This window comes from Homalodisca vitripennis, chromosome 5 (genome assembly GCF_021130785.1).
Source record: "Homalodisca vitripennis isolate AUS2020 chromosome 5, UT_GWSS_2.1, whole genome shotgun sequence".
NCBI classification, from domain to species: Eukaryota; Metazoa; Arthropoda; class Insecta; order Hemiptera; family Cicadellidae; genus Homalodisca; species Homalodisca vitripennis.
Genome location: NC_060211.1, coordinates 91,816,816 through 91,882,861, shown reverse-complemented (window position 1 = coordinate 91,882,861; position 66,046 = coordinate 91,816,816). Strand labels below are relative to the sequence as shown.

Here is a 66,046-nt window from a genome sequence, read left to right as displayed (position 1 = left end):
AACGTCTAGAGTTGTTGATCGGGCTTGTAATACTTTATTTTTGTTGGTCTATTGCAACAAGCACCTTTAGCCATATTGTCGACATCATGATACATTCGAACGATTGTAGATATTTCAATTAGCCCTTTCAGATCTGTCTTGCATTCTGCAGATAGATTCAGTTCTTTACAATCAGTGAGGGCATTGATGATGAGAGGCAAATGCTTTACGAAAGGGCGCACACTATCTACTCGGGCTGACCATCTCGTTTGAGAAATACTGTGCAGAGAAGAGCCTATTCTGTTTTTCTAAGTACTCCCATCTTTGAGGGCTTCTAGAAAAGAAGTTATACGTCTTTTGCAGCATGCCAAAAAATGTTGTAGCTTCCTCGCAGCATTCAGCAGCATTAACCCCACACAGGTTGAGGCTATGTGCGGCACAGTTATTATAAAAAGCCAAATTGTTGGTCTCCATTATGATGGCTTGGGCACCTTTGTATATTCCAGCCATATTGGATCCATTGTCGTACCCCTGGCCTCTGCATTCCTTCAACGGAATTGAGTGTTTGTTGAGCTCGCTAATAATCAACTTAGCCACATCCATTCCAGTTTTTTTGTTACAGTCAACAAAATTTAAAAATCGTTCGCAAATTTTTAAAATTCTGATTCACAATCTAAGAGATATCTCAAGATCAAACGTTGTTTGCTCAGTATGTGAGGCATCGGGGGTAGAGTCAGCAATAATAGCATAATATTTTGATTTCTTCCTTTCTTCCAATACCTTCTGTCGAACTCTTTCCCCACAAACTTGAATGAATTCATTTTGAGAGTCTTTAGACAGATAATGAGCTTGAAACACGTTTTTTCCCTCTTCTTGGGCCTTTTTTACTTTTGCAATATGTTCTCTTTAGTAAAGGGTCATATTCCGCTAACAGCTCTATCAGACCCAGAAAGTTTCCATTGTTGGGATCCCCAATTTTTTCAGAGGTCCCTCTGAGAGCTAATCCTCGCTCTCCAAGGAACATGACCACGGAGAGCAATCTTTGAAATATATCCCTCCAATATTTGGTTCTTGAAGCCAGTTCTGAGTCGAGTTGAGAATGTATGTCTGATCCATCACTTAGCTCCTTTCTAACTCTCTCCATTGGATGTAGCAATTTTTTGTGGGAAGCGCTGGTTTCATGCAAAGGTAGCTTGTTGTAAAGCTTCCGCCATCCATATTCCTTTTTCCATCCATCGTTACTTAACAAAACTGACTTATTTGAATCGTGTTTTTCACCCCCACTATTATTATTGAAAAGTCTACATGGAAAACAAAATAAGGACTCAGCAGTCTCACTCCATACAAGCCAATCTCTTCTGACGCTCTCTCCGTTCGGCCTTTTTTGAAAAAAGAACCGTTTTTGGAAACGCTCTTTTTCCATCACTTGGCAGATCTGACGGCATCAAAGATGGACCCATTTTCACTAAAGTCTCAATCACACTGTCAGTCACCACCTTGTTTTTCAGAAGTCCCAAATCTGAACTGGTAATTATAGTTCCTAACCCCGAATCTTACATTAGCATTTAGAATGTCACGATTGTGATCTTCCAAAACAATATCATCTTTAGGATCAGGTTCTGAGGTAAAGCTATCTACCATTGTTTCTCCTTCATCAGCATTAGGCCTACAGCTTTCAAGATCTTCGCTGTCTTCAGTATTAGGGTGTTCATGAAAACTGTGAGAAAACTTCGCAAAGTTTCTCCCTGGCGGCGCCAGGGTCGTTAGGGCCGCTGTTAGAACTAGTTGTAGCTACGTCTACTTTGATTCCAACGTCAAATAATGTCCTGGATCCTTTATTTGAACTTTCAATTTTCTTTTGCCTTTCTTTACGTTTTTGAGCACCAGATTTATGTTTGTAAGTGTCCATTTTGAGATATAACGGTGTTTTTTATGCGAAATGATGATAAAATATACTGTGAATGGACCTAAAAATAAATATCTTGGATTAGTCAAGAATAATAAATTGATGTGGGCAGATCATAAAATAATATTTGAAATAGAATTTTAGAAACTAAATATCAAAATACAAATTTAAAAAATGTATCAATTGATCATAAACACTATTAGACAATTAAAAATTAGTATTGATTACTAGGCCTAAACCGAGCAGTTGCTAAAATAAATACGGAATGTAAATTATCAAACGCTGCGTTTAAAGTAGTAATGTATCTCAAACTGGGCTAAACTAATCAAAAACCGACAGGTGCAATCACAGGACACGTGAGGGGATGTGATGAGTCATTGAGCTATTTTCGGATACTGTATCGCTTGCTGCGCTCTCACTCAGATTTCCAAGGTCAAGTTTTTTAAGACGTTCACCCAGCGATCTCTATTGTTTACCTGTTCTTGCCAACATATTGGGGGTTTTACTTCCTGTTTCTCTCTCTGTTTATCCTGTCCTCACTCCCCATTCCCTCTCGTAAACTGCGCAACTAGTGATGCGATGCGTCGCCTCAAGTTGGTTGTCATAACAACCAATATATCAGCCAACGAGCCAACCACGAAACAATACCAAACTATGTCGTCATTGAATAATATTTTCTACGTGCTAACGTGCATACTGCATACAAGCATGTGAACAACCACAAAAGAGTGAGCGATGAGCCGTCGTTCTCTCTGATTTAATAGGATAAACTTGATTTAATTTGAAACTTAAAAACGACGTTCAGTAGCAGTAGCAAACCGAATTTATGTGTTGTTTTTTTAATTTTTAACCATCCTACTCCTCATATGTTTTAGTTTAGATTTAGATACACAGTAACGTCAGTAACATTTATAATTTCACGTCTTATTACATAGGTACGTTTATAAGGACGATTACAACGTCTCAAATTATTGCAGCCCAGTAATAATTAAGTTTTATTTGTATTTTTTGCTGTTATGGAACCTTGTTGATCGTCTTAAAAGGTTAACCAGCCCTTGGATAATCGGGAGTTAACTGTAGCCTAATTTATTTTATGAAACTGATTACTGTATAATTCAAATTTATAATGAGGGGTAAAAAAATCATGGCTCCCCCACATGGGTTGGGCTGGTGGACCCTGGTCCCAGGCCTGGGCCCCTGGGGGCCCGGCTCTGTCCCTAATTTTATATATTTTACAATTTTTATTTTATTATGTTTTATATTATAATCATCAGTTAAAATAAAAATCTGCGTTACATTAAAATTAAAAATCTCATGTTTTAATTATGCCCTACAGCATGACAAGTGAACAGAAGGAGCGGGCCCTGAGCCTGATCCTGGTAACAGGGCCCGCAATCAAATGTGGGATCCATGGTAAATTTATTCAGTTTTTTTAATTTTTTCGGAAATTTGGAACTTATTTTCTAAAATTAAATGATAAAAATATTTACTAACTCACCTGTATGTTTCTTTAATTCACGGTTAAATCAATCTCAATCTCCTTACAACAACAACAACAAACAACAAACCTAATTAAGCACGACAACAAACTAAAAACTAGAAGTGTACAAAACAACCAATCACGATAACTTAATAAAACCATTACCACCAGGCACCAGCAACCAGCATAGAAATGCAAGATTGAAAGAAACATTAGTTTATTATCGTGTCGGTATCACTGTCCGTCATCCGACGCTCAGGTTGCAACTTGTAGTGAGCAAGGAGGGGAGGGGCCGGGAGGGGAGGGGGTGGAGAAGAGTCACTGCCTTCGCGTCTGGGCGATGCGGACCCCGGGCCCGACGTCTGACAGCCACAACCACAACGGTTCGCGCCACCTCAGTGTTTACAAATTTTATTGGTTTAAATCGGAGCAAAGAAAGTAGTTTAAATTAACATTGCATGTTATTTCCTGAATATTTTCACCGCACAGGCCCTGGGCCGATGGTAATGGGCAATGATAAAAAAAAATAAAAATACATATTTTAGTCGGCCCGGGCCCCCTGTGGCCCCGGGCCCCTATGCATTTGCCCCCCTTGCCCCCCCCCTGTCGCCGGGCCTGATGTGCGCTAGCTGGGTACTGTACCGAGAAGACCACTAGTCAAGATACTTCAGTTTTTATTGGCTGAAGGAATTTTATACTTAACATCGAAGTATCAACTGAGGAAAACAAAAATTTTAATACAATTAATAATGATTAACATCCATTGTGGTTTTCATTAGATAAGTGTTGTCACGATCTATTTACAATGCTATAATTTATTCTGTCATATTTTTATTTAATGTACTGTAAACACGTGTTGGTATGTCATTATTTGTCGCATGCCTTTAATATTATTCACACTACTGTATTATACTACTGTACGACAATTAATAATAAAAAAAAAACAGTAAACAGACCGGTTTTAGCGAAACGTCTATAGCCTACACGTTTGATAACTGAACAGTATATGAAAAAATATTACATCCAATGAATATCTTGCTAAAACGTTTGGGATACGCACTATTTAATATAACAGAAAATATCAAAGATATTCTAATTAGTAAACTCAGATAATAATAGATAATGTCCAACATTTTAAATTTAATTCATAAACATGCAATTATTACTACTATCGCTATCTACGCGCACCGAGCAGAACTAATTTTAGTGAACAAAATTCGACCACACAACCCTCATATGGATGCAAGATATATTCTTTTTAAAAGCCACAGACCAAAGTATAACAATCAATCTATAACATTTAATGGGAAAAATTTATAAAATATTGATAAATTTGAAATTGACATCATGAGGGACATAACGGGAACTAGTGCTTTACTTCCGGTGAGATACGAAAGGTAACACAATACGACAGCTTGTGATAATCAGATTTTCACACGCTATATTTGTTATTCTTTAACCCTGCAACTGGCTTTAAGCGATTATCGACGCATTAACTACAGATTCAAAAATGGCACTAAGCTATTTTCGACGCATTAACTATGTCGTAATATGATTCTCTCACAGCAAGTCTATTTTTACTTTGTTTGAAGTAAAACATACGTAAATCTAAAGATAAAGATTGAAGGTTTCATATTATATCATAAAACGCTCTATAGTTAAGTTAAAATCTTTCATTATATAAATTCTAAACTTGGATGTTCACATTTCCGATTGCCATTTGTTTGCGTAATTTCCGAACACGCTAAAATTACCGTATGTTTGTAAAAATTTCCTATCGTGAGTTTACGTTCTACACGATCGTAAGTGTCGTCATTGAAAACAGTGTATTCTTGGCTTTCAGAAACATCTTTTCAATAGCCAGTAGAAAAATAAATGTTTATAAAATATAAACGTTTGAAAAGCTCGTGTTTTGTAAAATCCCAAAATGCCTAATGCGTCGAAAATAGTTTCATTAAATTTTGTTATTTTTGTTACTTTATCGTTGTCTGGAAATAGTGAAAATCATATCAAAACAAAGAAGAAGAATTGCTCTAAGCAACAGTATAATAGACAACGAAGACTATGAACTAATATTTTATTTTTGTACTATTGCGCAATCAACCGACTCAGCCAGTAGAGAAGAACAACGCATCGCATGGTTGCGATGTTGATTTCTTTGTTGTTATTACGTCATTGCCGGTATTAGTGTATTGCTTGCTATTTATTTGGATATTTTATACTTTTCGTTATTTAGTGTGTATAAAATAAAAGTTTGTTTGTTGTTCTTTTTTTAATTAGTGAAGTGAAAAATGTAGAGGTTAGGTTAAGTTTTTAGCGAATAGGTTGGATTTTTTGTGAAACTGAAAATAAGCCTATGTTCACATAGGTTCAGTGTTTTATTATTTTGTAGACAATTTAATTTTTAATTAAAATAAAATTTTGATTTTAAGTTTATGCAAAGGTATTTATTATAAAAGTAAAACATTTTTTTTTACTTTTTCTGAAGGAATTAGCGTTTTATTTTCTATGTCCATCACTTGTTTTATTTTTTTAACAAAAAAAATAATAGAGATAAAAAATACATTGTTGTACATTTTTGTAAACTTCAATAAAACGTTCTATCTTTATAATATATATTTGGATGAAAAGAAAATTGTTAGCTAAAAAAGTTAGGCATTTATTTTCACAATTTTGACTTTTGTAAAAATAGAAAAAAAAAGTTTTGTTGCCACATAAAAATATCTTATACAATGTAAAACTTCTAATAAATATCATATTTTTCTCTTCTACTATATTTATCTCTTAGAAAAAAATATTTGTTCATCCAATAGATTCCAAAATGTCACAATGGTATATATAATAGTGCTATACAAACTTTTTTCAGATTTTGTAGTTTTTTTATAGATATATTATCCAAAAGTACCAATAAACTTCTTTTACATAAATATTTTTTTTGTAATTTGTAATTGAGGTATATAAGCAAACTTTTGTATATTTTAGAATTATTCTAAAAACTTTCATATTACCTGAGAGGGTGCCTATACATTTTGAGAAAAATTTTATTCTTTACTAATATTTTTTACGTTAATCTGTAAAAAAATAAAAATATATTAAATGATTTAATCTTTAATATTTTTTGGGAAACTGCATTTATTTCTAAAGACATTGATGTTTTTAAAAGTTTTGTATCTTAAAAAATAGATGAGCAGTGATTGAAATACAAAACCCTTACAAAATCACCAAAAAAGTGCCTGCCATTTTGGGAAAAATGATGGCCAGTTCCAGGGTTAAGAGGAGTATATGTAAAACCATTGTAATATGAGACAAAAACAACAAAGCTGTTATATATATTAAAGTTTCTTCAATGGTTCTTTTTCTCTACCTTTGTTAATAATCTTTTTGCATAAATTAAGACATTTTACCTCACTTTTGTTTTTTTTCGTTAATGCAAAACCAAATAGTACCTTCTTTTGATGAGTATGTAATAAGACAACTTAGAGTCGTAATTAGGACCACGAATATGCATTTTTACACATAACCTGAGTGTAATGTTTTGTTTCTGCGGCATCGATAATAAAGTACTGTTCAATGGAATATAACAATAATATGGACCAGGTGCATGAATGTGAAAGGTTTTTGAACAAATCTTCACTCCCGAGACGAGACAATAGCAATAGCAAGTGCAATCTGAACGTCCACCCACCTGTGTGACCACCGATTGACGAGTAATCAAATTGCTACATGTTTACTGGGGTTAAAGGTCAGCTTACGTGATTTGTATGATAATTTTAATGTCAAAAATGCAGTACTGTAAATTTTAAAACTCAAGAAATTAATGCGTTTTGTTAGGATTTTTTCATTTCTTATAACATAAACCATTAATAAATATATCTTAGGTAAACTTCCAATTACATTAAACTTTGTATTTTTAGGCAAATGGATTCTCCGAATAAGGATAACTAGTATCTTATAAATTCAAACGCTTAAAACTCCATAATGTTTAAATTTCGTAATTAAAATACTTTTTAAAACAATCCAAAGATTTCGTGTAAATTTAAATAATTTTTCTTGAACGAATTATGATGTGTAAACATTTAAAGTTGAACTACGTGAACTTTTGATCATAATTACCCAAATGCATCCTAATTCAGTTTAAACTTTGTAAAAGCTACAATTTTAAAATGGATGAATAAAATACTAAATCATTTCTTAACATTGCTTACATTACCTATGGATATTGAAATCGATTCATTAGTTTAGAAGATTGTACAGTTTTCTGGGTAAAAATTTCAAAATTACTGCTGAGAAGAATTAAATAAAATTTCAGTACATTTTAATGATATTTCGATCAAATCAGTAGTAGAATCAGGAAATGCATAGCCAGATACTCTTTTTATAAATCTCTGTGAACGCACAAATAAATTCTCTGTTTAATTTAAGTATTCCCCTAGAGGTATATTATATATCTTATTTTAAATGATTGTGTCCTCATGAAGAAAAAATAGTTTACAGCATTTTATAAATTCCAGAATAATTAGAATTTGGAATTAGCATGTAGTTAGATCAAATTATATATTTCCAAGCCTACTAATAATCTTATTAAAACTATATTCTTAATGTTGTCAAGAAGAGCTGTTCAACACGCCACTAACCTAGGCTAACGCTGTGTATTTCAAGTGCACTAGTGTATTATATTAGAATCGATATACATTTTCTTTGTCTCAGCAAATAGTAATTCAGCTGGATCTAGTTGTATGTGCTGTGATATATAGTTTACTTCGGCAACATATTATACAATTGACTTAATTAAATTTAGTTTTTGTAGAAAATGTTGAAATCTTCTAATAAATAAAATATTAACTCGTTTGGTTCATCTGTATACGGTCTGTTTCCTCATCTCTTGGCACTCTAGCAGTGTTAATTTAAAGCTGAGTTCCTGTTTGCTGATAAGTAGGGTTTTTATTGATCTCTTCGAAGAAAATTATTAAGCAACTCATATTCACTCTGGGCGAATATTCTGTTATTCTAAAATTAAAATTTAACAATTGTTATTTCTAAATTTAAACAAGAAAACTACAACATCTAAGGTGATAAAGATATAGGAAAACAAAGTTAGGATTATTGACGTAACGACATCAATTAGCTTTAGTTCCAAGTTTGGTTGGCAGAATGCGCGCGCGCGGATCCAGTTGCAAGGACTCGGACTTCTTCAGTCACTTTACAAAAGCACGGCCGCGACTTGTGGGCAAGTGGTGGAAGGGGTTGGACTAGGTTGAGTGAAGTGAGTTGGTCAAAGTGGATTTCTCCTCGTCTGTTGAACAATAAGTGTAGTTTTGATTTAAATTATGGAAATCACGAAATCCCTGCATGATGATATCGTCAAAATTCAACATGAACTTGTAACTGCAATACAGAATCATCAGGTTGGTAGTTAAGTTTTTTTAGAAGTTGGTTAAATACACTTAAAACTAAGAAGTCAATTACAATTTGGAAAAAACTACTATATTCTTTAAAACGTTGTTTAAAATCTGATTAATGGTAGTTTAGTCTAATATGGTTAATTTCTTTTTATAATACTGTTGTATTATTTTACACTTGAACGTATTTGTTGACGAACGAACTTTGCAATGAGACATTGCTTTATGATTACTTGCAAACAAAGTTGGAAAGCTTGAACAGATGCAGAAACTTTTCACAGTTTTGTTTCTTGAAAACAATAATGTAACTGATAAGCAATTTATGTTTGTTTGTAATAATTAATAAACTGTAAAAAGTACATAGTAAAATACAGAGTGTTACAACTTATGTTCATAAACTGTTCCTCCTGTTAAAAATTTAATGATAAAAACTTTCTTTATAATATAACTTTTTCCATTTGACTTAGCACAATAAAATCATAATTGGAGGTTAAATGGCCAATTTATATTCTATTTTCAATGTTTGAATCAAGTTATTTATATATCTCTATGATGTTAGAATCAGTTATGTGCTAATTGGGATGTAAGAGGTACTGTATAATTATCATTAATCTTCATTAAATGACACAAAAGAATTTGTTAATGGTATTTTGTTACAAATCATTCCATCAACAAAATGTTATTCAGATTTCAGATTACTCTCTATCTTTGATTTAATTATTTTAAGAGATTCTTGGTTTTTTTTACTTTAAATGCCTATGATTTTACACATGAGAGTTTGTAATAAATAAATTACTATTGTCGCGAACATACTGTAAAACATTTTTTAAGTGTTCGGAAAATGTGCCCCAGTGAACATTAACCTGCATTGTTTGTAACTTATTCGTTGAGTTAAATACTCTCACTTTACACTTTAAAGGTACACTTTCCTGATAAAGGTCTAATACATTATGGTATCATGTGAGATCCTATTTCAAAACACTGTCAGTTGTTAAAAATAAGAGTCAGTCTGGTTAATTACTAAGAAACAATAATTGATTAATTATTTTAACATAATTAACAAGTATGAAAACTTTTTTAATTTATACACAATAAAATCACTAAAACAAACTTAAAATATTTACATAACAATATAGCCTAAATGATAAAAACAAAACATACCATATGTTTAAAACTTCAGTTTAGTTTTTATAAATGTTATCCTCACCAGTATCCATAGCCTATCAATTTTATGTAGAATAATAAACTTTAAAATAATTTGCCAAAAGTTTTAATATTCTCTCTAATAGTTGGCAGATAGATTTAGAAATTAAGTACTCTCAAATATATTGAAATTTAATTGAATTAACCTGTTACAGGTTCGAAATATGCATTTGAAATTAAAATGTCTTGATAAATTACTTCAGATTAACATACAAGAAATCACATCATTATCAGTTTGCTATAATTTTCGGAATTAAGTATGTACAATAATAGTATTGTGGGATACAATATAATAAGCGGCCACCACAATAATTGACTCATCAATATTTCAGATTATCTAACTTAAACTGCCGGACAAAAAAAGCCAAAATGTACAAGTGAGTTATGTAGTAGGTATTTAAAATTAGTATAGTTCAGTTATGTTTTTATATCTAAAAAAGTAATAATTTACTGATGAATAATAAACTACCTCTATGTGATTTGATTAATTATGTATAAAACAAAGGAGCGTAACTCTTTTTTCTTACTATTTTGAAGGATAAACGTACTCGACAACTTGTGACATATAAATACATGTTCATCAAGATTACTATTCAATATCACATAAATGATTTTACTTTGTTGTAATTACTCTTAAACAGTATTAATTTTTAATATCTTTAAAATCAGCTGGAAATAAGAAATTGTTATTAATAATAAACACAATATTTGTGTTTGTTAGTGATACCACAAAATACACATGGTAACTGATAATTTTATTGCTGGTGGCTGCTTATTATTCTGTAGCTACGCTGTGTCCATTTTGTGATTACAAAAAATAACTGAATCTTTTTGTTTCCTGCACCCAATTTATAAAAATACAAGCAGTTATGCTTGGCTTCATAAGCAATTTTATAGGTTTTGCACCTGTATAAACACTTCTGGTTTTAGTGAATTATATTTCCAATGCCAATGTTGAGTTTTCTTACTTGCCACAATCAAAAAGTATGTTCAAAAGTGTATATTTATGGTAATTGTAATTTACTCTGGTCTTAGTATTTTTTGTTCTATAGTTGATTTTGCCCTTTTCCCGATAAAGAAAATATATATATATATATATACTTACACAGCTCTGAAAAGCCTACTTCCGTCAAAAGACAACTACTTCTGTCAACAGATGGTTTCATAACAGTCTATATGAAACCTATAAAGACTATTTTGTCTTTTATATTTGCACTGCTAGTGGTTAATCATGGCTTTGTACCCAGTTTAGTATACATTACAATGTGTGACCACTTTTGGTTAGAGTGAATTATATTGCGGGCGCCAATTATGAGTTTGCCTACTTGTAACAATCAAGAAAATATGCCAAAAAGTTTATATTTATGGCTATTGTAATTAACTTCGTTCTTAGTACTTTTGTTCCATAGTTTATTTTGCCTTGTTTTTCATCAGAGAAGCCTACTTTTGTCAATGGACAACTAATTTTTGTTTTGTAACAGTCTTTAAATTTGTACTAAAATGCAGATGGTAACTTTGTTTTTTATATCTAAAACTTAATGTATACTAAAAATGTACAGTTAAAAGTACACTAACAGTGACACTACTTACATGTTTGTTTCTTGTAACATTTGTTTCTGAAAAATTTGTTTTTGTAACATTTAGAGTTAGAATTAGTATGTTAGTTTAAACGCATGGTCCAACAAACTATCATTAGATAGTTCTTGCCAACTGATTCAGAGTCAAATTCTGACCATCTTATATTTTAGGACATTTTCTAAGGTAGAGTACTTACCTAATCGCAGAAATCTAAAAACGGTGTGAAGACTAATGGTTACTCCTTATAGAATTTACACTCTATAAATGTAAACAAATTTAAAATAATAATTTAATAATTAATCATATGGTTGTGCAGTCATGAGAATGTTAACATAGAACAGTTAATTAAATTTGACAGGCTCTTTCAAGTAATATTTCACAACTTTAGAGACCTAGATGGGATTTAAAGTAAAGTAAAGATGTCTTATTTTAACAGGTGAAGTTAGGACTAAGAAGCCCTCTCTCACACTTAACCTGGAAACTAACGGCTTAAAGTGACTTCCGAACCATTATCAATGGCTACTAAGTTAAAGAACAGTGGGGTTTAGTCAGGAGGTATTTTTGAAATAAGAACCGGCCTGTATTCATCCCAGAGACCGTAAGAATGTCCATGCAAATTTTCAGTACAATCGGTTGAATAGTTAAAGCATTAAAGCAAAACAAACAAACAAAGGCACTTAAGAATTTGTAATACTATTAGGATAATTAGTATTGCTGATAAAATTTAAAATTATCAGTACAATACTTATAACAACTGAAAGTTCCATTTAGCATAAAACACATTTTCTTTGGAAGGGTAAACAAATTTTTTTATATGTTCAAAAAAGACCATGCAGTATTTGCTAATGTGCGATCTCTCACGTAGTGTACATTTTACGTCAAATTGTACGATTATAGTACTTTAAAAGTTTTTTATAGACATAGTTTTTTATGCTCAACTTAAATTTGTATACTCTGAAATGAAACAGTTATTCTAACTAATCACAGAATTTATTTTGAGAAGATTTACCATTTTCAAAAATCACAAATACCTAATAAAAAAAGTAAGCTTGGGCAAATTGCTTTTGCACCAACTCTCGTACCACTGAAAGTGGGCATGATCTCTCATGTGTAAAATTGTTTACGCCTTTATAAAACCCCATAAAAATTATTTGTATTTCTAATATCAGTTTAGTAAAAGAGTAACAAAAGTATTTGATTTAGTTATTAAAGCTTTTACCAAAATGTATTCATTAATTGTTTGTTATTTACTATACCCATGTTACTAAAACAACTGTTAGGCTAACAATTTCCAGTAACAGTAGTCTATACTTTAATTTCCGCAATGAATTTTACGAGACACTCGAGTCTTTGGATCTTTTACTAGGAAATTAGGCCTATGGTGAATTTATTATTTTTAAGTCTCTCCTGGAGACATTTGTAAATAGACTGTAGAATTTTTATCTGTAAGTACTACTGATAGGTACTATCTCGAGGAATGATTTTCATTTGTCGCTATGGAAAATGCAATTTCCTTACCTAGATTGTGTGGTAAAGGCTATTATGTTGTGATTCAAAAAGTAGTTTATTCCCAGCATATAGGTGACATAGTCAGTTTGATAGCCACTGTTAATGTGACATACAGAATTGAAACTACAGAGTACCACTTCAAACATAACTCTCTGTAGAAGTTGTTAGAGGTCGTAAACAAAAGCTGTTTTCAGTGTTTCAAGATATTTTGTTTTCTATTCAAGATTTAAGAATTTTAGTCAGAGCCATAAAATTTTCAGTGCCTAGGATTCCTTTTTTTGAGATAACTAATTAAAGTTTATTCTTATTTAAAACCCTTTTCTGTAGGAGCTAAAGTATGGCTCATAAGGTGAAGTGAAGTGAATAAATAATTCCACAGCAGCAACTAGAATGAGCCATGTCGGCAAGCGGCAGTTACCTGATCACCAACTCAACAATACTCCTGCTCCTGGAAGATTAAACCTGGGGACAGGAGTAAATTTTAATAATTTATAGTCATTTTAAGAATTTAATAATTCTTTTGCAGGAGGCGTAACAAATCATTTCTTATGTTATCTTAATCTTCACTAGAAAAATTTTGACTGCATATGAAATGTTATTTTATTAGCTTTTGCTATTTCTTGTGTTGGCAAACTGCAATGACGGTTCCACTCAGTTGACATGCTCTTTCTAACTCTTGTTCAAAACCTCCAGACAAGGCTGCAGCTATTTTCCAAACACATTGTTTATACTACTGATCACCAGCAGGAAATCCAAGCTGTCCTTTCCTTGTTCCAACTTCTGCCTAGCTGGCAAGAATCTAAACAGACTAGTTCAGCAAAATAGTCATCAGCTATTTTGCTGAACTAGAGAAACAAAGCTCTTGACTAGCTCTACTTTCTATGTCTTACCCAAGATTGTTTTTATTGATCCAGGGGGTATACTGTGTAATGTCCTATCCTGCACTTGTAGTTTCTGTTAATGTTATATTTATGATTACATCACTGTGCTGACACATCTTCTATCACGATACTGTGTGTTAAAAGTTGAAATGTTCATAGGTTAGTTTTATAAATTTATTACTGACAGGTGCCATTGTTGAAATATTTAAGAACTTATAACACTGTGATAGTTTTTGTTCACTTACATGTGGTTGCAAGTAACGAATGCTGTTCAAACGATTCTTGATAGTCAATGCTATCATGCCAAGTTCCTTGAGGATATAAGAGATAATGTTTGACTCAGCCATCAACTATCTGTTTGTTTAGTATTTAGTTTTCTAAATATCTTAACATAACAATACAGTGAATTGATGAAATAAGGAAAAGATAAGATAAGCCTTTATACAGTGAAGTTGTTTTGGAAATGCCAACACTTAAGCAAACAATAAAGTATTGGTATTGTTAGAGCGAATCATTTCCTGTTTCCTCTTTGCAGACATGAGAAACCTTGAGTGTATTGGAGTTTAGTAATAACCACTAAATAAATTAGATCTCACTTAAACATACATTTTTTATATTAATACATTCAATTTACTGTACTCATTTGAGTTTTAAAAATTAGATAATTTTAAAAAATTTTAAAACGTCCTAATCTAGTACTTTTTTATTGTATTTAGTGATTAGTATCAACAATTACAGATTAATACTTGATAATAATTAAAATGAAAGTAAAGCTATTGAAAATATTTGTGTGATCATTAAGTTTAACTACTCATATATGCTATTGTAGGATTTAAAAAATGCAGTTGTATTAAAAATTTTGAATATTACGACTATACATTGCCAATATTTTTAGGAAAATATAGAAAAGCTAAGATAAATACACACTTTTTCAGTTCTATTTATATATGATGTAATTTTAATGGGAATGCAAGCTATAAACATATATTGGTATTTGATTCTTTTCAAGATAGTTTGAAAGTGAATTCCTTATTTTTAAAATTAAAGTATTGAACAATAATTTTTATCAAGGTTCAAAGATATCAATAATCTCAAACTAGTTAGGCAATGAACAAAATCGACTCAAAGAGGGAGGACTAGGTGATAATTGTAATTTTTAAAGGTCATATCTTAGATTGTATTGGATAATTTTTAAAGGTCATATCTTAGATTGTATTGGATAATGCATAAACTTAACTTGATTAAATTAAAACCTTTTTCAATAATTTATTAATAACTTCCATCATGAGTGGGTTAGCAGGGCTGGAGTCGTGAAATGTAAGCTGTAATAATCATGGCATGTGTGTTGTCATCATAAAGGCACAACATATGTCGAATGCTGAAAAATAAGTATATTAAATCTCATATGACCAAAAAATATTTCATTTCAATGTAGTTTAGCTCGTCTGAAGCTGATATTTGTCGACTCAGGCCAAACTTGCTTGGTATTGTTGCTTAAGCCGACTACAAGTGGCATGAGTGCTCAACGCGTTAATCTTCACTGTTTGTATTTTGTATAGCATTAACTGCTAAATGTGTGTGAGCGGATTAAACCTGTGGGACCAGAAGGATGATTGTGACAAAGAAGATTTAATATTGCCTTGTCAGGACTGTTGATGATGGAGGTCTAAGCGCAGGAAAGAGGGAAATTGAAATTTCCAGAATCATGACATGTGGGATTTGGTTAGAAGATTTAACACACACTTGGCAAAGTTTGCGCTATATTTTTAAAGCTGCAAATTTGTACTATCTTTTTGCCTACTTAACTTTTAGAAACCTCTCTTCTACTAAAATAGTTGAAAATTGTGTTTTCCTGAACCATTAGATCCCCGTAATTTAAATGTTTTTTTTTTGCCTTCTTTATTGTTTTCCTGACGTTTATTGTTTCTATATCTGCAAATAATTTTAACAGGTACTAAAAGAACTAAACAACATTAATTTTAATTATTCGGCCGAAATAGCGTGTTATTTTGCCAATACAAAATTTTGTTTTGAATATATATTAGTACAACTCTAATTAATGACTGATTATGACAGTGTTAATGTTTGAACACTTTCCCACCAACTTGGGTAAATGACAGAAGTTATGCTTAGCCCACAGTTTGTAGACATGTCACAGCATTTTTTGGGACTTTCAAGCATAGTTAAATCTTCCTGTAAAGTCCATGAGATTACAGCCACCATATCATAAGTTTTTAACAGGTCATATATTTTAGTTTGCATACTTAAAACTCATGTCAGACTCATAAATAATAATAGTTATATTAGTGTTAGCCAACATAATCTCTGAGGGTAGCCATTTTTACCCTGGAAGTCGCAGTTGCAAAACCTGTAATGGTAGGCACTTTTTTACCATCATTTAAAAATCTGTAGAATAGAAATTGTGTGTACTATTATATATTTCCTTGGTCAGTACATTATAGCTAACATTTATATGTAGTTGTTAAAAGAAAATTGAATTAGTAATTGTATTGGATGAAATTAAAATGAATTAAAAGTTTTAAAAATTTTCCAAAATTAAGGACCAGAAAAAATGTTAAAATATTTTCTTATTATTTATCAAGATATATATAACATGATGTGAAAAAAGTTTTGTATGCTAAACAATAACAAAATTCTATGTTTATAAAAATTAATTTAATGTTTTTGGAAAATAATAAAATTTTTACAGGAAGGCAGAAGTGGCAAATCAAAGTTTGTATCGCAACTTTATTTTCAACGTTTGTATTATTCGTTATAATTCAATAAAATGTACATCAAATTAGATGGTGAAACATCCCGGATGATCTGATTATAATACGACCTATTTGAATTTAATGTCCAATAAGAAAAGTTTTATTAAGAAGGTGATTGCAAAAGAGGTTAATACTAAACGTTTGCCAAATGGAGAAATGTTATAAACATTGATCATACTTGTCTTTCAGTGTTGTCTCTTTATCGTTTTGCCTAACATTGATATAACTATTATTCAAGTGGATCTAGCTAAAAAAATTTGTCATGCGATAAAATAGTATATTTGTTTAACCTTTTAATGCCCCTCCATTTCAGTCTCCACTGCAATAGAGGGCCTGATGATCGGTTCTTTTCTTAAGAGAAATTCTCTGTTTCAAGAAAAACTAGGTGATATTTTAATCCAAAACAAACTGGCATACGTCTCTTGGGTTAATATTTTTTATTTGCAGTGTTTTTATTTTTTTACATGATGGAAAGCAAACTGAAAGCATCTGGATACATAAAATAAGAAGTTATTTATAAATTTGTGTTATTTTAGATGTGACACTAACGATTCTTTGTGATAAAGTGACCTGTAAACTGATTCTTAACATATTGAACTTGCAGTATTGTTGTTGATTATGTTTTTATAAAGTAGTAAATTCAGAACGGTTTTTGCTCTTTGCATTTGATTCCAAAATAAGACGATGAAGTAACCTTTTAAGTTTATATATAAATGAATTTGAAACATAATTTGCTAGCTTTAAGAGAAACACTCTTCAAAGATTTGTGCTGTTGGCTGTATTGCAGTTGCTTTAAAGTTATTGGAACTTGTGAGACAGTGTGAATATTCAGGTGTTGATGCTAATGTTTGTTGTTGATAATGAGAATCGCTTACAAGTATATGTAAGCATGACCTATTTGAAGTGATAAATATTGCTGTTCACTATGAGGGCAATGAGACAAATACACATTTGTGTAAACATGGGTGTTACAAATGTACTGAACTGTCTGCTTGATATGATAGTTGATGTCCACTCAGGGGTTGAATGGTTGAATGATTTATTGGTACTAAAATATGGGGGACATCCAACTTTGGCGTTCTTTAACTCTTTGTGCACAGTGACAAATCTTTTACCATTATCACTAGAATTGTTTGTTATCAAGTTAAAATTGGTATTTAAGCGATAAAGACTGTGTCCAAATCGAAAAATTTGCAGAGATCCACAAAATAATTTAAACTAGTTACAATAAGGTATATCTTTATAATTCTTTGAGTATAATAGGTGGATTAATATGTTTTTTCTCATTAGGAATTGAATATACAGAAAAAATCTTTTTGTTTAGTTTCCAAGTTTGCTTCTTTATGGCATGAAAGCAAAAAATATTTTTAGTGTGGAAAGATATATTTTTAAACTGAAAAAATACTGTTTTCTTACTACACTTAAAGAACAGTTAAGGTATGCCAACTGAAACATGAATAGACGCTATATCACAGCGGTCTTTTTCAAAAGAACAGGGTTAGGTGATATATCGTCCTTTGATCCAAGAAAATCCTCAAAATACAAAAAATACCTCAGAAAAATATATCATATTTCTTCATGTATGCCAGGGCATACTTGTTAGGTTCAGTCTTTTAAATCTAAAAAATTGCACTAAAGGGAATCGAATCTGAGCTGGTCCACTCCAGTTTGATCAAAATTCCACCAGCTAGGTAGGAAACAAATTTATGCATCTGATGTCATATAAATTTTCATATTTAAACTGTATTAGTTATGTTTTGTTTTATTCATTTAGACTTTTAGATTATGTAATAAATAAATTTTATTTATTTATTACATAATCACCTTTTCTCTTAGAGTAAATATGTATATATTTTAACAGTTTTATCGATAAAAAAAACCCGAGGTTGAGCACATTCAGATTTTTGTTCATTAAATTGGGTTTCATATAAGTTTTTAAATTTATAAGAATTTCAATGCCAAAAATAGTTACAGCTAGTCAGTTAATTAGGGTTTACCAAGCAATACTAATATTAGTGGGTAACACAAAACAGTTGATTTATTGCCTGCATTTGGATTGTTTTTATGAGAGTAGAAGATTAAATTGTAATTTTTATTTTCAGGTTTTAGTGTTGAGGCAGCAAGTCAGCCCTACTGTGAGTACATTTGAAAAGTACTGTAGTTAGAAAATATTGTAATTTTGGTCTTCTAAGAGTTAATGTTTTAACATAAAATATTAGTTTAAAGCGTTGGTTATAAGTTGGTAACATGTATTACTGGGTTTTATTGTATCTCATCTGATGTTTATATCACTATTGTAATAATTTTTATGTTCATGCACAAGTTCATAGTTTAGGCATACAAAACCAACACAGTATGTTTATGTATTTACGTTACTTTAGTTTTTGTAGTAACCTAATTGATCATATGTGAAAAAATAAACATAACATTGGTTTTATAGTACATAAAATTTCGAGTTTGTAAAAATAAACAATTTTGTTACAATGAAAATTTTCATTTTGATAAACTTTCAATATTAATAATGTAAGCATGTGCTCTATAATTGCATAGAAAAAAGGAACACATTGAATGAATAAGTGGTCCTTAAGAAAGTATCATATAACATTTGATCTTTTTGTATATTTTCACATTTTCTCAAAAGTTTTTATTTTTTCAACTTTGAGAAACATTACCTGAAAATTTGTTCCTGATATTGACTTGAACATTTTACACTGTACTCTTGTCACAATCACAAAGTGGCTGATTTTTTGTGATCCTGAATTCGTATTGAGGTGTATACAAATAATAATCATTTTAAAACACATTTTTTAAGTATAGGGTTAAGCTGTGTACGAAATATTTAGACATGGTAATTGCCTAATAACTAATAATCATGTGACAGAGAGATCTGCAGTATATAAAGGTTTTTAAGTTATTTAGATATTGGCCTATTAAAAAGGACTTATTAACATTTTATATTAAATCATATTGATCATTTGATGCATTTAATTTTCAAATTTTTTACATTACAATTAAAAAATGATCAAAGAAATTATGATTTTGGAGTAATATGTTTGAATTGGTCATTTCCACCTAATCTTAACTGGGATTGAAACATCTGAAATAGTTAATAAGCATTAGGTATGAAAGACAATGGGATTCCTTTTACTTGAAAATATCAGAGTAGTAGTAATATAGACTCCCAAATTTATTAATACATTTATAATCCTATCTCTTTTTATGATAAATACCTTGTCATTAAGAATGTAACAGAATTTTGAAGAAATAAAGAGTCATTAAATTAATACATCTGACATTAGGATATCCACTTATTGCTAAGTTACTAACTACTTAACTAATACATAACTAATAAAAAAGTATACAAACCAACTGGTCGGCCACTGTCTAAACTACAGTTTTTAGGCTGTTTTATGCTGCAATATCAGGTGTACAAGGTTTTTTAATATTTTGTGAGAAGCTGCAATCGTGGTGGCAACTAAGCAATATAAATAATTCTTGTTCATTCTTGTCAAGTGAATACTTAACCCTTGTTAAATAAGTAGTTACATTGTAAGTATCGTTCATAAGTAGATGCGTTATTCTATTGTAAGAGAGTCTAAAAAAAGTTGTGTGTATCAGCCAACTTAAAGAATTAAATTTCTCAATATTTGGTACAATAATATGTTGTAGAGAATGGAATAAGAAACATTTTAAATTGGCAAAAGTTGGATATATTCGACCTCAGTAAAACAGGTGAATGAGATAATTGTATTTATTGCAGAAATCTTAATTGAAAAAGAGACACTGCAGCTCTGTACAACCAATTTAGCCATTGAACAATATGTGTTTATATTTAAATTAGTCTAATAACCTTAACATTCAATGATTTTTTGGATCGTTTTTGTATTTACATCAAATAGTTTGGTTACGACAATCTGTATTTGTTGGGTTCAAGAATTTTGTCAGTTGCTGATTCTCTGCTGTTCTTTTTTCTGCTAATACGTGAGTTCCGCCACTCTGCAACGGCAACCACCAGTGTTATGCATTCTTATTAATGTTGTAATAATAATTATGTAGTGATGTTGGCTATGCGTTACCGAAGATAATCACTTGAGAGGTTGAAAAATTATTTCTGCCTATCCACACATTTCGAGAACAAACTGAATAGGCTAGAAATTTTGCATGGATCTTCATTTCTATATAAGGAACATCAAGTTAGATGATGGGTAACAAACAATTTTTAATGTTAGGCCTATCTGTTCACGTTACAAAATCGTGTTGGTTATTGATATCATTCCTTTATTAATTTATTTACAGTTGTATTTGTACATTTCTTTTAACAACTTAAAACCTAATTCAGCAGAAAATAAAATACATGTATTTTACGTTTTCTTTTTTATTAATATATTTGACATATCTTCAATATTCACAATGGGTTATAAGAAGTTTATACAGACTGTAACAAAAAGGCTGGGCCGGCTATGAATTTTCAGGTTCTATGTGTGTTTCCAAGCTAAAAATGAATAATAGTTTCTTCCCAATTTCCACTTTGTTTAGCAGCTATATGCCATTTTGTTTGTTTTTTTAATTCTTATTACAACTTTTTTATCTTTGTTGTTATCTTTACGATCGTTTCAAAACTTGGCAAACGGGTCTATTTCAGAAGGTATTATATCAAATAAATATTTTAAAACCCGTATTAATATTTTTAAAATGGCGGCCAAATAATTTTTGTTTTCTGAAATATCTAAAAAACCACAGTGTTTATCAAAATGTCATAAGACACAATAAAGTGTTTACATACCTTTCCTTCCCAAGGATACTTCATTTGTAAAAATATCCCATAGTTTGGCAGAATTTGAACAGCTGTTAATATAATTAAAATGCAACATTGAAACTGACCATTAGTCCTCCTCCGTAGACTAGTGGATACAGTCACGGCTCTTCTAACTGAGAGATCACGGGTTCAAATCCCGGGGAGCCCCACTCATGATAGGATTAATAGCCACAGTGCCCAAAACAAGCCAGCATAGCCAAAAAGAGCAAAGGCTAAAAAGAGAATAAAAAACTGACTATTAAACTTTTAACATCTAATAAATGTAAACATAACCAAATTAACATTTTTGTAAGATTATTTTGAAATTGGTAGTGTTATGGGTAATAGCTAATTTAATACAATAAACAAATGAAATTTGACAAATTATGAGCCATTTTGTGCATGTGAAATATGAAACCTTCCATAAAATAGTTATTTCTTAATGTATATTTACAAGTGAGGTATCTTTGTATAGAAAAGGTTATTAAAAAAACTTTTTTGTATCTTATAATATTTTGATAAAAACAGTGGTTTATTAGATATTTCATAACACAACATTAAATGGCTGCCATTGTGAAAATATTGTAACTAATTTAAAAATATTTTTTCTAAAATAATACCTTTTGACAAGGACTCATCAACAAAGTTTTGTGTCAATCGTAAAAATAACAACTAAGATAAAATTGTTTTATTAAAAAAAAGAAAAAAAAACAAAATGGCTTATAGCTGCCAAACAAATTGAAAACTGAACTGTGACTATCTGAGCTATTATGCAAAACGAAGTAAAACGATAATTACAAAAATGCACCCACTGACCCTAAACCGGATATTCATCCGGTAAAATAATACAAAAGTCAACGCTCGGCGTGGTCCATCGGTCGTTCGGAGTAATGTTACTTGCTGATATATAACAACATTCGTTCGGAAATAAGAAATATCAAATCTTCGCAAATAAATTCCCAAATTTATCTCAATGGTGAAGTGATACAAAAGTTACCGCTCGGCGTAGTTCATCGGCCCCGGTCGGACTAATGTTACTCGCTGATATATAACATACTTTCGGATATAACGAATGATTAAATATACGCAAGTGAAATCGCAAATTTATCTCAGTGGTGAAGTGATACAAAAGTTACCGCTCGGCGTAGTTCATCGGCCCGGTCGGAGTAATGTTACTCGCTGATATATAACATACTTTCGGATATAACGAATGATTAAATATACGCAAGTGAAATCGCAAATTTATCTCAGTGGTGAAGTGATACAAAAGTTACCGCTCGGCGTAGTTCATCGGCCCGGGTCGGAGTAATGTTACTCGCTGATATATAACATACTTTCGGATATAACGAATGATTAAATATACGCAAGTGAAATCGCAAATTTATCTCAATGGTGAAGTGATACAAAAGTTACCGCTCGGCGTAGTCTACCGGCCCCGTTTGGAGTAAAAATATGTTACTTGCTTAAATATGTTCGGGAATAACGACATATTAAATCTACGCAAATAAATTTGCTATTTTATCGCAATTGTGAAGCGATTCAAAAGACACTATATCTCGGCTCACTCATGTTACTTCATGATAATTATTACTCAGCGTTCTTTCCGGAATAGAGATAGATAGTTAAAAAAATATGTAGAAAACTCAAATATTAGTCTATATGGAAGAACCCTATCAAACGAGTTTGTTTAGTTAAAAAGCGCGCGTTTTAATTCTCGTTCTCTGGCATTTTTTACTATTACTGAATTATCACTAGTGTTTAAATTCCATACCATCACGTTTTTTCTTAAGAATTAATTTAAAAAAGTATAATAAGTTTACTCCAATTGATTTGTAAAACTATTGGACGAAAATCATGTTTCAGTTTATTTCAAAGTGAATCAGTTTCGTACATCTGCAATATTGATTTACAGTCAGTGACTGAGCAGGCACTGCTTCTTTCTCCTGCTTTCTGAAACTCAAACAATGCCATAACAATAGGTTGGAGGTCCTTTTGAAGGATTGTTCTCTTCCCGGAATCTGTCATCCCCTAAATCGCCGCTTGCTTTGTTTTGAGATCGTAAGTCCAAGAAGGATCAAAATGTAACGGATTTACTCTTATTTCAAAAGGAAATTTTATGGAACAAGTACTAGACTAAACCTTAAATGCTCTGAGGGTCCATCATGCTTTGTGAAATGCACACCTGTTATTGTGAGAGTTCTGAAACCTCTTATACTGAAATTGGTAAACAAATTTTAATAATAACTTGAATATAAATTGTTGAATATGTCTTTTTTTCACGAAGAGGAATCGGATCATCAGTATAAAATAAAAGAATAACAAATTTGCATCTCAGCAAAAAAGTGACAAAAATGTACAAAAAATATGAACATGTTTTCTCAAATATGATATGCAACATTTAGAATAGCCAAGTTATAGATTATTTTGCATAATAAAATAGTAAAATTAAATAGTATTTGAAGGTTTGTATTATAAGGTAGTACATTGTAATTGTTTTAGATTAAAAAATGTTATTATTATTCTTTTAAATTGCGGTTGCTGGGTGACATACTAATAAAAAACCTTGTTTGGTCCTCTTTACCCTCGAGTTTTTATCATTTTTTATAACTAATCTGACAGCACTAGTGTTACATTTTATTTTACATTTTATAATAGATTTTAAAAACAAAAATATAGATGAAAAATGAAAATTGCTTAGGAGAAAAGCTAACCTATGTACTCACCAATGTAGGTTGTTTCAAAATCTCCTTTTTAATTTATTGTATTTTGCTAATAACCAACAGAGAACCAAATGAAACAAAATATTTAACCAAAGAGTTTTAGTTTACTATTTTTTATATTAATATTTTATCATGGACCATTACAAAGTTTTATTATATATATTTCACAATTAATGAAGTTTATTTTTTTGTACATTAATTAACATTATTAACAGTAACATTAATTAACTTTGTACATTAACTAAACTAAATATGTAAATACTGAAGTATATCAACTCCAACCTATATTGCGACAAGCCTCAGGTTGTGTACGAGAAATCTAGAAAATTCTATCTGAACTGTGCGAACTCCCAAAATGCTAGCGTTCCAAGTTTACAGTTGGTGCTCAGTCTTGTTCTTTTCTCTAAAAAGAGTGATATGGTTGAAGAGGTCGATGTTCATGTGGGGCTTATTACAAACGATTCATTGCTGATTATCTGTGATGAAACCTTTATTAACGATATAAAGTAAAGGCTCACGTTTTTTTTTTTTTTTTAAATTAGTGACTGTTGTTCTACTAATAGTATGTTCAGGGTGTTTTCATTAAAGGCTCTTTTAACATTATTATAAGTCCTCATTTGCCCAAAGAATATGATGATTTATACACCTTCTCTAATAGAAAAAACTTGTTTAATGTCCAAAAAAGTGCACATATTTAAAAGTTTACTTATAGTAGCAGCTCAGTAAACATAGTTTAAAGCCAACAATTTGTTTTGTGTGGTCTGCTTTTTATTTAAAGTTTTATATTGTTAAGCCAAGAACTTTTCATGGCCATTTCATCATATGGCTTTAAGTATCATTTACAAATTTTTAGTTACTTAAACCCTGTGAGGGTAATATATTATTAACTGAGTGTTAAGTGAAGCCTCTTCAATAGTGGCTGATGAACAAAATCTGATTTCTGTCAACCTGTACGCAAGATAAGTGTCAAATGGTTTGACCTAAAGTTTGAGATTCGGTGTGAATCTCTGCTTCGCTATTGAAAATAGTAAACACTGGTTCATTGGGAATTTTGATTTCTGTTTGTCAAAAAATCACTTTAGTTATGGTGTTATAGGTACAGTAACGTATTGGCAACAAGAAAAACACAGAATAAACAAGTTATTAAACAGAGTATACTATAATGAAGATAATCATGTGACATATTCCAGTAACTTATCAACACAATGTTATTCAAAGTATAAGTAAATGTTACAGTCTCATTATTGATTTAAAAATCTGCGTTTATGGGCTAAAAAGAATTCGTATATTTAAAATTAGCCTCTAGAAAAGTTGGTCTACTACACATTTTTAGGCACCTAAACTTTTTATTTTTACTATTACTTTTGTTTATATGAAAATCATTTGGGTCACTGCAGTATTATTTATTCTTTTAGTACAGTAATAAATCATATGTGAAAACAGGATATTTTCCATTTGACAAACTGCTCATGAAATGATTTTATTAATAGGATTTTATGATCGATTTCATTTGAGATAGTCCAGTAAAGACTTGTGACGGAACAGTATTACTGGTATGTAAGAACATCATACAAAGTTATATAACAATAATTGTTACCAGCTTATAGCCTGAATAATTAAACAAATAATATAACAGATTACATGCTTTATATATCCAGTGGCTTAACAGTTTGTAAGGTTAGATGTCAAATTACAGTTTTCATACACCACAATAAGATACGGTTTAATAAACTAAAGATTGTTATTAGTCAATAAATTCCTTACACATAAAACTATGTAGATTAAAAAAATTTCAATATTTTTAATAATATATTGCACAAAAGTAAATTGAAATAATGCACAGTGTAATCATATTGTAAATGATTTATTTTTAAGCTAAAATCACTCAAATATATGAAATATGAGACTTAGTAACAGCACAACAAAACAACTAAATCCTTTAATATGGTTTATCTTAATATACATTCGTATAAATCACCTTAATGTTATAAACTTTAAGGTGTTTCTGTCCCCTTTCCTTACATTTAAAACTTTATGGTTTCATTTCATCATCAACCATCATAAGACCACTGACATAAAAATCAATGAATATGTTTTTAAGTACTTTTTTACATTGCAAGAAACATAAATAGATTTTATGATAGACTTTCCTATCATTAAAATATTTCAGTCAAGTCATATAATAGTCGATTTACACATTTTTGTACAAAAAATTTAACATATAACATCACACATAAGTCATGACTTATTTAGTTACTTATTAAGTCGTAAATGAGAATGGAAAATGCATAATATGCTATTTATCAACATTTCTTGACCAACACAGTTTTTTAATTTGGTTAAAGGATATACCATTCTATAAAAATTGAGCTTCCATCTCTAGAAAGTGGCCGCTTTCTACAAAAAAATGTTAGATAGTTTGTAACCGGTAGGAATGTATGAATCGGATTCCTCATAAAACAAACAGTGTTCATTCAGATTGCTATATCACAGTTACGGTCAGTTAAGAATACATTTATTTATTTATTTTACACATACAGTTACATAAACCATGTGTATCTAGAATATAACATGCATATGCAAGATAGAAGTTATAGAAAAGGAAACATACAAAGAGCAAACAGTTCTGTTGTCACTGTCAGCCAAATTACAACGAACAACTATCAAAAAATGGTAATGACAAGCAATTAGTCTAACATGCATTAGTGTGCTAGTTTTTCAACAAAACTGCATTAACTATGTACAAAGAAAATAGCAAGTTATCATATTTGTCAGCTATAAATTAGGTAACATGCAGTTGCACAGGTACATATAATCCGAGCAATATAACTTTACATAACAAATGCACTTAACCTATAAAAATGCATTACCAAATGCACTTAACCTATAAAAATGCATTACAAGACGGCCGGTGACTTTAATATGGTAATAGGATCACCGAAAAACACAGCAATAAGCACAGTACACGAGTATAAGAAAATAAAGAATAAAAAATGCCAATATAAACCCGAACGTGTGAAGATAATACTGATATTTAATGTGACAATGAAGAAAATTATAGAGCTTGCTTTGAATTTAAAATGTATTTGCCACAGCACTCACTAAACTTCATTCTTACACAACCATTGATCAATGAGCCGATATGGATGGAAGTGGTGAACTAGGTGACATCAACTCAAGACAGGAGCAGGTTACAGACTTTCTTCTTGAAGGTCAGAACACTGGCATTACAGAAAAAACCGAGCCCTGAAGACACGTTGTTCCCCAGACTTATCATCCTCGGAAGATGAGAATGGTGTTGGTAGTTTGTACTATAGTGTCTCCTGAAAATAGGTCACAGGTTCTTGTCCAGCAAGGAACCCACAGTTCAATCAGCGTGAGCAAACATCTAACATATCAGCCTTATTTATAATAGATTGAATGTTTAAATGAATAATTGTTAAACTTTGGTGACGATGTCAATGCTTTTTAATGATCTTATGATGACTAATAAAGATTCTTGATTAAATACTGTTCACTTGTTGTTTTTGATGGTCTGGTCTGTACTGGAAGTAACTCATTTTCGTAACTGGTGTTCTGATACTGTCTTGAACCCTTTCTGAGCAGTGAAGTATATGTGAAATAGCATGAATGAGTGAGAATGTTAAATCTGGCTGGAAACTGATTATTAACAATAATAATCGGAAACTGACCTTTCCTTTATAATTCACACTTAAATCGCAATAATTATTATTTTAATTAAAACAGATTACTATGAAATAACTAATATTGACATTTTTGCTTACAGGATAGCATCAGAACTCAAATAGAAGAGGTCCAAAGACACATTATCTGTCTGGGCGAATCTCAGGTGAGAAACACATTATTAAAAAAAAAATTGATTCTATAATTAGTATGATGTATGCTAAGTTGCATACATAAACACCTTAACTGCTGGTGAATATAAGTATTCTCATAGCACAGCAAGCACACTAGGGCATCTGTCTAAGTCAACCTGTTAATATAAGTATTATATAATTGATTCTATAATTAGTATGATGTATGCTAAGTTGCATACATAAACACCTTAACTGCTGGTGAATATAAGTATTCTCATAGCACAGCAAGCACACTAGGGCATCTGTCTAAGTCAACCTGTTAATATAAGTATTATATAATTGATTCTATAATTAGTATGATGTATGCTAAGTTGCATACATAAACACCTTAACTGCTGGTGAATATAAGTATTCTCATAGCACAGCAAGCACACTAGGGCATCTGTCTAAGTCAACCTGTTAATATAAGTATTATATAATTGCATGCCAAGTATAGGCCTACATGATTAGTATAATGTGTGTTGCATTACAATATTTATGGGAGGTTGTTAAAATACACGTACATTCTATGTAAATTACTTAAAATGGTTTTACATTACAGGAATAAATAAAATGTTTTTAAGTTATTTTCCATCTTAATTTAATAAATAAGGCAGTATACGTACTTTACAGTTTCTAAAAATAAAATTATTGTAGTTTTTTATTATATCATACATGAGTTCCAGCTGCTGTAAATCAGCTATTCTGATTAGCTGACTTGTTTAACCACAATGCTCTATAATGTTTCACTCTAAACTGAACAATTATATACAGAGTAAATTCTAGCAATATGTATTTTATTTGTGCTGTTAGTACTGAGGAGACTAATGGCATCACAGGAGTTTTATGTAAAATCAAGTTATTCATAAAATATTATTCGACTATGCAATTACAATACTACATAACCAACAATACATGCTATATCAATACTTTAATCACGGATATTAGCTCAGTAGGAGATATGGTATCACCCTGTCTACACTGTTAAACAGAATACATTCAATTCATCACATTAATTTTATTCATCAATTATAAGGCTAAATAAATACAATTAACACAACAAATTTTTGAAACGTGACATCTGTACAGCTAGTTCGAACAAGTTCAAATAAATACAGCCAATACCATTTTACCTGTTTTCAGTTTATCAGGCATTTTAACTCATTGACATATTAAGACGAGAGTGAATCGCTGGTAATAACTAGTTTCTGTACCCCATGGTTGATACTCAGGATAGCCAGGTAATAAGATTTTCGGAGGTAAATGCATTTAGTGGTAAAGGACTATAACATTTAAACTCTTCAGATAGACTAATATTCCTTTCTGATTTTATTTTATTTTGAGGTTTCATTATTAATATGTTGACTGCGGCAAGACACCTTAATGTTCAGTGACCTTGGTCTTACTCAGTATAAAGCTACAGTGAACATGTTAAATTCTCTATACAAATAACCTAATGAATTGAATAAACTAATGGACTGTGTTTATTATAGATATTTCTATGATTATTACAGAAAATCTTAGTTGCCCGTCTACGTAATGAAGTGGATCCCCGGGCGATACGTGCCAGCAACAAGCACAAGACACCACATCCTCCCCGGCCCCAGGAGCGGTTTAACCACCGAGGCAAGAGTGAGGATATTGCACGTTCGTTACTGGTCAAGAATGCCCACAAGGATCGGTCACGGTTTAAGCCCACACACCGCGGTGGCAATGACAATGCCGGAGAACAGAAAGCCTCGTTGCCTAAGGGGCGACATCCCTCTATTGATAGTTCAAGTGAGGAGAATAGGACTCCTTGTGAGTCCCCCATTAACGGGAATAGTGGTGAGTTCAACCTACAACATGGCTGATTAGATTTCACATGTCTACCTAGTAATATCTTAACAAAACGTTTGGTATTATTTGTACATTGTGTCAAATAATGCTCCTTGAATTGAATTCTCAGAAATACTCTTTAAATTGTTGACATGGTTCTGGGACATAGTCAGTAAAACATCTCCCTAACATTATATATGATGTTCCAGACAATGAGAAAAAAGGAATAAAGCGCAACAGTGTACAAAGTCGTTGCCAGCCTGCTAAGAGGCCCAAGACTACACTACAGGCTACTCCCCGCCCTAGCTCTCCAGCCAAGGCCTTGGAGTAAGTAGCACTTAACCCTAGCATTGCCAACTACAAGTAGGTAGATGTTTGTAGAATAATACGTGTTGAGGGCTGTTTGGACCTTTTACGGCCAGACAAAATTGAACATTGGCAGCACACGTAAGCAAGAAAATTAGCTGTTTTTATTATTTTCAAATATAAAAAGGTATTTTATCTGTGTTTTAAATAATTTGTTTAGGTTTACTACATGGCATTTATGTCCTTGATTTCATATGCAGTTGCAAATTTGTGAATCACCACCAGAGGTGTTTCAATATGTTTTACTACAGCTTCTTTATTTTTTAGACTGAAATATAAAAGAAGGAAATAACTAATAGCTTTACTAAATAAGGCGTCAAATTTGGAGAGAATTAGAGACAGCACATATTCAGAAATATCTTAATTGAAACACTTTAATTACCACTGCATCTACTGATCCCACTCCCTCCCCTGTACACATTGGTTGTTGATTTTCAAATGCATTTAAAGTAGTCTTTGGTGATTTGGCAGACAAAGGTATAAATGAGGCAGAAGTATGTGTAACAGGCTTTGCTAAAGGTAGAATAAGGTATATTCCTTAGAGAGATAAGCACCATTATCAAACTCAACATTACCCATATAGTAATGAAGTTTCATGTAAAATTTTGGGTCTATATAACTTCATTCTCAAAATGTCCCTGTGAGTGATAAGTTGCACTAACATTCAGCCAAATTCCGTGAACTGTCATTTAACATCGCAGAATTTGATGTATAGCAATTAATTAAGTTAATTAATTGCTGTACATCAAATGTATTGCTATACATTTGAGATTTGGAAGCAATTAAGTTTCATGCTTCCAAATCCCATTAGAGGTCATGCACCATCATCAAACTCGATTTAGTTTATGTATAAATTAAAATTAATGCAAAATTTATTCTTTAGCTTAATTTGTTTTTGAGATATCGTGGAGATAGATAGGTTAACAAGAAATAATTTGCAATACATTAATATGTGTATGAAACTGTTTTCAAAATTAAAATACAATGTTAATTGGAAATATTTCATTGTCATAAAACTTTAGTTTAATTAAATATCTTTATTTTTGTTTCAGTGTTTTGACCAGTTCCTCAGAAGAATCACTTGATTCTTTGGTATCACAACAACCTGAATCCGAGAATAAGGTGGAATTTGCCCTTGCCTTAGGTGAGTTAATTAACTTTACATGAATAAATAAAGCAATTTTTCAAACCAAAAGGCAAACAAATACCAGAAATATTTGTTGGCAAAAGTGTAAGAGAATTCTAGTTTTAATTAGTATCTAACTACTGATAAAAGTGATTTAGCAAATTAGGTATTCCTCTTTAATCAATACTTTCGGTCCTGACATCATCTGTATGTATATATATATATACTAGCTGTTTCCCGCGGCTTCGCACGCTTTTCGTAAGTTTTGACCGCGTATGAGCATTTCTGGTTGAAGTAAATTATATTTCCAACCCCGATGTAGATTTTACCTTGATGTCACGATCAAGAAAATATGTCAAAAATGTATTGTACATGCATAATGTATTTTATTACAAAGTGGTCTACCACTCAACCTTTAAGTTCAACCAAAAATTTAGTTTAGACAATTATACATCATAACTTAGCGCCTTCAAATAGTGTTTCACTGTTTAATATACGTATCTATCTCGTAATTGCAGGTTATAATGTGCAGGCGCTTTGAAAACTTTTCTTCATTTTATTCGTTTATATTCACGACATAAGCGAATAATTCAGATAATAACTATCCTATCTTCTAAGTTAGACTAAATTACGGATACATGTGAAATTTGATTGAAATTGGTTCAGTCGTTTTGGAGTTTGTTGGCAACATACATCGTGACTCAAGATTTTTATATATATATAAGATATATATATATATGAATATAAAAAATGTCGGTATACAGTCTCAGACTGTAGTATATAGAGAGAGGTTCATAAATTAATTGCTTTAAAGTTTAAAAAGTAATAAAACTTTAAATTGTAGTATACCAAAAACATTACGAAAAATCTACTTACAATATAGAATGTATAATACGTGCCGTGTCAACTTGCTTAGCTTCTCAATATAAATGTGCCTTAAATGACTAGTAACTAAGCAGTAACTCTGCGTTGTTTTTTGGCTTTATTGAGGACCTGATAGGTCCTCCTTAAAATCATATTGTCTGTTTGGCTGTGTATATATTTTGATAGAAAAATCCCACGGACTTAAAAGAACTTTGTTGGTTTTGGTGTCAAAAGGTCAAAGGGCAGTATTACTTAAGTCTTGACTAAACTGATTTTTTCCTGGATTAGTGAAATTTGGTGATGAGTAGCTCAAAATATTCCTTTTTTATACTTATTAACTGGAAAGTTTCAGGTTGTGTCCATGAAACGAACACTAAAAGTTATGAGACTGACTGGCAGTGGTTGCATGTTCTGACTAACCTAACTTCTAACTGCAACTTTGTTGCCTTTTGACTCAAAATCAATAGGTTCTTCCTTGGATCAATAGGAATCTATGTACCAGGTTTTGTGCCTATAATACCTTTCTATCAACAGTTATTGCACAGATTGACAGATAAGACGACTTATTTTAAGAAGGAGGGTCTCTAATAATATTGGAAGACAGTTTTGAGGGATGTCATATATTTCTTACGGAAACATTTTAATGAATGTTGACAGTATCAACTCATGTAAACAGTGAAAATGATATGCTCAAATGAACAAAGTAAGATTAATCATTAACATGTGTAGTGTTCAAACAATTCTATTTAGAGTGAATCTTATTTACCATAATGTATGTCTGTAGTCTTTAAATTAGCCAAATTATTGTTAAAGCATGATTTCAACCATAGATCATGAGATTTTCTGTTAAATTCCTGCAAAGTTGCTTTAAAAATAAATTTGATTGTTATCAGGTCTAATCACGCAGGAAGTGTACAGTAGGATAATAAAAAAGAAGAGCGAAAGAAGAAGAAGAAAGGTGAACACTCAACATCATCTTTATGATGATCTTTGGGATCTCACTATGGTGAGTACAGTATTCATTCTTTAATTTCCTTTATAGTGGCGACGTGCCTAGATTGTATGAGTGATGGATGTTATAAAAATTTGAGTTTATGCCATGGAGAATACACAGCACATCTTGTTGAAATTTGGAGATGAAAATATTAAAAACCCTTCCTCCTGACTCACTTTTGGTCTGTGAAGCATTCATCCGGAATGGGTCCTACGCTTAGAAACTAGAGCTTCTCGTTTAGGTACTGTGGCTCTTTCAGAATAAGAGCTTCATAAATCATGCAGAATATTTGATATTTATAATTTATATAATTCTACAAACAAACTTCCATAGGGAGCATGTTGACTGTATCTCAGAAAGGAGGCACTTAATCACTTTATTCTTCTGTTTCTTCAAGAGTTTGCATTCATCAGTCTGGTTTAATCTTATCTTCATCAGTGATGTTTCTAAAAAAGGCCATGTCCTGATAGCATTACGAGTACCAGTCTTGTACTCTCCTTTCTTAGGTCTAGAAGCAGCCCATCCTATAACATAGGGAGAGGTAAACATATTTTGTTATTGTTTGAGTCCTGAGGTCCTCCATGTGTTCCCAGACATTTACTAGAGGCTTGAGGCGTGATTGGGCTTGCACAGCGTCCTGAGTCAGAAATACCCCTACCTCACATTGCCATCCATGAGGGGGGTGAAGTGCAACCAACCTGACCCCCTCCAGTCTTGTAAACTGGAAGGAGAAACTACTGGACTTCATCCAGAGATTGCAGAACCATATATTTGGTACTCACAAACAATAATCCCAATTGAGCAATCTCCCTCTCATTTAAAATGTACCATGTATTGGGTGAGGTTTTTCTTGCCAACATGACAGTGTGCTTCTAACAATGTCATAAAAACATAAAGCACATTACTTTCAATTATAAGTATAAATATGATCATGTATGTAATGAGTGGTGCAACTTTCATAAAAATAACATTTATTGTAATTTTAAGAACTGTAACAAACAAAACTGTTTTGCAGCAACTCTTCATCGCCCACACTCTTTTATGACCACAATATTGTAGTTAAATAGCTAACCTGAACTCTTTTGACAGTTGCAGAAGCGTAATAGTAGAGTGAAGGAGCCAGTGGAGTATGTAGATGACGGAAGCCGTGATTGTGGCACTCCATTGAGCGATTCGGACAGCCTATGCTTTGTCTGCCGTAATCCTGGTAATAATTTTTTACACTTCTTTTATTTGTCTTAATTTTTTAAACTATTTAATTGATTTTCTTGTAATTCACAACCAAAAGTGTAAATTTTCATATTTTATCTTTATAGTTTCTGATGTAATGAAGATTATCTATGCCTTTATTATTTTATCATTTATGATTGGCATAACATACATTAATTTACAATAATATTGTCTTTTAAAATTCTATATACAAGTCTTTTATGTGTTGTTATCAAACAGTTTATACTAACCCCAGAAGTTTCAATCATTTGTACAATGTTTTTAGTCTGTTTATATGAATACATTTTAATTTGTTTTTAAATAAATACCTGTAGTATAAAACAAATTTATAACTATATTTTCTTATAAATTAATAATAAATGTATTTAGTTTTTTTGTTTTTGAATCCTTATAAAAATTTATAAAAGTAAATTTAAAGCATTTAAATTCATACCCAAAGTCATGTTTAGTGTTTTAATATTCCACGTTATGCGTAAGACAAAGCGAACAAATGAGAAAAATTAGAATGCTGCAAACTTGTTAGGAATGATAAATGACAAGAAAAAGACTTACACATGTTTAAGTCCATAAAGTAAATAAGCATAACATTTCTAGCAAATTTTATTGTTAAGTTTTGTAACTAATAAATTTGTAAATACACTTGTTATTAAAATAAATTATTATTGCTTCAAAAGTAATAAGTTACTGATATACTAAAAAATCTATATATGATTTATACTAATTTCCTTGAATGAAAATGGAAATGGAATTGTTATAATGAACCTTACTAAACTATTTGTATTGTTTTAGTGATTTAAAAAGACATTGACGTATCACTCCATTCATGACAATAACTTTGTAAAATAACAAAGTAAATAGTATAACAATCAAATAACAATAGTATCTTTTTATCGTTAGTAACTATCATTGAACAATAATAACTCAAAACACATACATAAATATGACACCAGACACCGCCATCTAGTATGTAACATAAAACTCAATATAAGGAAGGCTTTTGCCGATTCAAAGGTTAACAAGTTTTTATTTTGATCAGTAATTGAATATTGACTTGAATACATAATGTTTTATATTATCGGTTTTTGCAGGAATTGGAGAACAAAGAGAATGCAGAGTGTGTCAGACCATGTGTCACGTGTCCTGTGTCACTGGCAACATCTGCCCTGCCTGCACTCACCAAGCCCCCTCCTCTCCTCTGATTACAGGTTAGTCTGTGTTACTGTACACTTGCATGGGGACCGAGGTTATACTTCTCTATACTGTCAACATCATCGTTTTAACTGACCTTGGATACCTTTGTCTTTTTAATCAGTGGTGTGGAATAAATTTTCAGTCTTTCTTCTCGATATAATCTTTTCTATAATTTAATCATTCTTTGAAGAATTGTCTTGGAATGAAATTCTCAAAGGTATAGTATAGAAATTTTCTTAAGCTTGCGTCATACACTATGAATTGTCATATAAATGACAATAACTTGTACTGAAGTCAAAGATATTTATTGTCAGGCAATAGGATGGAATAATATCCAGGATTTACGCTGAGTAGATCTTAATGCTGACCCATATGTAATACTCAGCTATCTTTTATGGACACTAATTAGTATTATGGTTTACTCTACCTCCATAGATTAGTACTGTCTTATGGTGAAAGTTATATTTTATTTATGATCATATATTGTGTAATAAATAACATGTATGACCTAAGCCATACTTTTTTAGTGTCATTGCCCACTGAAAATATTCAACAGTCAGGAAGTTCACATGTTTGGTCATTGGCTGTTATAAATACTTAAGTGCAAAGCTGCAATACATATTTTGTTTTTACCATTATATTCTTTGTTAACGTGTAAACATTATTTTAAGAGTAATGTTTTAATGCTACAATTAGGTACATTCCTTAGATTTCAGAGATGGTGTAACCTACCTTCGTTATTAAATTCAAATTAATGTGTTGTTTATGAAAATAATAGAATACTCCAGTAATGCATTAAATTCTGTAATTTAACTCAGTACGAAATTACAGTAGCTATATTAGTATAAATGTTTAAACTGCAAGTATTACTCTAATAGTAATGACTAATACCATTATTTTAATTTTGCTCCATCATAGTAAAACATTACAATCTTTACTGACCATCAAGGTTTGACTTTTTACTTTAGAATATAAAGGTGGCATAATGAAACACTACTAAAGAAATAACAGTCAACTATGTTAGGAAATAAAATAAAAAATAAGCTGTTCTTTCGTCTGTGTATAGTGATAAAATTTGACTTTTAAATGATGATAGTATTAATTTTAAATTTCAGATCAGTAACTTTCTTAGAATAATATTATTTGGAAAACTTTACATAAAATTATATAACAAAGTATTAAATGGTACTATATGTTTATAAACTTTGTCATTCTGTCTTTTCCATTAAACAGAATTATTACATTCAATATAAATTATAAACATTTGATTATTAATATATTTACAATAATTTCATGTAAAACAATATTTCATATCAAATCATTATATTTAAAAAATTAGTACTGCAAAGAATGTAATAAATACTTTACCATCTGGAATCTTAAAATCTAGAACCGGTTTTTCTTCAGAACTTAAGAAAAACCGAAGAAAGCGTAAAAAAAATTGTATAACAAAATGTATATAATATTAATGTCTGATATAATTACTTAAAATTATATTAATCAAAAATTGCTTTAAATAATAAATACACTCTTATGCCAGTGTGCAACAGCAGCATTTGGAACAAGTAGGGCTCACTCGGGAGTCTTCTTACCTACTAACACTTCACTCTACTAAGACTCCATAGCGGGCTTGAACCTCATCCATTGTAGGACATTGCCTCTTCAGCTGAACATTTGCAGAGGAGATTATCATGTCATATATCACCTGTATCCCACCGGAGAAATAACATAGACTGTAGATTACTTACTTACTGTAGATTAATTTAAAATGTTACTAATTGTTTCTTTTACCACTAATAGTTTGGGCAAAAATATAATTGCAACATCTTTACAAGATTGTTCCCATTCCAAAATATGCCAAAGATAAAAGAAATGTATAATTAACGTAGCAAAGGTTTGAAATTAAACTTCAAATTCGGAAACTGTTCTTGTATAATGCCTTTAAAAAGATTATACTTATTCAAAATTTATAATATTTCAAATAGTGATGGGCAAATCTAGAATTTGAAAATCTTATATCCGAATCCTACAAAACTGATTCTCCGAGTTTCAAATTCTAATAGCTTTGTTTAACTTAAGTATGATTTAAACAAAATTACTACACAATTTGTTTTATTCTTAACCTCTGGAGTTATAAAAAGTAATTCAATAATACCACTTTATTGTAAAGGGATTTGTAGAGGTTCATAAAAATCTCTATATTTTAAGAACTAAGTCTTATCCCCTACATTCTGCTTTAATGTTATAGATTATAATATGGGATTCTACAATAAATACTTTGAATCTACAAAAAGTATGGGCATAAATTTGATCGCTTATTAAACGTATTTTAAACTTGAATATTTGACAAATTTGAAACCACCCATAGCATGATTTAAAAAAATATTAAAATATAAACATAATATATTTTATAGAGGAAACATACTACAACAATTGTAAAATGAACAAAAATTTGCTGCTGACAATCAAAATATGAAATATGGCGGTTTTTTGTTAAAATAAAGAATGCAGGTTTCTCAGTTCAGCCACTGTTGTTGATGGGTAGTCAGTCTCACCCCATATAAAAACAAGTGTGAAGAAACTATTTTTTTTTTTTATTACACTAAAGATATCTTGCAATTTATAAAAACCCGGAAACATTCAAAAGTTGTTGGCATATGGAATATAAAATTGTATTTTCAAGCAATACATTAAATATTTCTCATAGGTTAACAATTGTCATATATATAGTTACGTACCTGTTCATCTTTCACGTGTTCGTCTTTAACTATGCTTATATTAAACCTATGAAAAAAAGGAAAACACAAAACTGGTTAAAAATGATAAACCTATAATAGCTCCATTATATTCTTTTTAAGGTATATAAGAGAATAATTTATAACAAATAATTGTTTTGAAAATAATAATTTTAATTATCCACATCAATCTTGCTTTTGTAAAAAGAAAATATTAATAATGCAATTATTAAATTACCAAACAAACACTGTTGACAAATATCAAAATCCACTCTTGTATTCTGTGATTTATCAAAAGTATTTGTGTTAATATGTACATGTTACAGAAATTAAGATTTTATGGTATGAGTGGTGAAGCATTTAAAAAATTTCACTGACTGGTTTCTTAGTTTGGTTCCACAATTAGCACTGTGCTGTCAAGTTCTACTGTTATCATCCTGATAACAGATGCACAATTGAGTGCACCAAGCTGCTTAAAATAAAAATTACTTTTTGAATTTGTTTATGATCATATGAATGATTTTGTAAGGTTTGTAAATTACAGTTTTATCGCAAATTAAAAATTGAGGATAAAGATTTTTTTATTTATTTAAAATTGTTGTGTTAAAAATAATTTACATATGTTTACAAAGAATAAATATTAACTCCATAAGTTAGACACATAACCAATATTAAATTTAGTATCAAAAATTCATATGAAATGTACTATGTTAATATTATAATTAACCACATTGGATCACATTTCACAACACAAAATAAATTAATGTCAATTGTCTGCAGTATGTGCACACTCTATAGTAAATAGTGGTTTTATAAAACTTCTTAGTCTTATTGTCACCAAAGTCACTGTCACCACTTTCTATCACTGTTTGTCACTTGTACTAAAATATTGCCCATCTTAACTTTACACTAGCCTTCAGGATGTTAAGGCACCAGAGTGGAGAGGTGTAAAATTTATACCAATCCAAAATTACTTGTCACTTTGAAAATGTTCTGCTTTCACCTCTTTATCCAGTTCACACATTTGTCTGTCAGCTGGTCAGTTCTTTCTCTTGAAAAGAGCCTCGAGTATGTGATCGGAGCTTTATGTTTGTTAGTTTAACTTTTGGAAGTGTTTTACTCATTTTAATATATATTGGATTTGTAGCTTTGTTTGATATAGAGTAATCATAGTAGGTTATTATTTATTTGTTTTTTCTTGCAAATCTTTTATAATATCACCTGGGTCGTAAAAATTTGAAGATTTAACAGAAATTTTAGAAGCTAAACAGGCTACATGCAGTTTGCACTAGGGCTATGGCTAAATCGATAACTCTTTAAATTTCATTAGAATTACTAAAATACAGATGTTTTAGAAACTAAACAGTTGTACTTATTAACCTCAAACAAGTGACACATAGTTTGTGGTAGAGATAAGGTCGATCAACAACCTCTTTATAATTGCATCTGAGTTACAGATAGAACAGACCTTTCAGTAGTATAGAGTAGTGGAGAAACTTCTTTCTGATATTGATAAATATTACTGTGAAGGAAGAGGTCATCTTATTTGTGAAACTATTGTAGTAAAAGTAACACACAACTGTTGAATAATTTTAAATGTAATGTATAATTGAATTTAAAGTTATTGGACGATTGTGTGTTTCTTTTACTATAACATTTTTTAGTATAAAAGATTTTTATCCTGAATCTAAATATTAATTTGTAATAGAGATTTTAATTAATGTATTTAAATTTAATCAAATAAAAACACATTAAAACACAGGTTATATCTTAAATACAAAAATATTGTATTCAATACAAATTCTAAGACCAACTTAACCAACTAGTATAGACCCTGACTGTGAAAACAATACAAGCCTCGCTACTATCACCACTACCACATTATTATACAACTATGTGTTACTTTTGTCATACAGAAATAAAATAAAATAAAATAGGTCTGCTTTTATGTTTTATTAAAATGGTTCTTCGAAAGAATAACATGCTGTAAAAATAAATATTATTTAGTAACTTTCTAAATATAATATTGTTGTTTCATTTATTTGTAATAAGTGGCATATAATTGAGTTATATATCAATTATACAACTAACTGCTATTTCTTATAAAATTGTAAATTGTGAGGGAGCAGTGCAATAGTTGTTTTTCGTCTGGTCATGTCATTCTGCAAATCACTATTTTGTTCTGCTTCACTATTTTGATTTCTCAGATGCATCATCCACTCATCATAGACAGTAACAATACTAAGAACAAAAAGTTCTTCATAACAGATTTATTATGGTTTTCCCCAATACCACTTTTTTATTGCTTTTTAGTTCCAATAACCATATGTATAACTAATATATAAGTTTTGAGTCGAAGTATCCCCATAAACAAATATTCCATAGGCTGTAAGGGAAGATCACAATAGTTATCTACAATCTTGATACAATTAGGTAAATAAATATAGAAAAATGTGTTAAACACAAATTTTTACAGAAAATAACATTTAAAATCTTGTTGTAGCATTCTTTTATAAGCATTAAATGTGGTCAATACTCTCTCAGCATAAGACGTATTTATCAATCCAGACTCGGTTAAAACACATTGATTTGGTTTGTTGTTTACAAGAAAGTTTATTCTTATAAATGTAATGTTTTTTGTACTGTTTTAAAAGTTAGAAATATACCTTAAGGATTTACATAAAATAACTTAACAAAATGCATTTTTATTAGATGATTTTAACTTGCAATATTTGCAAGGTTCTAAAATACAATAGTAATAATAATGTATCAAAAGAAAAATAAACACAGATGGGCAGTATCTTCTGTACCAGTAAGTCAAAGTTGTACCAAGTAAAATACCAAGAGCACAGCACTTGTCAAGGAGTAATCATACTTAATCAGTGCGGCTTAGCTATCTGTGCAAGAAAGAATTGATAATTGAAAAGTTACTTAATGAGTATCATATTAAAAGTAATCAAGAGACTCATATCAGCTATTAAAAAATAAATAAAAAACATATGATACTTTTTTATTCTGAGTAAAAAACAAAAGAAGTTTAGAAACTAAACTTCATCAGGAAGATAGTGCGGGATCAACTCAGGTTGACCGATTGATTTTGAAGTCACAAGGTTTAGGGTGAGCAAGTTCAATGTCCTTTTCAAGCGCAAACACTTAACACTTTCTCCTTACAAGCGCTTGTTTCCACTCTGTAAAATGTGCATATTATTTTATCATTGTGTGATTGCAGAAAAAAAGAAAGAATTGGAGCAATTAAGGTTGAGCAATAAAGAGTTGCATAAATCAGTGTCCAAACTGCGGGAGAGAGCGAATGAGTTAAGTGCTTCTCTCGTGGTAAGTTTATTTAAATCCACTGTTGCTTTGATTGTTGTGTTTTCTGTCAATAGAATAGGTCATAAAATTTCTTTTGAGTCCCAATTGGTCAACAATAACTCTAGTAGTGTTATGTCCATTTTTTTGTGGATGTGTAAATGGCCAAGTTATCATGAAGGCCAGTTACAAAATTTTGTTGGTCAGCTTTACTCGTCAAAGTTTATTACTTATCCAATCTGAATTAGTTAACTCTATTTTTTTTATTAAAAAAATGTTAGTCAATTACCAATAAATTATATCACAAGCAACACAAATCGATTGCATTATGGATAAATTTTACTAACTTTTTGTCTGATGGTTTGTGTGAAAACCATGGTACAGTACAAACTTCCTTTCTTTGCATATTACAGTCACAGCAGTTCTGGAGCATTTAGTTTGGAGTTTTGTCACACCACCCCCACAGTTTTAAAATAGACATCTTTTGAGAAAATTATCTTTAGATAATCAATGTATAAAATTAAAATATGTTGTTAATGAAAACGTTCTTTGGGTATTTTAAATTATGTATATCTACATACGTTAAGAATTTCATATAAATGACACCTTAAGTTTATTTTACAGTTTTATTTGTAAAATACTCAAGTTTAAGTACTTTTGTAATGAAATATTTACATTAACTTATAATGAATTTTTTTTTTTAATGACGATTTAACAAAAACTGCATGCTGATTTGATTAAAACTGGGCTCTGTTTCGTCACAAGCTGACGAGTACATACACACATAGGAATGGTTATATAACACAAAGTTTGTCTGTATTGTATCTAAGTATACACTAATTACAACTGCATGCTAAATTTAATTGAAATTGAGCTATTTAGATACAGCTGATGTAAATACAGGCATGAGTGGATATTTTTGTGAAAACAGACATTGTATTTTATAACATTTCCAAAAATTATTTCTGTCCTAAACTAATTTAGTTTTTTTGTAAAAATACTTTCTCTAATACTTAATAGAAATAAATTATGGAACAACTGATTTTTTAATTTTGATTTTTTTTTTTGTGAATTTCAATTTTACACCATCAGAAAGATTTGGAAACTCAAGTTTGGGACTTTATTTAGGATCCTATTTTTCAGTTATATTTTGCACAATGTCTAAATTAAATCTTTTTCAAAATATATTTGTATACACACATTTAATTCCAATTTTAAAAAACTATCCCTGATATGATCTACAACAAACATTTTTAAAGCTTATTTTAATAACAAGAAATGCTCCATGTATAACATGTTATAGATTATTTTAACTTACAATAACTGTGGAAAATGTTTGTTAATTATGAATGTTATAATCCCTGTAAAAGTATGTAAAAATATATCTAAAATAAATTTAATTCCTCAATTTCAATTCAGACACAAAATTAAGGTAAAATGAAATAAAGCTCAGTATGCATTTTATTCCTAATTTTAATTTGATTTCAGAAATATATAGTTCATAAGGCTTAAAATGTATTTAGACATATTTTTTGTCAAACTATAAATTAAAAATAATTTTACTTTGTTTCATTCTGTTTAATATCTAACTTGTAATATATAAAGAAAAAATCCTTAAGCACATTTTATTCAAAATTATATGCATATTTCTGAAGTATATAGTTTATATTACTTTAAAAAATATATTCGTAAATATTTTATATACATTTTTTAACGTATCATTCATTGTATTTCTACTTTTTGTTTCGATTTTCAAGCATTTCCATTCATTGTTATCATAGTTATGCAATGTTACTAACTTTCGTATATTACTATTAAACTAATAATTCATTCATCCTCACACGTTTGGTAACAGCTGATGTTTATACACACAAATAACATTGATGGGCACTTCCTCTAAAACAGATTTTTATTTTAGTAATATATACATATATTTCCCAAAAAAATGATTGATTGGACTTTATAGAGGAAGTAAGTTTTAATAAAGCTGCAAGTGTTAGAGAAAAAGAAGAATTCTTTTCCAAAGAACCAGCAAAAATATGTTTAGGTTAAAAGTGAACATTTTTATTAATACAATAAATATTGTGTGCGTAATTTATTAGTACTATCTTCTGTCAGATAACAACACAGTAAAAGTAAACACATAAGTATAGGAGAGATCAAGGTCAAATTGGTAAAACATTTTTGAACGGGTTTAATATATTGCATTATTAACAATGACAATAGCATTAAATCCTACAATTTTCAATGATTAAGAGAGTTTTGATCAAAGCTAGAGGTGAATTATGAAATTCATAAAAAAGTAACATTTTTCTCAAACATATTGTGATATTTGTGAGAGCATTTTTTAATTTTCCTGCCACTGCTAACAAAACTATTTTATTTTTGTTTACTAATGTAATATTGCAATACACTAAGCATCTATTAATTGTATTTGGGTTTGTGTTCCTGCATGGTCTAAGATGTAATGGTTTGATTATTTCTTAAATGGGTTGTAAATGGTTGTATTTTTATAAAATAGTAATGAAGTTAAATACGGTTTTAAAACATTGCATGGAGCATGAGAAATGTAGAAAATGTTGTAATATACACCAAATTATTTTATAGATAATTTTAAAATTTTCATGTATCATTAATTTGTTGTGAATTATTATTGTATTAACAATTATTATTATACTGGTTTAAAAATTCAAAATTTTATTTTTAGACGACTTGTTTTAATATAGCAAAAGTAAAATCATGGCGTATCGTGAATAAAAGTAAAAAATAATATTTAAACCCATTAATTGTTATATAAAGAAACTAACACAAAATATATATTATAAAATCATTAAACCTTAGTAATTGTTAATAGTCTTCATTAAGGCTGTACAATTGTGCAGCCACATTACAAGGAGCCAAAATTGGAACAGAATTAACAATCTAAAATTTTAGCAGACATTTTAAATTAGATAAAAGTTTTTAAATAGGTCACTACATGGTTACTAGTGACAAAATCAGAATTAAATTCATAATCAAGACAAATTTTGGGACTACTGTGAGTTATAATATATTGGAAATTGACCATCCATAATTAATTTAAAACAACCTGCTTTTATGCAATCACAAATACCTGCAATGTTGAACTATAAAAATTAGAAAAATAATCTCTTCTGGCTTTACCAACATAACTTCTTTAGTCACATATTTTATTTCATACAACATATTTGGAAATTCTGAAATGAATAATTAATTTCTAACCGACATTACTTGAGATAGGACTGGTTTTTCTCAGGTAGAGAAGGAGAAAGATGACATTAAACTTACTCTCAATGTATATGTCTTGAGCAGTAAATAATAACTCTATTGATGTATTTAACTTACAAAAAACTGCATCGTCAGAAAAATCCTAGTTGATATTTTTAAGCAGGGCTTTACTAAAGGAAAAATTTATCCTATGGTTCGCATCACGACTGGTAAAAGTGTCAAGATTTATATTTACCCCTACCTGACCTTTACTTTAGCGTAGGTGTAAGGCTGTGGTTCTTTAACCGAGAGGTAACATGTTCGATTCTTAAGGATGCATGAATAAGATGATTAAGGATGAATAAGGATGATTAATAAGAATTTGCAAATGGGCTTGGGCAGTTTTCCTTTAAAAAATGTAGTACACTTTATTAAAATACTGTTGACATAGATATAAACCCCTACAAAATCTCGCATTCTTTCCTTTACTGCTGTTAAAAACTACAGGAGGGAATAATAAATTTTAATTGAAATTGAACATTTCTGTATAAGTTATATGTAACACAAATATAATAAAATGCAAGGAGATATTTTAGTTGATATTAACAAATAACAAACTACTCTTACCTAAGAGAAAAGAACTCTTGAAAGACCTGCTAGTTCATTCTCTTGAAACCTCCAGAGCATCCCTTACATCATAAAAAACCTTTTCATCAGGAAATTGTGAATATATATATATATATATTGAAGAATATTAATGTTTGTTCATTCAAATTGGTCGCATTACTCTAGCTTGAACACTTTGAGAGGAAAATCTAGAGAGGCATCTCAAAGCCAATATTGCTGAATTACAGTAAACCCCTTGTATCCGACTTTGATGTAACTGACACTTCAGGATATCCGACCTATAGTCTAACTGTCTACTTCTTTCCAGACTTTTAATATTTTCATCAATTGGTTAATATATACAGTACAGTATACACTTTGGATTTTAGCTAAAAGTGATTTTTCTCCTTGGGTTATTTGACTTTTTACCATTCTGACCATGGCCTAGGCCTAGTCCTGTCACGGTCTGATATGAGGGGTTGCACTATAATATTGTTACAGGTTTGATTGATACTTGATCCACATTTATACAAAATCAGTATGTATAACAAATAATTTGACTTCTACCTCTATTCTGTTAGGTAATCTTCACAGAAAATGAGTAATGTGAGATTATATATTGTTTGTTATTCATTGTTTTATTTTTTTAAAGATTTAGATAAACCAAGAAGTTAGGTAGATTATTCAGTTACTTGGCAATTACTCAGTTTGATCATTGATTGAGAGATACAATCCAAAAATGATTTAGTTGTTAACATCTAATAATCTTTGTTCTTTGGAATTATTCAACCATTCTTTATTTATTTTTAGTTCCACTTTTTATTTTTATTCACTATTATGTCTGAGGATATTATCATCAATAACAACTTTCTTCAAGATATCATCAGTTCAATCATGTAACTGGAGATATTTATTTTTTTATTTAGGAAATAGTATTTTTTAAATTAAAATGAAGTAATAACTTTTTTTTCTAATCATAAAGATGCAAATTCAAATCATAGATTTAAATACTTGTCTGTGAATCCCCAAATGCTCAGTAATCAGGTAAATGTCGGACCATAGTACCACTGATTTGCTGAAAAATCAATTGTAATACATTGAGGCACACACAAAAATTATTATTGTACAATGCAAAAATGTAATACAGTGTACACAAATAAAGAGGCAAACACTAAGGTAGAATGTATAAAATAAATTGCCATTTTTTTTGTTTTACATCAAAAGTCACTTTCAACATTAAAATGTCACTCACTGAAACCATCTCCTCTTAGTCAATTAAGGAGCAAATAGGAGTGTGTATACAGTCACTGTTCTGCTGTAAAACAGACTGACTGAGGAAAGACAGTCAGTTTCCATCTCGCACTGTGGTCATTAACTGCGACAAGTAGTGACTTGTCTCCTTGTGTAAAAATATTGAATTACTGGTATGGTCGGATTACAGAGAGAGTATTGTCCTTGCGCATAATTCTCTTGAAGGCAATCAATATTATCATCTAGATTGAAAGTGGCCAGATGCCCACTCTGAAGTTAATTTTTATATTTGTGCGATGACCTTCACAAGCGTGCTTATGGCACTTTTACACTGTTTTGTATTACCTTCATAGTCTTTCCTCAGCATATTATAATATTCTTTAATGGTCATATTTCATGAAAAAGGCAGAATCTTTCAGAAACTAGTTGTAGCTTTCACCAACCATACCAGATAAAATTCAAAACGGCCCACTAGCACTTAAGCCTTAAAAAGCCACAGGAAGAGACATTTTACCCTAGATTAACACATGCTTAAATATGTGTCAGAATTCCAGAAACTTTTTAAGATTTTACCTTTTATATCAGATTTTTGACCCTGCCCTTAATATGAAATAAATTAAAGGTCGTAGAATAGGTGTTATATTTTTTCTTTAATTTCTCTCCATTTTGACCGTTTAATAGCCAGATTTGATGTTTAAACATTTACAAGAATTATACAGAGACAAGTATATGCACACTTTTATGTAAATAAAGACAGTTTCAATTATTTAAGTGGAAAAACACTACATGGGTGGTGCATATATCTACTTACTTCAACATTTGCAGCTCATGCTAAAGTTTCATTAAGCCTATTTTTTCAAAATAAATAAGTATTTTATTTTCAAATAAGATTATTACTTTTACTGTAATAAATCTTCAATATACACTAAAAAAGTATGGTTTTTACTATGCATTGTAATAATTTCTTATAAACTACAATGAATTTGAATTGAAGATATGATGTTCTTACTAGAAATTACCAGCTAGTTCAAAGACTAAAAAGTATTGATTTTTATTATTAGTTTCAAATCAACTTTTAATTCAACATAATCAGATGATCTGTTTTGGAAATTTGTCACTTTCAAATTTGAAACCACATAATTTTTTTGGCATAGGTCTTATCTATATTGCATGAAGTTTGCTTCTGGTGTTCCAAACTTAATTAACATAACATTTTTCTGTTTCAGCAACAAACCGCCAGAGTAAACCAACTGGTTTCAGAAGAAGAGAAGCTTCTTGAGTCCATCAAGATTATCAAAGACTTTGTTGCAGGTGTACAAAATTCTCCAAAGCTTACATCATGACTACAAGTAAGAACTTGAGTGATAATATTACGTTAGGCAAAGTAACTGTAATAGTTTATTCCCACTAAAGGGTAGCAGACGTGTAAAAGCTAATTATCAATGATCAGCCATAAAACCTTCATATTACTTAATTTTGATCTTAGTATTTGTATTGTAATTTGTACGTAATTTATTTTTTAAGATCAAACCCAATATAATTATCTTTGATACATTCAATTTTTAATTTTTTTACTAAATGTAATGAATATTTTTTTTTAATGTTCGGAATACTGGTTTTACCTAATTTTAATGTCAGACATTTTGATGTCAACACTATCAGCATATTGACAGAGTTCATTAAAATTTGGTACTAATGATAATGCAAATGTTTTATCGTTAACAAGTTAAAGTGGGTCTGCCACTCAATTTACGACATAACATAGTTGGCTGTGATGTAGTGTTAAAGTGGATAATCAATATTCACTGCACTTTGCTATCTGTTTCCTGCTTAAACATTTCCACTGCAATTATTTATCTGTCATGAAACATAGCCACCGTCATTGTTGTGTTACACCTGCTTACACACATTTTGGATATGAACTTCTGTCGACCCACTTATTTTGTTGCACAAATTGCTGCAGTTCACTATCAGACATACTTTGTTCATTTCTAACATTTCATACTAGCCTACTGTTGGCTAATTGAGTGAATTTATTTGGTGGCAAGCATCAGGTCACAAGAAAAAAAGCATCATGCCCTCAATTGCTTGTTATATCTTGTTGGTTTATACACTGTTGTTATATATGTCGTCCTTCTTTAAAGATCTTCATTTTAGGCTTGTAAAGATTGTTGTTAACTATTTAGGCAATTAATGTAGTAACAAAAATTCTTGCAGGACATGTTCACTGTTTTCGTAAGACTTAATCCCATGCATCATCAACCATATACATTACATTCTTTCTTGACATTCCTAACATTTATTTCTTAGTTTATTCAGCAAGTATTTTGTCAAAAGTTCTTTGCAGTACACTTATTTGATGTTTTCATCACTCCCTGGTCCATAGGAATAATTATATTTGGCAGAAGAAATTTACCGTGATATCTCCTTTTACTAGTTTGTGTTATAAAGAAAGACATTGTGTTGTTAATCACCAGAATGCTTGTTCAAGGATATTACTTTGATAAACATTATGACAACCTGATCAAAATTGTCAAAAAGTGAAAATCAAACTGTTTATCCATATACTACATTAATGTATGATATAAATGAATGAGGGATTAGAGCCCTCTAATTTCATTTTAATACTTATAGTTAATTGTATATAAGTTGAATTCACAGAATAGTTGAAAATTAACTTGATTATCTTTGAAACAATACTTTAATTTTTTCAACTTAAATTTAACTTGCCAGGATCCTGTACACTAACAATTTTTTAAATTCTTTTTCAGGAAGAAAATACGGATGTTACCTCTGTGGTTTAACTTCTCATTCCCTCGCTTGCATGGATATATCTTCTTTCTTCTATTATATTTTATTGGTTTATACACTATTATGTATGTCTTCCTTGTGTAAGATCTTCACTTTAGCCTTGTAAAGATTGTTATTAACTATGTTGGCAATAAATGTAGTGAAAAATTATTTTTGTAATCAAAAAGTTGTTTTGTTTGATTACGTTAAGGTCAAGATTAGCATAAAGTTACTAATGTGAAATCTCGAAAATTCCAATAATAAATTAGATTTATTGCTTTATTTTCAATAACAATGTTGTGCGATTTGTAATTTTGGAAATTTTTATTATCGAACCAATTGTATTATAAAATTAAATTATAGTTTTCTACTGTAATTCATGAAAGTCAAAAAATATGTTTTTATTATTTAATAATTCTTATTGTGCTTAATTCCTTTTAGTTCTCTTTTGTTTTTCAAATCTTATTTTACGCAACATGTCAAACTTCAAGAAAAATACTCGTATTTAATATGTTTATTTAAGGGACATTTAAATAAAAAAAATTAAATTTCCATTAACAAAAAGTTGAAATTTACAAGTTTGCTAAAAAATTGTCTATATTGATCAAGACTGGATACATGGAATATTTGGAAATCACACAAGAGCTGAGAGATAATGATTGTAAGGTTGCTTGTTGCATTGTCATGCTCAAACTTCATGTGAATTAGAGATTAAAAGACTAAAGTAATGCTCTATATACAGCAGAGCTAGATAATTAGTCTGATTAAATCTTTAGGAATGCTAAAGGTCAAATAAGTATTAGGTTGAAGTGCGCTGGAATCCGCAAAAGAATTACCTAACAGTAATATGTATGTAATAATTTATCATGGGAAAATTTATGTCCAGGTGCCATTATTACAGTAAATTCTTATAAGTTATCTGCTTAAAATTGATTAAATAATGAATGTACTTAGTAACTTTCTGTGAATGCAGTTACTTCTTTCAAGAATGAATTTAACGAGAGATGTATTTATATAATTTTACTAACCTAATTAACAATATAATTGAATTTATAAATAATCATAGGTAATTACAGAAAATAATAATAATTTATATTTGATATTAAAATTTGTACAAATTATTGACAATGTCAGAAATTATAGCACACAGCCAGGTCACATAAACTGAAGGGAAAGCAGCTGTGAGATAATTTGATTTTGTAGATGGTAACCTCAGATATGGAATCTGATAATCAATCTGGTAGTAATCCTCAATCCAATGGGACACCAAAAGCTGGAATTATAAATAATTATAAGAGAATAGAGGAAATAAAACATTCAGTGCATAACTAAACTAGTTTGGAGGACTAGGTGGTAACCTCGGGTATGGAAATGGTACTGATAATAAACAAGGATACCACAAGCTTAAATTCGATTGAATTTAGTATAAATGTATTTTTAATGTTCCAAATTATATTTAATCCTATATTTTGTATGATACTTTTATAATATGGGAATGAAAACTTGTGCTTCCTGATATATTGTTTAGTAAATGATGTATGGTTACAAAAACAGTATGAAATGTGTTGATTTAGTCATATTACCGATGCTAATCATGATATTACATTAGTTATTATTATTACATCACTCTCGTCTTAATAAAACCAAGCATTGATGAATAGTACATTAGTTTTATGCAATACAAAGCACACTCACATTTAAACAATTCCTCTCCACTTTCCCTATCACCCCTTCCACCAGTATTGTCATTCTAAAAATAAGGTACCTTTTCAGTGAAGGAAGATAGGTCACTTAAAACTTTACGTAACTAGTTTAGAGAGTATCAATTATGTGTAAGAAAACTTTCCAAAAAAAATGTTAAGTAAAGTTGAACAACTCTAAAATAATATTCCATTTGTGTTCAAAATTTTGCCAAACAAATTAAATTTTAAATCAATGTATCTTATTGATTAACATTTTTAATATCTTATTGATATTAAAAATCAGGGGATTTTTAGCAAAAGAAACCTCTAGCGATTGGCTAATTTTGTTTATGGTACAATATTAGGTTATTGCACATAATTTTAGGTTGGTTTTTAATTATCTTTATCATGAAAGTATTACAATAAACAAAAATTGTAATAATTGTTATTTCGCCTCAAACTTGATTCTTATTTTTTCTCAAGAAATTTTGCTGTCTGAAGTGATCTTTCAATTTTAAGAATGATATAAAAACCTGAATGTTACATAGCTTCTTATACATAATTCATTTAACTTTAAAAAGAATATTATAAAGGAGCTTTTTATGGTACAAAATAAATTTTAGATGAGTTCTTTTCTAAAACCTTGCGTTTTCATCGAAGTCCCTCTGGCACTTTTCGCATACACATAAATTACTCTGCACTTTTCGACATGGATTCTTTTCACCTCTGTTACTAATAGGATTTAATAGTGAATACCATTAAAAAAATTCTAAACTTGAATATGTTACCAGTTGCATCCTTTGCATATTTCCTGAGGTGTGGAATGATACAAACATCCATTGAGGGTTATTAATTATTTTTACTCATTTTTTAACTGTAAAAATGGTGCAGTATCTCCATGTAAATTTGATATAAATTACTAGGCTTTTACATTATTAACATCTTTACTGTGTTATGAGACTTGAAGGTTTCATAATGTATGTTCTTATTGGTGCTGCAAACAAATATCAGTCCGATCTTTATGTGCATATGCAACAATACATTTGATAATTACAACTCTAGGTTGAAAGAGTGAGCCAAAAAGTAAAGAGAGATTGAAAAGAGACCAACAAAACTCACCTAAGCAGTCTAGAGGACTGTAAATAGTCACAAATAAAATTAAAAAAGCATTTGTTGACATCTAAACTAAGCTTGACATGCTACATGGCCTGCAGTTGAGGAAATCAGTGACTTCCAAATAAAACAAAATAAATGAGACTATTTTCATTAGTTGAGCTGTAATTGAGAAAGATCTGTGCTCCGAGTTTGGTCAATGGAGATTCCAAAGCAGTGAATTAGTCAGTTGTCCAATAGACATTTCTCCATGAGGCAAGAGGCTCTGCTACAGATCTCAAGATAACTCATGATATGTAGATATAAATTTTCAACTGTTAGTAATGTATTTTCATTTATTTTCAACATTTTGAAAAGCCAATAACTAAGAAAAATTATTGAATCTATTATAGACCCATTCATGAACTCTATTAAATGGATTCAATGCTAATATTTGTATAGTTCTAATTACCAAATGAACAATATAATTCAATTGATAACAGCACTTATTAATTGTTAATCTCGCACTTATTTCAGTATTTTTGATCAAGTATTTTATAAATTTCACTTATTGTTCAACCTTCACTTATCCTTTCCTATAAGTACTTTTAATTTTCTAAAAGAATGAATCATTGTTGGTACTAATGTTTTTCAACCCAACAGTTAACCAAAGTTACCTTAGTGAAACAGTAACCCATTGTATTAGTTGATAATTTGAGAACAAAATAAGAATTACAACACGTTTAGTATTTAGCATTAAGTGGACATATCAGTGTAATCAAGTACAGTTTTGTAAATAGTTGGGCTCTTTCAGTAGTCACACCATCACTTCTTATCAAATTCTAAGTAATTTATGAACCAATCATATTGTGATATGGACCTGTAAAGTAATTCTTCTTTGTACATTTCTTAGAATAAAATAAAATTTACTTCTTCTGATCCCTTTTATCCATTTCTTATGCTTGATTTCACATTCATTTGGCAGTTTGGGATTTAATAGTATCCACTTTACTACAGTGGTGTAATTTAATTTGTTGCTGGTCTAAGAAGTTGACAACCTGGTTTAAGTATATTGTTATCTTTCCATTTTGTTTAAAGTACTATATGTTCTATTCAATAATGTAGAAGTCCAATGGTTTGAGATTATTTGGGCTAATAGTTTTATTTAAAAGCAGGAAATTATTAACGCAATTAACATTTCAGCAGGGGTAATTTGTATAACATGTACAAAGTATAAATAGAAAGCGTAACATCTTGTAAGGCATTCAAAGATATTACAATAAAGACAAAAGATATAAGAATATATAGAATAAAGATACATGCATGGCAAAAGGTTATTGTTGCTTTATATAATTTAGAGTACTATAAATGTTTTTTCCAAAACCACCTTTAAATTGACTGAATCACAGAATTGCCTAAACTCAATTTGCTACAATTCTACTGTACACGCTAAAATGCATTTCAGTATATTGTGTGTTTTTTTTTTTTATACAGGGCACAGTATAACCTGATTCACTCATTACTGGAACCAAAATCATGATATTTGAGCAAGCAGATAGATAGTAGAAAATTGGTTGTTTCTTTAGATAAATTATCTCAATCAACCATATTAAAAATTAAATTTACTCTTATTGTGGCACTTTAAAAAAGTAATTACAAGTGTGGCACCTGCCTATGATTAATATCAAACAATACATTTACACTTTTGAAACATTTTCGCTATCCATTAATGCTTACTCAACTGCACTGAATCCAATAGTGTAGAATATAATTTCAAGACTAGCCTATTCAAGCAGAACACAAGTATCAGTATGTACGCTGAAACAAATGCTAAATTACACAAAGTAATGCTAAACGCATAGATACAGCAGGAATAGCAAATTAGTATAGTGGTTGTTCAAAAAGTAAGAAACTTTTTTTGTCATAAATAAATGTACTAATCTTATGTTACAATAATCCTATCTCCTTTAGATAGTCTCCTTGGTAGTGAACACACATTTCCCAGTGTTCCTGTCATTTTTGGAAACATCTATGGAACACGTGTTTCAGATGAGACATGTTTGGCAAGGAAAGTAAACATAGATGAGTGGTTACATTGTTATGGTTGAACTTCCAAGCGTTTGTTCCCCCACACATTCAATCATTTGCACCATACTAATTAATGAAGGACTTTCAACTAGTGTCCCTTAGTAAAAGTTTAGCATTGTGGTGCATTCTCAAGATGCACACCTCCATGGGAATTTAAAACATAAGCCATGACCTTGACTTGGATGTAGATATGACGTGATTTCTTTAGACTCAATAATGACATTTTTCCACTCTAACCACTGCATCATGTTCTGGGTCAGTCATAATCCCATGACTCTGCATCTGTGATCATAGAATTAGGGTCACTATTACGTCATGTGTGCGATTTCCAGTGTTGCTATAGCTAATTTTTAACAGTTTCAGTCCAAATTTTGCAAACCCTCTCCTCAAGAACAAATTTTCAGCCAAAATTGTTTGTATTCTTATCTATTTTGTCCACTAGTTCTATGACTATGACACAACAACCCTCTATAAACTAAGTTCACACTTGCTCTGTTACATCTTCATTTCAGCTTGTGGAGCATTTTCCTGAATGTGATCCAATGTCCACTGCTTTTAAGCCGTTGGAACACTCATTCATGAAAGCTCATTGTATTATCTCCCAAAACCTGTTGAATCTTGCAAATGGTTTCTGCTTGGGTTTTGCGTAGCTTTCGGTAAAATGCAATATTGCCATTCAAGGTTTTCCGTCATTTTACTAGTTTTTAAAATCCAACCAGGATTAAGTACACTTCCTTATTCTTAGACCAGCTGACGCTTTCTGCTTCTAACATTGCTTGACTTCCTTCACCACGTTTTAAACAACACCTCTCTTACTTCATTGGCTTAAGCAAGAAAAAGGAGGTGTGATGTTTTTTGAACATACCTTGTATAGCATATTCACTTTCTTATAGAATGGTTTCACTATATACTTGGATAAATATTGCATCACTGCAGCCTAAAGCAAGTTGTATTTTTATTTTACTGCTCAGCAATGTTTGTTAAAAGAAACTAAACGTTTAAAAAGTGATGGTTAAAAGTTGTACTGTACTGCTTACAACTATACCAATGACTATAAAAAAATATAGTTTAGTTTAATAGTATAAAAGGTAGGAGTACACCAGACATTTGTTTTGTAATAGGCTTTGATACAATGAGGGAGCAAATATTTCTATGTAGAAATTAAGTTTCATGTGAAATGTCTAGTTATAGTTCAGTTAATTCTTGAGATATCCTCCAGGCAGACAGAAGAGAAATTTTGCCAGACCCTGAGTAATAGGCTTCGCTAACGCTTAGACGAACAGAATAAAGTATTCACTTAACTATTGCATAAAAAAGATTATTTAAGCATTTTATAGTAGTGTACGTATCAGGTAAAGTTAACAAAGGGTGCTGATACAGTATTAGATCCATGACTAGGAAAGGTCTATTTCACATTATGTCTGATATATCAGATAATCAGTTCGATTTGTACAGTGTATTCTCATACTGCCAATTGAATGTGTAACCAAAGGTTGTTTATTTAGTACATTAACACATTTATTTATAGTAGCAGTGTTTTAACATTCTTAGTATCTACCACAATATTGAAAGGTAATTTTTTTAGAATAGGTTTTATTTTATATACAGCTATCTTATACGCCTGTTTGTATTTTTGGAGTTATTGCCTCTTATGCGTTGTATTTCTGAAGAACTTTTACAATAATAGCTTTTTAAGAATATACTGACCTAGATATATTGTAGTTTTTATCAGTATTTGAAACTTGACGTTAGAAGAGGATTGAGTGGCAGAAATGTTGTTCATTGACATATATATATATATATAGCATGACCATACAAGATATTTTGTTTAGAGTTATAATCCATTTTAATTTTCTAGTAATGGCCTTATTTACATTAATTAAATTTAAAATGTTGGGGATATTTTATTATTATCAGAGTTTACTCAATATGTAATGTTTAATATTTTCTGTGACATATTTATAACCATGGTTCGCTTTGTCGCTAGATGGTGTGCAATCGTAAAGTTTCAAGTGGTTACAGGTTTTAGCACTGGATACAATATCTTCTTATATACTGTTTAATACTCAGAGCATAAGACCTACAAAAGTATTTGTAAAATAAAATTTGAATTTTACCAATATAAAATTATTTTATTTTGTTTAGCACAGTACTCCACTATACATTTTAAACAGATACAAGCGTAACAAACTTAAGAAATGTATCCAGTTGTAACAGTATCTAAGATACACTAAAGATTTAAAACTGAGTTGTGTGTCAAAGCTGAGGACAATTAATAGGAAAGAAAACCTTATTTTTATGCACACTTTTTGTTTTAAAGCTGTTTTATACCTATTCCTTGAAATCTGTATGAAACCTTAGGTGGGTTTTTTCATCCCTAAGGAATTGTAATTTTTATGCATGATTTTTGTTTAGAATTTAAGCAATTTGTAAAAAATAGAAAATTTGTTTAATATTTATAATGGATCTGAGATTGTCGGGAGCAAGAGATTACCTAACCTTCTGTTTATTACCGTGTAATACCATAGAGTGTTATTTTATCTGTCTGTATTGTGAGTTGTCTGCTCTCATGTATGAACTAAAGCAAATTGTTAAGTTTTTAACTGATTATTTCGGCTAATTGTTAGTTAGGTTTGTACCAATAGAGTAGAAGTGTTTTTGTATTAAACAAATTATATATTTATTTGTTGCCCTTGTGGTAATTTTTATTGTATTATATTGTACTAATGCTTCCATGAGTTATTTTTAGTTTTTATGTGAAAAAAAACACGGGTTCAACATCACTTGTTAAATTTGTCATTCTGTTTATAAGTTAAGTCTGAAATAGTATTTAAGTTAGTTTAGGTAGTATAGTTTTACCTGTACATTTTATTGTATGTTTGATAGTATACAAGAGCTATTTGGACTGTAAACCTCTGCATTATTTTTCTTCTTAGACTCTGCTTCCCATAGCTTGAGGTAGCTAAGAACAGCTGTGAGGTTACCAAAGTACTAAGAACCAACTATGACATTAAGGTGAATTCTTGAAGATGCCTGATTTGTGAATTGATTCAGAAATCTTTGGTTTGCTGAGTGTGTGGACTCTGCTGTGATCCTTTTGACTTAAGTGATTATGCTAAATTCTATAATTCTACCAAAGTCTTCTTTTTGAATCGCCAAACCATTGTCACAATCATCTTCTTGCCAAAATAACTAGTTTATTGTGACTTTTTTAGTCTTAGGATCAATGGACTCAACTCAAGTTTCATATAACCATTTGTCATATTGTAACATTCTCCTCCCCTATTATTACCACTTGTAAACAAGTCACAGAAGAGGTAGTAAATTGTGTTTTGTGATCCTCATAGATTTCAAGAACTTACAGTAGGCAAAATTTTATATACCTTATTCTTAACAGTCCAGTACATTTATGTAAATTCATTGGGAGTCACAAAGGACTGTGTAATGTTAGTTTTCACAGACGTTTACATTATTCTTTTATTAATCCTTTTAAAAAACACATCACTCACCACAGATGGCCTATAATTTCTTTCTTTGTTATTGGTGTTTGGCCACTTTAAAAAGAATAAGCCATTCAATCATTACCTCTTCTCTTTAACTGATGGCCCATATACGTAGCACAAAATTTACAATGAATACTATTTTTCTGTGAGAAACTTACAACAGTCTACACTTTGCATTTGGTGAGATTCTCAAAACAGCACCACACATTTTACAAAGCTACAGGAAAGAACTAGAGTTCAGATATTTTCCTTTACTCCCACACTCTAAAAAGTTGACTGTCTGTGCCCAACTGTTTAAAAGTAAAGGCCAAACAACAATTACTTTCCAAATGGCTCTTGTATTTGAAACTTTTATTAATTGGATTACAGTGGTGTAAAATTTGTCAATACATGTATTGCTCAGAAACTTATTATAAAATTGCAATACACTGAAGCTGTTGCCTAAGATTTTATATGTGTAATACATTAAAAGTGCATTAAGTTTTCTTAGTTCTTTTTATTATTTCCAATATATTTTCATTTGTTTATTTGATTCGTTGTTTTTAAGTAAAAAATTTTTATAATATAATTTTATGGTATAAAGTACATCAGTCAGCCATTTTACAGAATTCTTAAAAAATTTTAAATGGTGACATTGCTGTATGTATAGTGAATAATATTATTGTTATAACAACTTTTATGATGTTCTCGTGTTAAGTTAGAATTCTAAAAACTTAAACATAACTCAAGTTTTCAAAAATCAGTTTTTTAAATTCAAATAAAAATAATTGATTTTGAACCAATAAATACAAGCAGAACATAATTGGCAGCTGTTACGTGCAAGTATTATTACCAAACATGTACAGGGTCTGTATAATAAGTAACCGGACTGACTTCAGGAAATCTTTTATTGGCAAAATATGTACAATTTTTCTTTAGAAATCTTCAAAGTAGTCCCCGTTGGAGTCGATAACACGCTGATACCGTATTTTCCAATCCCTGAACGCTCCCTGGAAGTCGGCAACCTTGATGTTGTCTAGAGCCCTCGTCGTAGCACGTTGAACGTTTTCCAGAGTCCCGAACCGTGTCCCCTTAAGGTGTCTCTTGATCTTGGGGAACAGAAAGAAGTCCGGTGGTGCCATATCCGGGCTGTAAGGAGGCTGTGGCAACGTTGCCCTCGACTGTTTTGCCAACTGTTCGGTGACAAGCAGGCAGGTGTGCGACGGTGCATTGTCGTGATGGAGAATCCACAAATCGGCAATCTCCGGATGGACTCGGTGAACCCGGGCGGTTAGTCGACAGAGCACCTCTCTGTAGTACTGGCCGTTTACAGTTTGACCGGGTGGCACAAACTCTTTGTGAACAATGCCTTTTACGTCAAAGAAAGCAATGAGCATCGACTTCACCTTCGATTTGCTCATGCGCGCTTTTTTCGGTCGTGGTGACGCCGGTGTGTGCCACTCCGAACTCTGCCGCTTCGTCTCAGGATCGTATTCAAAAACCCACGTCTCGTCTCCTGTAATAACGTGGTTGAAAAACTCTGGTTCGGTTTGCAGTCGATCAAGGATTTCCGAAGCGACAGCAACACAACGCTTCTTTTGCTCATCAGTCAGGTGTTTGGGTACCAGCTTCGCGCAGATCTTCCTCATGCCCAGATCGTTCTTAATAATGTTTTGAACGGTCATCTTATCAATTCCGAACTCATCTGCGACAGCCTGAATGCTCAGACGACGATCACTGTTCAACACATCACGCACTTTTGGCACATTTGTGTCCGTGTGACTCGTTGATGGAGGACCGACGCGCTGTTTGTCATGGACATCATCGCGACCCTCCCGGAAATTTTTGTGCCACTGAAACACCTGAGTTCTGGACAGAGCATCGTCACCGTAAACCTCTTGAATCATTTGAAGAGTTTCCGTGGCCGTTTTCTTGAGTTTGACACAAAATTTAATGCTAAAACATTGCTCGATCGTACTCTCCATTTTCACTCCGACGGGGTAACTGAACATGCACTCCGCTCTCGCTCGATACTAACTCTCCAAGCGCTTGGAGGCAACTGCTGCAGCCCAGTTCCCTTTCACTAGACCCCCCACCACCACTACTGCACCAGATACCGATTAGCAGACGCTTTGACGGAGCGGGGCAGGCTCAGTCCGGTTACTTATTATACAGACCCTGTATTACCTCCAGCTATGTAGATAAAGGGTTCCACTCCACCGACATGCATCATTTATAGTACACAATTGACAGCAGTTCAGAGCAGGTACTGGGAGACAGATATTTACTTTATATTGTGTTTGATAGTTAAATACGTCATACAAGCGGAGATGACACTGGTGATGGCTTACTGGCCACTGTAGAGTGAACTTAAAGAAACTCAAAATAAGTTCCTTGCCAGTACAAGGGTTAAATGTTGAAAACTTCAACGTTGTGAATAGACATCCATAATGGAGATATGGTATAGTTGGTACAGGATGTGTATTCTTGTCGGCACATTAATCACGGTTTAATCTTTCCACTCTTTTGGGAGTGAGCACTTGAAATGTTAAAATCAATCTCGTGTAATGTTAGCAGTAAGCTTTGATAATATTCATTCCTTTAAAAACTAAGGATAGTGACAGTCCCTTTATGGCTGTGCATTGTTAAATGAAAAACAAACAGAACTGTGAGCTGGACAAAAACATTAAGATCTTTGAGATTGTCTTTTCCAATAAGAAAAGGAAAAGACAAATTTTTCTCTTGCCACAAATTATACAGTTTCATGGAATTTTCAAATTTATTAGTGCCTCCAAAATAATGAGACATGCTCATTTCAGCAAATTATTCTTGATGTATAGAAGAGTGAGAGATTTAGTATGGATGAGGATTTCTAAGTATTACGTCAAGATTTCTAACCACGTAGCTAATCCCTTTAGCTAGTTGTCGAGTGAAGCTAGAATCCATTTTTTTATCTACAAAGTTGAAGTATAAATAGTTGTACATAAGTAGTAAAAAAGTTGTAAGAAGAGGTAAGTTTAAAATAAGATGCCTTCCTTTCCAGGAATACTCCTCTTGTATTGTATATCTAGTTCTATGTAGGAAGCCTTTCGGTTTGTCTTAATTTCTTGCAGTATAGTTTAAACTGTTGATCTTGCTTTCTTCTGGCAGTGCTTAGTGCACCAATCTCGTTCAGGTGTTTCATATTTTCCAAAAGTACATAGCTGGTCTATGGAATGCCAATGGGAAGTTTTGAACATTCTAGCTAGTGCGATAATCATGATTTCTTGAGATATTTTTTGACAAGAAGTACAATATTCAGTATGTACAAGGAGACGACTTAGATCTTTCAGGTCTTTAACATCAATTTGTTGGCTCAGTCCTTGTGATTTTTCTGCAGTCAGAACTTTTATAAGGTACCCTTCTGGTGAGCATCACCATACCATTATTGTATAGCAAAGGTGACTAATTCTTCCTAGGGCATGTAATGGTAGGTGGCATAGCCTATCAATATGGTAGGTCCATATAATTTTTATCGCTGTTTAAAATGCCAAGGTAGTTCATCTCTTCCAACACTAGTACGTCATGGATTGTGCTACTTCTGTTCAGTTATGATTTTATTAAAATACAATTTATTTTGTCTGCAGTATTTTTAGCCATATTTTCTGAGGTTTAAGCATTTATCTCAAGTAGTTCTGTTTCATGAGCTGAAAGCGAGTATATTAGTGTCGCCATACATCTTCATATTTCTATGAGTTTCTAAGTTACAAGACAATTATCATTAGCCCCAGAACTGAACCTTGGATCATATTTAGCTTTTTAGACTACACTGCATGTATTTATGTATTTGTCCAATACTTGTTTGGTCTCTGCCACTTGACATGTCATTTAAGTAGATGTTACAAAAATAACAGTATGGTTTAAAAATACTAGAAAATAATCCGTATTTTTGTACAAAATATGTTGAAACTGTTTTATGATTATCTATTTTTGAAACAAGTATTTATTTCATTGTTAGGAAGTCTTATTTTTAAGTGAAGTAAATTACGTCACACAAAAAAAGAATCTTCTATTTCCACAACTCATCAGTGTAGTGTTTGAAATTGAATAAAACAGAAACATCTATGTGTAGGACTAATAATTTATCTCTGTTAAGCTGCAATGTGGCTTCTATATCTCCTTTTAAACAAGACATAAAATCAATTAGTTTTTCACTAAATGTATATATTCTCTTCATATGTTCCGAGTGCGTGGGAAAAAAATTAATTTCAATATGTTATATTAATTAGTTATTGTTTAGAGGCATTGATTTTAATAACTATTCTGGGAGCTTAAGTAACTTTCCCTCTTAATCCCCTTAAGTGCTATAGGCGTTTATATCTATGTCTGCAGCCGAGAACGACGCAAGTGCTAACAACATATAATATACTCCTGGTGTTTTCCCAGTAAAAACCAAGATTGTGCTAGAGGTGATTCTAACATCTTTGACTATTGGTTTCACGCCAACTGGTCAGTGAAGGGGTGAGTGGGGAGAAGAGATTTCGCCATATGCCGTTCGCTGCTGCTCTCTATGTTGTGACAAACCGTGTCGTTGACCCTTGAATTTATTATCTGCAGTTTTCATAGTGTTGGTGCTTCTGTGTATTATTTTCAGTATAAAAACATTTTATATTATTGAACAGTTAGTGTTAGTTAATAACCTTCCCCCCTCCCTACACATCCCCCAAAAATCTGGCAAATATAAATTGTATAGCTTTAGGATAATTTGTATAATTATATAATGCCTCTATCATAAGTTCAAATACTATGATTTTTAAATTAGATGGTACATAAGGATATTTGGGACCAAAAGACCCCAGCCAGGGTAGAGTAAAGGTTTGAAATAAGTCAGCACTTAAGGGGTTAATTAATATTTTATACCATGTTCATAATATAAAATTTCACCTTAATTAGGAATATTTAATTAAGTGTATAATATTCAATGATGGTTTCTTTTGCATCATTATTAAATAAAAATTAAATTAGAAGCTAAAAACTATATTTTTTACTAAAAAATGTCTTTTATTTTGTCATGGTCTACAAAAAACAAGTAGGAAAAGAATTGTGTAGACATTTTAAATTAATTTTTCTGAATACTTCCAGAACTAGCTCAAAGTAGCAGTTTTGCAAGTTAAATCAAGTTTAATAAATAATCCAATTATAATTCATTCGGTGAACAGGTTTAGATACGAGTTAAAATAAGTAGCATTATAGGAAATTTGTACAATTCAACACTATACTGACCACAATGATTGTAGCTTTCTGTATAAAAAGTAAAGATACACATATTGAACAAGAATGAACATTTCCTTATTTGATTTTTGTGCCAGTTTTTCAATGGGCAAAGGTCAGTCGTGCAACTGATCCATGTGTTGACATGGTGGCGAGTCGGTGTCCTGTCAGCACAGCAATCAGATTTGCAGCAGTGTTTCTGTGACATGCTGAGTACTGCACATGTATTAATCTATCCAAAATAATCCTTTTAATATCATATTTTAATGAACCCCATACCTAAAATTGTCATACCTTCATCTTGTACCTATTCTTCCCAAGGAAAATACAGTGGCACCTTGATATCTTGAATCTCAATATATCAAATTCCTTGATAAATCAAAGTTTTGTAATTCCCCTTGAATGTGCTGTTTACTTCAATACTAATTTTACCTCATTATATATTGTATGTTTAACATAAATAAACCCAATATATATTGAAGTTTCTGTATATCTACACAACAAAACGAAGTACAGTACCGTATTTTTCATGACGAGAAACATCCACCACCGACACTCCTTTGTTTTTTGTTATGATTCACCACTTCAACTTCAGTCTGATTTCAATATTACCGTGATTTGAGTGAATTAAAAATAATGTACAATGCTTGTTATGATTTCTACACATGTCCCGATAAAATATTCATAATCAAGCCTACGTTATTATTGTAGTTGTGGACCTCTAAATATCAAAGTCTGCCCCAAACAGCCTTGATGCTTCAAATCTCATTATATTGAAATTCTCCATGTATTGAAGTTTTGTATTCCCCATTGAAATTTAATAAATTGAGGTTCCAATGTATGAGTTTTTTGGAAAGAAAGTTGCTTCAAACACATAACCTTTTTTATTAAATGCATTTGAGAGAACAACCTGATTTTTCAACATACGAAACATTTACATTTAAGCCCGTATAATATCTAGGTACAAGCTTTTCAATACCAATTTAATAAAATTCTACCGCCTAACCGATCGCAGCAGTTTTCATTGTGATAAGTTGTGACCCCCACTACATTGTTGTCTTATTTGTTTGGCATTAACATAAAAATTCCATGTTTCATCACCAGTGACTATGTGGTTTTAAATAATTTGCCCCCTTCTTTTTGGTTCCAAATGAGAAACTTTAGAACTGGTTCCATTCTCTTAGTTTTGAGTTGATTAATCAAGAGTCTGGGTGGGTACCCATTGAGCACAAAATTTACGATATCAAAGTTTGTAAGTCACAGTTTCATACACTAGACCTGTGATTGTGAATCTTAAATTTTTATGATCGGCTGGGTCATCGGTAACCACAGGCAATCAGCTACTTTTTTTAATAGTGAACATTAGTTTATCCTTCATGAAACAACTGACACCATTTTTAATTGCAATATAGCTTATGTTTACCCCATACATAACACAATTCACCATTAGTTTCATTTTGTTTACCAACAGAAATCTAATGACACTATTACATCATAGTCTGCGGGATTTTATTGCAGCGGCCATTTTGAACACCAGTTTAGAGTGCTTAGAATGGCATAGGAACATTCACTATGTCACTGACAGATGCATACTGGATGTAGCTATAAAACGCCACTCAGATCATGTTGCTACCCCATTCGGCCATCAGTTACCTTGGCAACGTACATTCCGAACAAAGCTCATATCAGTCTTGAGAAAAAAGAACAAAAAGTTACCTAACCACTTGATTACAACGTACATGTTCCAACCTACCCTACCCAATGGCCGACAATGCTATCTATGCTAATTGATAGGTAGGGTATATCTAGGTACAGATTGGACTTCTAGAGTAGGGCAGCCCTCAGGAAAAATAGGTTGTAACACTTCCTTGACAATCAGGCAGTTATTTTTTAACCAAAAACATACAAAAAGTAAGTGTGGTCAGTATATACATGAATACTGGGAAACATTATCTTGACAATATACTGCAAACATTGTTATAAACAGTCATTACCCTCCATACATGTGCCAATAAAAATTCTTAATAACTATTATAAAGACAACTAAATGCTTGTGATGTGGCTTATCATCCCTACTCATCATCATGGCTCTTGGCAATCAGGGGTTCAGTTATTAGTTTATATGATTGACATTTTCTTGCAAGTTACCCAATGAATTTTCACCACAAAACTAGTATAAGACCAATGTGTGATACTTTACTGTTGTTCAATGTTAATGAAAATAACATTTCATGTATCAATCATGTTCTAGTTTTGTATCATATGTTTGGATTAGGTATTGGAATTCTAGGGATACAACATAGTGGTATAAATGATGTTTATATGTAAATATTGTAGATTTTGTAGAAAAAATCTTTGTATTAAATATAATTATTTGTTTATATGGATCTTTATTTCACTCCCATTTAAAATTCATATGTTAACACATTTACTGCAAATTGAATTAGTAAGGAAACCTCTCCATGTGATGGATTAATTGTAGAGATAATGGAAGGATGGATATACGAGGTCTGACAATAAAGTAATGAGACTGATTTTCTTTGTAAGATGTGGTAACCCTGCAGGCCTGCATAGGTACAATATCTTTAACCTTTATCTATAAGCTGCTTCTAGTCCAAGCGGCACATCGATGGAACTACTCAGTTTTGAGTTGTACTGTAATAAATTAACACATACAGTAATCACGTTCTTTTTGTCTCTCGTCACGGAAATGGAACCGCATAATATTGCGCAGTGGAATGGCATTTCTTTTTGCGATAAATTGGGTGAAAACGCAATGAAAACTTATGGTAAGCTTCATAAAGACTTATGGAGAGGAGTTTATGTCAAGTTTTTCGTTGGCATAAAATGCTTAGAAAGGCAGAAC

At 31.0% G+C, this 66,046-nt stretch overlaps 1 protein-coding gene across 2 annotated transcripts; it reads left to right on the top strand.

Annotated features, from left to right (window-relative positions):
- The first annotated feature begins 8,552 nt into the window (after positions 1-8,552).
- On the top strand, positions 8,553-58,436 carry LOC124362506 (PHD finger protein 21B-like). Of its 2 annotated transcripts, XM_046817069.1 has the most exons (12): positions 8,553-8,770; positions 18,812-18,844; positions 28,012-28,074; positions 29,596-29,908; positions 30,109-30,226; positions 31,318-31,409; positions 33,149-33,261; positions 34,339-34,456; positions 35,568-35,684; positions 41,635-41,738; positions 48,023-48,145; positions 49,568-58,436. In XM_046817069.1, the coding sequence occupies exons 1-11, from the start codon at positions 8,693-8,695 to the stop codon at positions 48,137-48,139; spliced, it is 1,266 nt and encodes a 421-aa protein (XP_046673025.1). In that variant the 5' UTR covers positions 8,553-8,692; the 3' UTR covers positions 48,140-48,145; positions 49,568-58,436. The 2 variants fall into 2 exon arrangements, 1 of the variants encoding a protein (XP_046673025.1); XR_006922469.1 differs by lacking the exon at positions 41,635-41,738 and having other exon boundaries at positions 8,555-8,770.
- The last annotated feature ends 7,610 nt before the right edge of the window (positions 58,437-66,046 follow it).

What these genes read in the sequence shown, in the direction of transcription:
- LOC124362506 (XM_046817069.1), top strand. Translation starts at nt 8,693, where the DNA reads ATGGAAATCACGAAATCCCTGCATGATGATATCGTCAAAATTCAACAT. An exon ending in CCCCATTAACGGGAATAGTG is followed by an intron (nt 29,909 to 30,108) that starts GTGAGTTCAACC and finishes ATGATGTTCCAG; the next exon opens with ACAATGAGAAAAAAGGAATA. An exon ending in AGTTAAGTGCTTCTCTCGTG is followed by an intron (nt 41,739 to 48,022) that starts GTAAGTTTATTT and finishes TTTCTGTTTCAG; the next exon opens with CAACAAACCGCCAGAGTAAA.